This window comes from Lycium barbarum, chromosome 10 (assembly GCF_019175385.1).
Source record: "Lycium barbarum isolate Lr01 chromosome 10, ASM1917538v2, whole genome shotgun sequence".
Lineage (NCBI taxonomy): Eukaryota > Viridiplantae > Streptophyta > Magnoliopsida > Solanales > Solanaceae > Lycium > Lycium barbarum.
Genome location: NC_083346.1, coordinates 103,668,493 through 103,740,581, shown reverse-complemented (window position 1 = coordinate 103,740,581; position 72,089 = coordinate 103,668,493). Strand labels below are relative to the sequence as shown.

At 37.3% G+C, this 72,089-nt stretch overlaps 2 protein-coding genes across 2 annotated transcripts; both read left to right on the top strand.

The window, feature by feature from the left end:
- Positions 1-41,282: 41,282 nt before the first annotated feature.
- Positions 41,283-58,327, top strand: LOC132614294 (putative late blight resistance protein homolog R1A-3). Its single transcript, XM_060328707.1, has 4 exons — positions 41,283-41,637; positions 47,562-47,795; positions 55,287-57,509; positions 57,901-58,327. Exons 1-3 carry the CDS (start codon positions 41,428-41,430, stop codon positions 57,498-57,500), a joined length of 2,658 nt encoding a protein of 885 aa, XP_060184690.1. The 5' UTR covers positions 41,283-41,427; the 3' UTR covers positions 57,501-57,509; positions 57,901-58,327.
- Positions 58,328-62,066: 3,739 nt separating this feature from the next.
- Positions 62,067-64,475, top strand: LOC132613224 (uncharacterized). The gene is made up of 8 exons (XM_060327263.1): positions 62,067-62,229; positions 62,335-62,552; positions 62,598-62,743; positions 62,849-63,069; positions 63,128-63,252; positions 63,390-63,665; positions 63,885-64,355; positions 64,449-64,475. Exons 1-8 carry the CDS (start codon positions 62,067-62,069, stop codon positions 64,473-64,475), a joined length of 1,647 nt encoding a protein of 548 aa, XP_060183246.1.
- Positions 64,476-72,089: the final 7,614 nt, after the last annotated feature.

The following is a 72,089-nucleotide window of genomic DNA, read 5'->3' as shown; positions in this document are numbered from 1 at the left end:
TGATTCGAATATAATTATGTACAGGAATTATTTAAGTGTAATTAAGGCAAAGAAAAATATTTATATCTTTGATTTAGTAGATGGGGGAGAATTCATTTTAGTGATATAAGGAAGAGAATTGTTGTAAGTCATTTGTACCACATCGGATGAAAAAGTGAAATCTGGGCGACTATAACCTTCTGTGTAACACAACATAGTGACATTATTGAAGTGGGGTCTGGTAGCATTTAAAATCTCATAAATATTGTCGTGTATGTATGAACAAATGTAGTTGTAATATTGAAGACAAAGGGGTCGTTATGTGATGAGCCGCGGAATTACGGCACATTTGATGCTCGTTCCTTAAGCTTTTGTGTCTCTTCAAGCATTCTTGGTTTTACTTTTAGCATGTTTTTGTCACTTTGTAGGGAAAAATATTGGGAAAGCAGGAACAAAATAAGGCAGAACAGGATAAGGACACACTGCACAACATGCGAACCGCATGTCATGCCTGCGGACCCACAATTGCATCGCAAAGTGTGACAGGCCACTGAAGAAGAGAGATGAAAGGTTGCGCAATCTGCGAGGACAACATGCGACTCGCATGTTCAACTTGCGATACAACAATGATCACGCAAACTGTACCAGAAATCTGGGAAGCCTAAAAGCAAGAGCATAATGTGCGGCTGCTGAGCACGCTTTGCGTCTCGCATGTTTGTCTTGCGACACAATATGCGAGACGCATGTTGCATCTGCAGGGTTATTTTTGTCTAACTTTGTGCACGTTTTTTGGAGATATAAATACCCACCTAGGGTTCTGAAAAATAAATTCACTGCACTTATTATTGTCTTTATTGGAGGAAACATTTATGATTGGTTGTTGAGGCTTTAAAGAAGAATCTTGCACTTTATTTTGTGGCTTTTCTCCAAAAAAAAAGCTTTGTAAGCATTATGGCTACATTATTTATCTTTGTTTCTTACTTAATGCAAATGTCTAGCTAAACCCAATAGCTAAGGTTGTGGGACCAAATGTGTTAGTTATGTAATTGGGTTTCATATTCATACCTCATTTATATGTAAACGATGCATTCTATCTACTCTTCGTACCTTAACATCTCTTGATGGTTGCAAATATCATTTGTGCCTAATTACTTTCACCTTGCTTGAGAAAGAAGGTGGAAGTTAGGAAAAGGGTTAGATAGCAAGGATTTGGGTCAATAAACCCATAGCCCGAGCTAGAGATAGGATGGCTAACTTGTAGCATATTGGATGTTTACTTGGTTCACATTCTAAGGCTTGAAAAAGCTTAGTGATGATATTTATGAATTTGGTCGAAAGACTTTTAATAAACTTAAGCAATCCATCGTTAATCGTATCTCGACATTCGAAGAGGTTAAATTGATACCTACTCACATTACTTTCCATTGGAACTGCAACCTTAGTCCCTCTCTGTAATAGTTTACATCTCACAACAATACCATTTAATTGTTTGTAACCAAACATCAAATCCAATACTATTATATCCCCCTCACCCTTGAAATTTAGACTAACAGTCGAGCGTTACACTTGATAAGCATATTTCTTCACTGTATTCTCTGTGGGATTCGACCCCAACCTCGTTGGGTTCTATATTTGACAACGACCGCTTACTCCTATATTTTTAAGGTGTTATTTGGGCGTATCAAATTTTGGCGCCGTTGCCGGGGAATACGGTCTAGAAATTTACTAACTAGTGTAAAACTTTACTTTTAATATTTATTTCTTTTCTTATTTCCATTTTGTTGTTGTGTGTTGTGCAGACAATATGGACGAGACCGGTAATCCCATCCAAAATCCACCCGTGGTGGTCGTTGAAGAGGCGGCGGGGGCAGGCTATGCAGCTGCAATTCAGCCCTCACCTTTAATTGGAAACTCGAGTTTCCACGTGACCAACACAATGCTACACCTGCTCAACACTAAGAACCTGTTTGGTGGTCTACCCAAAGATGACCCGAATAGGCACCTTATGAACTTTCTTGGGATTTGTTCTACCAATGTGCATCCGGGCGTTTCAATTGAAGCAGTCAAGATACGGCTCTTCCCGTACTCCCTAACAGGGGAAGCCACGACTTGGTTAGATGATCTCCCATCCGGATCCATCACTACTTGGGAGGAATTGACCGAAGTATTCCTCAAGAAGTTCTTCCCTCCATCGCAGATGTTACAACTCTGTGACGAAATCAACAACTTTCGTCAACTTCCTGATGAGGCTCTCCATAAAACTTGGATTCGTTTTAAAAAGAAAGTGAAAAGTTGTCCCAAGCATGGGTTGCCCGATAGTGTGCTTCTACAAACGTTTTATAGGTCTTTAGACTCAGTCAACAAATCAGTGGCAAACAACATCGCAGATGGGTCTATTATGGATAACTCTTATGCCACCGTTTGTGAATTATTGGATAAATTGACTGAGACTAATAAAGCATGGCACACTAGGGATTCGGAAGTCGGTGGAGGAAGTTCCTCCAAAAATGTGCTCACTCGTGAGATGATTAAGAAGGAGAAAGAGAGAGATGAATCCATGGCCAAACCTGTCACCCAAATGGATCTTCTTACAAAATATGTCATGGATGGCGGAAGCAAAAAGGTGAATATGGTAGAATCATGTGAAGGGGGTTCTCCGGATGAGCGATGTTTCCAAATGTATGATGAGGAGGCAAGTTATGTCAACAATCTAAGGAAGGGTTCCCGACCGAACTACTAAGGTCCGAGTCAAAGATCTTGGCGACAGGATCAGGGAATCAAGGTTGGAACAAAGATCAAGGTCACTCTAATTGGAGAGATAATCGTGACTACAATCAAGGGGGTTACAATAACAACAACAACTACAGCAATCATCGGAGCTCAAATCCATATGTCCCTCCAAAGGGTAATCAGCCAAGCTCTAGTTAACCGCCCACTAGCGATCTCACTAGTTCCAAAATTGAAGATATGTTGTCAAGGGTGTTGAAGAAAGTGGAATCCACCGATACCTTTTACAAGGAGACTCGAGATGAGGTTAAATCAATGGGGCAAGTTGTGAGTTCACACTCCACTTCCATTAAACAATTGGAGTCTTAACTTGGCCAAATCTCACTTATTCTCAACCAAAGGAAAAAAGGTTCCCTCCCTAGTGATACAGTTGCAAATCCAAGGAATGACGGTGATCATAAATGCAATGCAATTACTACTATGAGTGTTAAAACAATTGGGGAAGAGGCGTTGGTGAAAGAGGATGTGTTGGGTGACGATGAGAAAATGGTTGAAGAACCCATGGTTGCTGAAGAAGAAGTGAACCCAAAGAACACGCGGGCTGGTATTGAAAAGCCCATTGTTGTTGAGGACCATCCGAAAATTAATGATGCTACAAAAAGAAAGGAAGCGGTGGAGGAGGTACCAAGGGCTTCACCGCCCGTTATGAAGCCTCCTCCTCCTTTTCCCCAAGGATTGGAAAAGAAAATGGACTATGGAAAATTCCTCAAGTTTATAGAACGACTAAAGGAGCGCTCAATAAACATTCCATTGGTTGAGGCACTTGAGCAAATGCCCGGTTATGCAAAGTTCATGAAAGATCTCGTAACCAAAAGAAGGAGTCCGGGCCTTGAAACATTGGGGGGCACTCATCATTGTAGTGCAATCGTTACCAAATCCTTGGTACAAAAAAAAGAAAACCCTGGAGTGTTCACAATCCCATGCACCATCGGTAAATACAAGTTTGCAAAAGCTTTATGTGATCTTGGAGCAAGCATTAATTTGATGCCGCTATCTATATTCAACAAGTTGGGATTAGGCACTCCCCGTCCTACCACGATGCGATTACTTATGGCGGATAGGACTGTAAAGAGGCCTATTGGTATTCTTTATGATGTGCTTGTCAGAGTGGATCGATTTATTTTCCCGGCCGATTTTGTGATCTTGGATTATGAAGTTGACTTTGAAGTTCCCATAATCTTGGGAAGACCATTCTTAGCTACGGGGCGTGCCCTCGTGGATGTGGAAAGAGGTGATCTAAAATTTAGGATGAATGATGAAAAGAACACTTTCCATATTTGCAAGTCCATGAAACAACCGGCGGATATGAGTGTTGTGTCGGATATGTTGGTGGCGGTGATAATGAACTATGAAGGGTACAATGAAGAAGCGTTTGAGGAGACAGCCAATGCATTGATTGGAATGGGGTCTTACCACCTCCATCCAAAGAAACTTGATCTTGATTTGGAAAATCGAGAAACTCCTCCTGCAAAGCCTTCCATTATTGAGTCTCCCACTTTGAAACTCAAACCTCTTCCTTCACATTTGAGGTATGAGTTTCTTGGACCCAATACCATATTGCCCGTGATTATATCCGCCCAGTTGACGGAGGAACAAAGAGAGAGGTTGATGGTGATCTTAAAAAGATACAAAAAAGCTATTGGGTGGAGTATTGCGGATATCCAAGGGATTTCACACGGTATTTGTACTTATAAAATTCAACTTGATGAAAAATGTGAGCCAAGCGTTGAACATCAAAGGAGGTTAAATCCTCCTATGCAAGAAGTTGTAAAGGTTGATATCATCAAGTGGTTAGACGCTGGGATTATGTACCCCATATCGGATAGTTCATGGGTGATCCTGGTTCAATGCATGCCCAAAAAGGGTGGGATCACCGTGGTTGCGAATGCTAAAAATGAGTTGATTCCCATTCGCAAGGTTACCGGATGGCGGGTTTGCATGGATTATCGGAAGCTGAATAAGTGGACCAAAAAGGACCACTTTCCAATGCCATTCATGGATCAAATGCTTGATAGACTTGCGAGAAGGGATTATTATTGTTTCCTTGTGGGTATTCCGGGTACAACCAAATCACCATCGCCCCCGAGAATCAAGAGAAATTTTATTTGTCCTTATAGGACCTTTGCTTTTAAGAGAATGCCCTTTGGGCTATGTAATGCACCCGCAACATCTCAACGTTGCATGATGTCTATTTTCTCAGACATGGTTGAGGAGTCCATTAAAATCTTCATGGAGGACTTTTCCGTGGTGGGGGACTCCTGATGAATGCTTGGAGAATCTTGCCCAAGTATTGAAACGCTGTGAAGAGACAAATCTGGTTCTAAATTGGGAGAAGTGTCTCTTCTTGGTTAGAGAAGGCATTGTCTTAGGACAAAAGATTTCAAAAAAAGGGGCTTGAAGTTGATCAAGCTAAAATTGAGGTTATTGTCAAGCTCCCTCCCTCAATCTCCTTTAAAGGCGTTCGTAGCTTCCGTGGACATGCCGGGTTTTATAGAAGATTCATCTAGGATTTCTCGAAAATAGCCAACCCTCTATGCAAATTGTTGGAGAAGAAGTCGAAGTTTGTATTTGATGATGCTTGTTTGAAGGCATTTGAGGGTTTGAAAGAGAGACTTACATCGGCTCCTATCATCATTGCCCTGAATTGATCTCAACCCTTTGAGTTGATGTATGATGCAAGTGGATTTTCCATGGGGGCTGTTCTTGGCCAAAAGCGTGATAAAATATTCCACCCAATTTACTATGCAAGCAAGACTCTAAACGGTGCCCTAATAAATTACACTCTCACAGAACACGAGTTGCTTTCGAGAAGTTCGGGCTTATTTGTTGGGAACCCATGTGATTGTTCACACCGATCATGCAGCTCTACGTTACCACATGACAAAGAAAGATGCAAAACCGAGGTTGATCCGTTGGGTGCTTCTCTTGCAAGAGTTTGACTTTGAAGTCAAAGATAGAAAGGGTTGTGATCAAGTGGCGGACCACTTGTCTCGTCTTGAAGAGGGTGGGCGTCCACTGGATGGCCTAGAAATCAATGAGTCATTTCTGGATGAGCAAGTAATGGCGGGGTCGCATGACATGATCCCTTGGTATGCCGATTTTGCTAACTTCCACGCAAGTGACATTATACCGGATGATTTGAACTTCCATCAAAAGAAGAAATTTTGAGTGATGTCCGGAAATATTATTCGGATGAGCCATATCTGTTTCGGGTTTGCGCCGACAACATCATAAGGTGGTGCATTCCCGAAGTGGAGATGATTCCTATCATTGAAGCTTGTCATTCATCACCCGTGGGGGGGCATCATAGTAGCTCAAGAACGGCAGCCAAGGTCTTTCAAAGTGGTTTTTATTGGCCAGCAATCTATCAAGATGCTCATGACTTTGTAAAAGCTTGTGATCAATGTCAAAGGCACGGGGGCATATCAAGAAGGCATGAGCTACCAATGACGCCGATTCTTGAAGTTGAATTGTTCGATGTCTGGGGCATTGATTTTATGGGTCCATTTGTAAGTTCCTACAACAACAAGTACATTCTTATGGCAGTAGACTACGTGTCCAAATGGGTGGAAGCCGTAGCGCTCCCCAGCAATGAAGGAAGAAGTGTCACTGCATTCTTGAAAAGGTATATTTTCTCAAGGTTCGGAACTCCAAGGGCTCTCATTTTTGTAATCGGTTATTCAAGACTCTTCTTGAGAAGTATGGAGTCAAGCATAAAGTTTTCACCCCGTATCATCCCCAAACAAGTGTCTAAGTTAAAGTTTCAAATATGGAGATCATGAACATACTTTCCAAAACACTGAATGCTAACCGGACCAATTGGTCAAAGAAATTGGATGATGCTCTATGGGCATACCGAACAGCTTACAAGACCCCAATTGGCATGTTTCCATATCAATTGGTGTTTGGAAAAGTTTGTCATCTTCCGGTGGAACTCGAACATAAGGCATTGTGGGCCTTGAAAAAGTTGAATCTAGAATGGGGTGATGCCTCAAACTTGAGGTTGGAGCAGCTTAATGAGCTCGATGAATTTCAATTTAGAGCATATGTTAGTTCTTCACTCTATAAGGCCCGCATGAAACACTTCCATGACAAAAAGATCTTGCCAAAAAAATTTAGCCCCGGGGATCGTGTGTTGCTGTTTAATTCAAGGCTCCGGTTGTTTCCCCAAAAATTGAAATCCAAATGGTCCGGGCCCTTTGAAGTGACACAAGTGTACCCGCACGGAGCGATCGAAATTGCTTGTCCAAACGGAGATCAGATCAAAGTGAATGGGCAGCGGGTTAAACAATACTTGGGCCTCCCAAATGAGTTAGAGACAAAGAGTATTGAGGAGATCTACCTCAATGAACCATGAAAGAAAAGTCACCACGTCGTGTCGCGACGCAAAATAAAGCGCTTCTTGGGAGGCAACCCAAGTTGTTATTTTTTTGTTTTGTTTTGTGGTGTACATGTATGTTGTTTTGTGTGTGTTTTGTTGTTTCAGTGTTTGAGAGCATATGGGATTTGTACAAGGACTGATCAAGATAATATGCCCAAGTGTTGGGAGGGTGAATAGAGCCAAGGATTTGAAAACGAATTGTACACACTACGCAGTGTCACTGCACCTTCGCATGTTCAACATGCTAAGCCGCATGTGAAGTCACAAGTGTTGCCACCAGAATTAAGGAACTGGCCACGCTCTGACAAGGTTTGTGTTTGGACTGCAGTCCCATAAACACGACTTGCGGGACGCATCATGTGCCCTAAAGCATGCCACAGGTAAGTGAGGCACGGGTCAACTGACCCGACCCGACCCAATCGCTTTCTTTTAAATGAAACAACTCCCACGTTCTCCCTATCAGTTTCAAATTTCCCCTTTAGTCGTTCCATCTCCTCCTCTCTCTCTTCCATCTACTAATATTGTCTGTCCACAACTGAAAACCATCTTTGTTGTGTGTTCCTAAAGATTGGCTGTGGAACAAGGCTTTCATTTATTCATTTTCTGTGGAATTTAGGTATAAACTTTTTTACCCTTATGGTAGACGGTAAGAAGATGAGTAAGGATCTAAAACTTCCTGTCAATTGGTTACTAATGCTAAATACACTCTGATGACCCTATGAAATCATTGATTGATTTTTTTTTTGTACAAAAAAAATAAGGGGGGAATTTGAATATCTTATCGTCTTTTAGATACGTATGTGGTGTGCTACCCAGGAATGAATGATTGTGCTCTCTTACTTGTTTGGTAGGTGTTATGGGGGAATCTGAATATCTAGTCTGTGTTAAAATGGTCACTTGTGTTGATGTTCCCTACTTCATGCTTGATGAAATGCCCCAAAGATCCTAATTGCTTAAGACATAGTCGGCATGTTCCGTATTGTTCTTCCCGCTTGAATTCGTCGCTTTTCCCAATGATAGACAGTGTGACGACCCTCTTAAGGGAATAAGTCCCGAGATTGGAAGTAGAACAACTCTGGTGAACGGGTGTGAATTAGATGGACTGATCGTAGGTGTCACACTTTGCGTCACAACATGCGACTCGCATGTCTACCATGCTGAGTCCCAGTTGTTACGCAAAGTGTGACAAGGGATGCATAAGGTTGAGACGTGTATGTCACACTTTGCGTCACAACATGCGACTCACATGTCAAACATGCGGAGTCCCAGTTGTACCGCAAAGTGTGACAGCACTGCATGGTGAGCCTTCATTCCTTTGTCACCTTTTGCGACACTACATGCTAGACGCAAGTCATGCTATGCGGCACGCATGTTGTGCTTGCAGATTGTGTCATAAACACAAATTCATTTGCTTGGTTTTACATCTGCTTGGTTTGTATTTTGCATTTCGGGAGATCATAAAGATAGTATTCCACGTGTGGTTGCAGGATGGCGAGGACTAACCGATCAAAGGACACCCCCTGTTGCGGATAAGCAGGTAGCCGGTCCGCGTAAGCGAAAGGCTCCAGCTACCGACGTCCCTTAGTCTGAAGAGGGGACGTCTGTAGCTCAGGGTGCACCATGGGCCTCTCAACCAGCTAGAGCCACAACAGGGGTATCGGAGAGTGATATTGATGTGGCAAGGCGGCAAAAAAAGGCTGAGCATAACATCCGGTTTGCTGTTGCGGGGTTCAAAGCACTATACTACTCATGGTGCAAGGTTAAGGATGATGGCAACCTCATCCGGGGTTTCCATGAGGAGAAACAAGTGAGCCGCAATGGGCTACGAGAGTTATACCCCAGATTAGTACAAAAGTTGGAAGCCCAACGGTGGGAATCGTTCCTGAACCCTCCCGGAGAGTACTGCCAAACATTAGTAAGGGAGTTCTATGCCAATTATGGGGCCTTTTGAACAGCAAACGAGTGCGTTGTCAACCCAAAAAATCAATTGACCACATTAATTGGGTGCCAGTGAGGGGTATTGAGGTGGACTGTTCAGCCGAGATAATAAATTCGTACATCTGTGGGCACCGGGAAAATGAATTGAGGGGGCAATGGCCACCTGCCTATTCTGAATACACTCGACGAAAGAAAGTTCCAGCTGAATATCGTGAGTGGGTAGCGTCAGTGATTTCGATTGGGACACCAAACGGGATAGATCCGGCAGTTGTCATCCACAAGAGTACTGTCAGCCTTCAAGCTAAGTTATGGCTATCCATCTTATCCTCCAGAATCCTGCCGTCCAAGAATGATACTATGCTTTCCATCGAGAAGGCAGTCCTAATCGCCTCGCTCATGTCGGGGTATCCGGTGAACTTACGGGAGATCATCCAGCAGGAGATTAAGGGATGGGCTCAACATAAAAATATATCTTTGCCCTTTCCTTGTATTATCGCTGCCCTTTGTCGGAAAGTTGGGGTTGCCCAGTTAGAAAGGATTGATATACCCTTGATAGCGGATCAAACGATTGACATCACCAGACTTGAACCCGGGGCCAAAAGGAGGAAAGAGGCTGACCACCCCCGGGAATCAATTGCAGAGCCAGACCTACACATTATGGGCACTCCGAGTCAGAGCCCAACTATTCCTGCCGCCCACTCGGGTCCTGAGCTTTCAGGCGCTCCAGCAGCCGCTACATACACAACCCCTTCCACTTCCAGGGCCACTCCCTCAGCTTCAGCACCGGGGTCTAATATTCCCAGGGAAGGCATGCGTTCGATCCGTCTTGCGGACGCTAAGGTGAACAAATTAGTGACTGAGTTGCCTGGGTTCATCAAGGATGCCATTGAGCTGGCATTGGCTCCACAGGTTGCAGTCCTTGAAGAGGTCAAAAGAGAACAGAATAAATTGAATGATCGGTTGAAGTCGATCGAACTTCGCTTGGAGCGAGTCGAAGGTGGTAGAGCGGAGGACTTACCCTCCATCCGAGTTGATTTGGCACAGGCCCATGCAGTGAGTCGGGAGTTTGATCCATCCCACATTGGTCCTATCTTACCCTCAGCGGCAGAGCTTTTCTCCAAAAATCCCGCTGACCTACAGGATGACCTTGCTTCCGAGGAGGCCGAAGAAGAGGCAGAAGAAGAAGATGAGGGTGAGTATGAGGATGATGATGAGAATCGGAGGGTGGATAGAGCACGCAAGGAAGCCTTGTCGACTGGAGTTGATAGAGATGATGTAGACACCATGGTGAGGGTACAGAGGTCGATAGAGGAGCAACTTGGGACCTTAGGCACAGATGATGATCCTGCACAGTCCAGTGGGATTGGTACCTCCGACCCCATTCGGGAGCCTTTGAGTGGATCGTCTAACCTTACACCACCATTGGAAGCGATCCCGGCTATCCCGATTCATGCTCCTGAGGCTGCTCATCCGGACGCTTAAGGCGTCTCAGAGAGCTCCTTACCTCCTGATTTTGTGTATTAGATGCATATGGGGACATAGCATATGTTTTTGTTGGGGTGGGGTGGCTCATGCTTCTGTCGTTATGGTTTCTTTTTAGCTTTTGGGTTAAAGTAGTACAAAGCAACTTGACTTGTATAGTGATGGTTTAATCAGTTATGGCATATATATGTTCTCTAAAACAACATTTTCTTTACATGATTCACTTGGTGACATAGTGCTTGCTGATAAGGATGTATTGGCCGCGAAGATCTGGTTGGGAAGCAATTAGAAAATAGTGTAGTAATTCATATGCTATCTGTGTGAGGTTTTTATCATTCTTGTCTTGTACATAATTGTGATCTAGAACTTGCCCGGAAAGTATATCAAGGCGAAATCCTAAGCTACACCTTAGTTGAAAGAGGATATTAGCCTTTCTTTGGATTGTCACTAAAATCTTAAATTTCCTACCCTTTGCATATTTTCCCTAGTCAACCCCTTTGAGCCTTTAACCTTTTCTTTGGCAACCAAGTTACAAACTTTAACCTTTTATTTTTTATTGATCTATCTTTTGGCATCCTACCTCCCTAATTGCTTTGAAAGTGTAAACATAGGCTAAAGGCCTAAGTTTGGCGGTGATGGTTGGAAAAGTTGTGATGTGGAAGTCAGTTAAAAGGTGAAAGGGTTAACCAAAAAAAAAAAAGGAACCTTCCTTGTTAGCTTGAAAATGAAAAAAAAAAAAGGGATAGGAAGAATAAAAGTTTTGAATAAAGGGAAGACTAGTGGGTGAAATGAAAAGATGAAGAAAAGGGTGGAAAAGTTTTAAAGGATGTGTGCTTTGATTGTTCAAATTTGTAGTGCTTAGAGAGGTTTTTGAGTCACTCTTACCCAAACTGTGCCCTACCTTAACCAAAAGCCTACAGTACTACCCGCAATTCCTACTTGATTTTGAGTGAGGTGTGTTTACATTAGTGGAGAAATACTTAAAGAGCAAGCCTATGGCATCGTATTTGTGTGCTTGTACACATTCTTGGAGTGTGAGTTGTTCTCTTCTCTTTCGTCTGTTGTCCCATTTATTATTGTGAATATTTGCATTCCTGGACTTTCTTTGGTCTTTTGTGAGGGCATGTGGATTATAAAGCTTGATGAGAGAATTGCTTCCTGACTTAGCATTCGAGGCCAGTCCCTCAAAGCGAAATACATTGCACCACCGAGTGAAACGTTTGGTTATCACCCAACTTCTAAAAACGGTGTACTGTTTTGCAAAAAGTAGATGAGGGGCAATTATGTCTCGAATACATGCTTGTAACTGATCACTATCACCATCGTAGCCAATGTTGTTTTTGAAATGCTTGAACACCTGTGCCAGAAATCTGGGAAGCCTGAAAGCAAGAGCACAATGTGCGACTGCTGAGCACGCTTTGCGTCTCGCATATTTTTCTTGCGACACAATATGCGAGACGCATGTTGCATCTGCAGGGTTATTTTTGTCTAACTTTGTGCACGTTTTGGGGAGATATTAATACCCACCTAGGGTTCTGAAAAAGACATTCACTGCACTTATTATTGTCTTTTTGTGGAGGAAACATTTATGATTGGTTGTTTAAGCTTTAAAGAAGAATCTTGCACTTTATTTTATGGCTTTTCTCCCAAAAAAAGCTTTGTAAGCATTATGGCTATATTATTTATCTTTGTTTCTTACTTAATGCAAATGTCTAGCTAAACCCAATAGCTAAGGTTGTGGGACCAAATGTGTTAGTTATGTGATTGGGTTTCATATTCATACCTCATTTATATGTTAACGATGCATTCTATCTACTCTTCGTACCTTAACATCTCTTGATGGTTGCAAACATCATTTGTGCCTAATTACTTTCACCTTTCTTGAGAAGGAAGGTGGAAGTTAGGAAAAGGATTAGATAGCAAGGATTTGGGTCAATAAACCCATCTAATAGCCTGAGCTAGAGATAGGATGGCTAATTTGTAGCATATTGAATGTTTACTTGGTTCACATTCTAAGGCTTGAGAAATCTTAGTAATGATATTTATTAATTTGGTCGAAAGACTTTTAATAAACTTAAGCAATCCATCGTTAATCGCATCTCGACATTCGAAGAGGTTAAATTGATACCCACTCGCATTACTTTCCATTGGAACTGCAACCTTAGTCCCTCTCTGTAATAGTTTACATTTCACAACAACACCATTTAATTGTTTGTAACCAAACATCAAATCCAATACTATTATATCCCCCTCACCCTTGAAATTTAGACTAACAGTCGAGCGTTACACTTGATAAGCATATTTCTTCACTGTATTCTCTGTGGGATTCGACCCCAACCTCGTTGGGTTCTATATTTGACAACGACCGCTTACTCCTATATTTTTAAGGTGTAATTTGAGCGTATCAGTATGCATATTTGATAATTGTAATACCTGGACAAAGGGGTCGGTCGTTGTGCATATTTTGATAATTGTAATATTGAAGACAAAGGGGTCGCTATGCATATTTTGATAATCTAAATATAATATAAAGTTATATAAAATATAAAGTTAGGCATAAATAAGGTGATGTGGCACCTCTCTATGACCTAGAAAAGCATTTATCTTTTTTCTTCTTTTTCTGGCATTTTTTCTATTTTTTCCTCATTTATGTTCTATGTTAAAAAGCTCAAAAGTCAATTCTTTAACTCTCTTAATTATGTTAAATATGCTATATTAAAAAATTAAACTAAAATAATTCTGAATATATTACTCAATTAAATGAGGAAGACATCTAAGAAATTAAGTTTTCTAAGACCATTCATTTTCCAAGAACTGTTCTTTCCATTTTCCTCCTAAATAAATGGAAGGGAAAAACGTGATGTTGCAACTTGCAAACTAAAATAGCCTGCATTCCTCTAAAATTAATTTCATTAATTCTCTCATTATTACTTTAACTATAACGTATAGATGGATTGCATATAATCCTAATTTCAACTCAAAAATCAAATCATTTGGCCTCTGTAAATGGTATTGTCAATGCTCCTTTTAGTTGATGGGTAATTGTGTTTTTCAGGGAATGTGACCAGCGAGACAGCGGATTAGATGTAATATAACTTTTTTTTTTCACTTGGTGCAGCTCTTGGGATATGAACATAGTAAGTGGTGGCATTTAGCTATAGGTGACTCTTAAGTCTTTTTATTGAGTGAAGGTGACTCAAGTTTTAATTATTGAGTGGAGGTGATGTTTTTTGATTAGTGATTAAGAGGTTTTGACCTTGCCCAAAAATTTTCATTTTGACACTTTGACCCTTAACTTTATTTTTAACACTTTGCCCTCAAGTTTTATTTTTAACACTTTGACCAAGCCAATATAAACCCTAAAATACCAAAATGGGTCCCAAAAAAAGGGCGCCAATAGCTGCACCCGTTTTTGCTCTTTTTCCTCCACTGTTCTTCTTCTCCTTCCTCGATTCGTTCTTCCTCTTCTTCTTCTTTTCCATCCGCTTGTTCTCATTCTTTTTCTCCCTCCATTTTTCTTCCTCATCTTCCATTGCTGCTTTCCTTGCTTCTTCTTCATCCATTGTTGTTCCAATTTGAAGAATCTGCTCAACAAAATAAAAAACTAAACCACCAGATTTGCAATTTTTTTAGTTGGATTTCATTAGTGTCTACATGGGCATTACTTCATAAGTATTGTTGCTTCCCCTGCTTCTTCTTCTTCCATTGGTGCGGCATTTTGAAGAATTTGCTCAACAAAGAAAAAAACGAAACCAGCAGATTTTGCAATTTTTTGGCTGGGCATTACTTCAGAAGTAATTTCCGCTCATTTGGTAAGTAAAATATTGTTGTTTTGTTTCAATTATTTATGTGGGTTTTGCTGCTGATTTTCCAACAATTTACAGTAGCAATTGTACTTGTTGCAACAAGTGCTAAAGCTGCAGTATAAGAGCTTCTAAATTTTTGCAACAACTGTTGTAGTTTCTGCAGAAGCTGCTGTAGTTTATGCAACAGCTATTGTAGTTGCTGCCACAATTACAACAGATTATGTAGTTGTTGCAACTTCTATACTAATTGTTGTTAAATACGTAGTATGAATAAGTTGCAACAGATTCGTGAGTTGTTGCAAGTAGTGTACTACCTGTTGCAACAAGTATCTTACTTGTTGCAACAACTCACTGATCTGTTGGATTTAGCTTCAGTCCAACAGAACCCAAAACAAACTGTAGCTGACTCCAACAGATTAGTTAGTTGCTGCAACAAGTGTATTACCTGTTGCAACAAGTAATATACTTGTTGCAACAACTCACTAATCTGTTGAACATCGTCAACTATCTTTGGATTAAACAGAACTTAAAAAACTGAAGCTGACTCCAACAGATTAGTTAGTTGGTGCAACAAGGATAGTACTTGTTGCAACATGTAATCCACTTGTTGCAACACCTGATTCATCTGTTCCATCAAGTCATTAAGTTATTGTATTTTGTTACTATACTGTCATGACCTTTTTTAAAAAAATATATATTCAGGTAGCATTAATGGGGGACTCAATAACAATAGGTGTTGATTGCCATGGCGAATGGATCGAGAAGAACAATCGATATATTTGGCGATAGAAGGGTAGTCACATGTTAGAGACGATAGCGATGAGTGTCCAAAGAGATGTTGTGTTTGATGATTTTGTGAACTTAATCATCACCTATTGTGAATTAACTTGTGGAACCGAAAGATCTTGCCATCACTTATATGCATAGCTCTTTTGAAAACCAGAGGGTCTTGCCTTTTAAGATAACCGATCAGGATCATTTGCGTACTTATTTGAATGATGTAGCTAGGACCATTTTAAGGGTATACGTGGTTGGAAGACCGGTAGAGAACCATAATTTAGGTCAAGACCAACAAGATGTGTTAAATGATAAATTGGATGGGGTAGATATGGATATGGATATTCCAGATAATGGAAGTGGGGGTGAGCCGATTCTTACACCCGAAGTTGCGAGCAATACACCGTGTTCTACACAATCTTCACAGTGCAGCCATGTTCAAGATGATAAAATAGGCTTTTATAAAGGAATGTCATTCAAGAACAAGGAACAACTAGCAACTATGTTGAAACTTGCTTGCATGAAGAAAGATTTTACACTCAAGAAGGTGATTAATTCGCGCACTGTGTATTGCTTTAGATTTGTACATCCGGAGTGCAAGTGGTGGCTAAGGGTTATGAAGCTTTTAAGTTCTGAAAGATTTTGTATTACAACCTACGTAAAGTATCACACATGTGGTTCTGAGCATATTACTAGCCATAATCCACACGCCACAGCGAAAGTCATTGGTGAATACTTCAAAGATAGGTTTCCCGACGGTAAAGGCCCACCTACAAAAGATATGAGCCAATCATTCCGCACAGAATTTGGTTGTAAGGTAAGTTATTGGAAGGTCTGGAAGGGCATGGAGATTGCAAAATCCTTGACAAGGGGGACACATGAGCACGGGTATGTAGTGCTTGATGCGTACCGTTATATGCTTCGTTCCGCAAATTCAGGAAGTAAGACGGCATTGAAGGTTGATGCAATAGGAAGTTAAAGTACTTTTTTGTAGCCTACAAGGCTTGGATGCTTGGTTTTGCGTAAATGAGAAAATTCATAGTTGTCGATGGGACATTCTTGAAGAACAAGTACGAAGGAGTGTTATTGTCAGCCGTGGCGCAAGATGCGGAGAATCATGTTTTTCCCGTGGCATTTTGTGTAGTGGACAAGGAGTGTGATGCCTCATACAAATATTTTTTTGAACAAATGAGAAGCTTTGTAGATGATACCAAAGAGTTGTGCATAATTTCTGATAGGCATCCAAGTATCAAAAAGGCAGTTTTAATTGTCTTCCCTTTATCTCATTATGGTTGTTGCATGAAGCACCTTGGGGAAAATCTCCGAACCACCTTTCACAATACGAAGGTCATATCTCAGTTTTATAAAGCAACAAAATCGTACAATATAGAAGAGTTCAATGCCCATTTCAATCAAATCAGAGATACTGTCCCTGGGGCTGTTGAACATCTTGAACGTGTTGGATTCCACAGATGGAGCAGGGTATTCTTCCCCGGAAATAGGTATTCATACATTACCTTTCCAACAAATAACACATCTGTTGGAACAACTAACTCACTTGTTGCAACAGGTAAGTTAGTTGATCCAACAACTCACTTAGTTGTTGCATTTTGTTATGACACAGAGACAATAACTGAAGCTCTCTCCAACAAGTAACACATTTGTTGGAACAACTAACTCACTTGTTGCAACAGGTAAGTTAGTTGTTCCAATAACTCACTTAGTTGTTGCATTTTGTTATGACACAGAGACAATAACTGAAGCTCTCTCCAACAAGTAACACATCTGTTGGAGCAACTAACTCACTTGTTGCAACAAGTGAGTTAGTTGTTCCAATAACTCACTTAGTTGTTGCATTTTATTATGAAATAGAGACAATAACTGAAGCTCTCTCCAACAAGTAACACATCTGTTGGAACAACTTGTTATATCCCGCACTTTTGCGTATTTGGAAAAACAATTTGGAATAATCTTGCTTTGTAGGAAATGAGGGCTATATTTTATTTTATTGCATATATGTGTGTTATTCATGAAAAATATTGTTGCGGAAATACGGAGGAAGGCCAAGGGAAAAATTGGAATTTTAGAAATTAGTTTCGTGAATTACAAAATAAGATTCACAATTAATTGGGCTCAAAAATATAAAAGAAAAATGAGGCCCAAGAGTGAAGGGGGTGGCCGGCCATGTGCCTTGGCCCAAGCCCAAGTAATTAGTCATGTGACTAATTAATTAAGAGGGCTTATTATATATGTTCATCCATAGAACATTCAAGACCAAAAAAAAAAAAAACAACTTGAGAGCTTCCAACAAGCCATTCGGCTGAGCAAGGTGAAAGAAAAAAAAAATTCCAAGTCCATCAATCTTGACTCAAAAATCTCTTTCTTCTTGAATTCTTAATAAGTTCAAGACACTTTTCGACGTGGTATAATTAGTTAAGCGAGAAAACTCCGTTTGCGGAAAGTAGAAGTTTGAAGAAAGAGGAAATAATTCTATTCTTTTATGTTATGGAAGAAGTGTATATGTTATAGTGATTAGAGTTGCATGAAAATTATGGGATTGAGGTGTGTGGGTGCATGGCGTGTGTGTGTGGAAAGTGTGTGTATGGCCGTGAGCCATGGGGGTGAAGGGGAGATGAATTAAATTTTATTTATCTTGCTAATTGTGTCGTTATGGCATTTATGACGTAAATAAAGGTTTAACGACTTAAGTCGGCATTAAAATTGGTTGTATGTTGTTATGGGATATTATATGTTTTTAAAATAGTTTTTATGTAACTATGGAAGTAGAGTTCTAAAATGTGGATTATGGTTGTTGTTAATGAATTTGGAAGAAGACAATGCGACTTTGTTGTTTCGTCGCATTTGTTGAAGTTTCGGATGGAATATGGAATTGACGGGATTGCTTGAATCCTTGAGTATTGCTTGAAATGCTATCGAATTATGTTTGAATAACTTTGAATTAGTAAATGAATATGAGAACGTTGATATTGGGTTGCAAGTGTGAAGTTGGAATGGGAATTGTTGCATCATGTAGAAAGGAAGAACATTTATGTTAGAATGTATTTTGTTGTGATTCTTGATGTTGTTGTTATTGTTGTGGGTGTTGTTGTTGATATTATGGCCAAGTTAATTCTCGGGGATGTTGAATTTATAGGGGAAATGCTGCCGAAATTTCTGTAGACAAATATGGATTTAAGATTGAATTCTTAAAAGCTTGAGATTCACATTTGGTAATTGTGACCAATTGTAGATTTTGGAGCAAACGGGAATTGAGTTTGGGCGAGCGTAAGAGGTGAAAAAGGTATGTAAAGCTATCCCTTTCCTTCTCTTGGCATGTCCTAGGTGTACTAGGTTTGGATTTGAGCCTCGGGGATTATTCTGTTCATAGAAATCCGAGTTTACTTTTGGTACTATTTCATTCAGCAAAATTGAATTAGAACCTTTGCTTGGTTGGAAAGAAATGTTCAAACATCTATAATTGTCATAAACGTAACCGAATCCCCTTGAAACTTTCATGGGTGACTCCATAGAGTCTAATGTTCGTAAATTACGTATGCCACCTCGACTTGACCCGAGATGGGCCCACTAGCCCCGAGACCTCCTTTGTTTGTCCTATTCGACTTACTTTTGTATAATGTCAAAAAGGGAACTTTTGCTTATGATTTTAACTATCAAAGAATGATGTTTTAGTGGCTCCATTATATTCTAATATATACTATAAATTACCAATCCGATTTCAGAAATACTTTTGTGAGACAGACCCCATATCGTTCAGTTATTCAAACTAGTTTACTTAATTTGTTGTCATATGATTATACTAAGTCTTCACAAATGTTTTTATATGTAAATTGCATTGGTTTCTCACTACTCCGCTCGTGCATATTATTATGATATCGTTCGCCGGATCCCGGGCCGATTTTGTGATCGTGCGTATTATGACATATTCGGCAGTATGATGTGTTACGGTTCCCGATACCTCGCCATAGGGCCGGGTACCGTTTGTGGAGTTATGCTGTGATATGGCTTATGATATGTTTTCATGATATGATATATTGTGATGATATGTTATGTTCGGGGTTGTACGGAGATTTGAAACCTTCTGGAGTATGCTGTGTTGTGGCACCAGCGTCGGAGTGGTGACCACGTTCCTGAGCCTTATGCATGATTTTTATTTGCATTATATATACATATATTTTCAGCACGAACTTTGATGTACTGGTTCGGTATTTACTTCCTGTACCCTTTTATGTCAGTTATGGTTTGGATTTCTGTATTCTATGCTTTACATACTCAGTACATCTTTCGTACTGACCCCCTTTCTTCGGGGGCTGCGTTTCATGCCCGCAGGTACAGAGACTAGTGACCCGCCAGAGTAGGCCACACCTTCTGCCAGTACAGAGTGCTCCTTTTGATTCGGAGCCCATATTTTGGTATATATCTTTGTCATGTATATGTTTCTGTATATTTGGCTATTTGGGGTACGGCGGGGCCCTGTCCCGTCATATGTTTCCGTTTTGGTTTGTTGAGGCCTGTAGTCATTTATGTGGGTAATGGGTCGTGTGTGTGTTCGTTCTGTTTATGATTTGTGTCTTAATGCGGTCCTGCCTGTTATGGAGGCCATGGTGGCCCACATGTTTGTATATGTGCATATATTCGACGATGTGTATTTCGCCGCCCCTTCTGACTTTGATATGATAATTTTTGCACGTGCGACCGCTTAAGATAATATTTGCTTCCAATCTGTTTAAGATGATTAATATGAAAGTATGAGTTAGATTAAAATATGACGAGTTAGTATGTAAGTCTGTTTGGGGTGTCCAAATAGGGCATCAGTCGCGGCCCACGGAGCTGGGTCGTGACACAACTACCTCACTTGTTGCAACAGATGAGTTACTTATTCCAACAACTCACGTAGTTGTTGCATTTTGGTATGACACAGAGACCATAACTGAAGCTCTTTATTTTCACAGGTATAAACTTATGACGTCAAACATTGCTGAGTCGGTGAATTCAATGTTCAATGTTGAAAGAGAGTTTCCCATTACTGCCTTACTTAATGCCATAAACAGGAGATTTGCAGAAAAATTTCATGAGAAACGTATGGAGTTCATCGACTCACCAAACATCTTTGTTCCTTCAGTTGAATTTGTTTTTTCAAAATTTGTCAACTTGGGGAACAAGTTGTTAGCCCATCAAATAGCCAACTACAAGTTCAGCGTCATCGGTCACGGTGCAGTTGCGACAGTCGATCTGCAAAGTAGATCTTGTACTTGTAGAGTTTTTGACCTGGATAAAATACCTTGTCCACATGCAATGGCAGCGCTTCGTGTCCAATATGGTGACGACTTTGGAAGGCGGATTTATGACTACTCATCTCCATATTATAAGGTGGAGAATTACATAATTGCATATTGTGAGGAAATTTGTCCTGTGCCTTCTGAAGAATCTTGGGAAGTTCCTTTGGAGATTTTAGAAAGAGAGATACCTCCTCCATATGTTGATCCAAACAAACCCGGAAGAAGGCGGACAAAGAGGAGGCGTTGAATCGGGGAATCATTTCCAACGAGGAAAAACAAATGCTCCTTATGCAAAACAGCTGGCCACAAAAAAACAACATGTCCAATCCTAAATGCTCCATAGTTATAAATTGCATTATCCTTTAATAATAGTTATCTGTTGGAATTTTATGACATTGTAATGTTATTGTTTCTTAGCATGGTAATTTATGTTTAACTTCCAGCAAGTAATAAATCTGTTGTAACAACCAAGTTATATGTTGGTGTTTTTTCAACTAAGTTATGTGTTACAACTTGTGTTTTATCCAACATTGAGTAAGGATTTGTTCAACAACTTAATCACTTGCTACACAGATATTACAATTGTTGCAACAGATTCTACATATGCTGCAACAGATATTGTACTTGCTGCAACAGATACTGTACTTGTTGCAACGGATACTATAGCTGCTGCAACAGATACTATAGTTGTTGCAGCAGATTCCTCACATGTTGCAGCAGATACTATACTTGCTGCAACAGATACTACTTGGTTCACCCATATTTAGTGATCAACTATTCTATTCACCCATATTTAGTGATAAACAAAGGAAATCAACCATATTTAGTGATAAACAATGGAATACTTAATCAATTTGATGTATTTTGAGTCAACGAAGAGGATCTCCTAAGCCAGCATGCACTAAATCGAGTGATCATTAGAGCGAATTGATGTGAACTACTCGATTCACCCATATTTAGTGATAAACAAAGGAAATCAACCATATTTAGTGATAAACAATGGAATACTTAATCAATTTGATGTATTTTGAGTCAGCGAAGAGGATTTCCTAAGCCAGCATGCACTAAAACGAGTGATCATTAGAGAGAATTGATGTGAACTACTCGATTCACCCATATTTAGTGATAAACAAAGGAAATCAACCATATTTAGTGATAAACAATGGAATACTTAATCAATTTGATGTATTTTGAGTCAGCGAAGAGGATCTCCTAAGCCAGCATGCACTAAATCGAGTGATCATTAGAGTGAATTGATGTGAACTACTCGATTCACCCATATTTAGTGATAAACAAAGGAAATCAACCATATATAGTGATAAACAATGGAATACTAAATCAATTTGATATATTTTGAGTCAGCGAAGAGGATCTCCTAAGCCAGTATGCACTAAATCGAGTGATCATTAGAGCGAATTGATGTGAACTACTCAATTCACCCATATTTAGTGATAAACAAAGGAAATCAATCATATTTAGTGATAAACAATGGAATACTTAATCAATTTGCAAGTGCATTGTTGCAACAACTAAGTAAATTGTTGCAACAGAAGATCCATATGTTCCAACAGATTTTTTACTTGTTGCAACATCTTCAGCAGCTGCTGGATTATTTGTAACAGAAGATCCATTGTTCCAATAGATACCTTACTTGTTGCAACAACTAAGTAAATTGTTGCAACAGAAGATCCATATGTTCCAACAGATGCCTTACTTATTGCAACAACTAAGTAAATTGTTGCAACAGAAGATCCATATGTTCCAACCGATTCTTACTTGTTGTAACATCTTCACAACTATTGCAATATTTGCACTAGTTGTTTTATTTTTACCAACAATTTAGGTATTTGTTCCAACATATCTGTCACTTGCGTAAAACTACTGAAACAAATTAAACAATATATAAGGGTACTGAGCATATAATATATATTTAGTGATAAACAATGAAATACTTGATCAATTTGATGTATTTTGAGTCAGCGAAGAGGATCTCCCAAGCCAACATGCACTAAATCGAGTGATCATCAGAGCGAATTAATGTGAACTACTCGATTCACCCATATTTAGTGATAAACAAAGGAAATCAACCATATTTAGTTATAAACAATGGAATAATCAATTTGCAAGTGCATTGTTGCAACAACTAAGTAAATTGTTGCAACAGAAGATCCATATGTTCCAATAGATTCCTTACTTGTTGCAACATCTTCAGCAACTGCTGGATTATTTGCAACAGAAGATCCATATGTTCCAACAGATGTCTTACTTGTTGCAACAACTAAGTAAATTGTTGCAACAGAAGATCCATATGTTCCAACAGATTCCTTACTTATTGCGACAACTAAGTAAATTGTTGCAACAGAAGATCCATATGTTCCAACAGATTCTTACTTGTTGCAACATCTTCACATCTGTTGCAATATTTGCACTAGTTGTTTTATTTTTACCAACAAGTTAGGTATTTGTTCCAACATATCTGCCACTTGCATAAAACTACTGAAACAACTTAAACAATATATAAGGGTACTGAGCATGTAATATATATTTAACAAATTTACATAATGTGTTCATCCACCATAATTCAAATGCAAGCAAAATATGAGAGAAATTGTTTAATGCAAACATAGTTTAAGAGAAATTATTTGTCCCCACATTAGGGCTCCAACACCTTATCAATAATTCCACAAGCCCACCTCCATTGTATCCTCTCCACAGTATTGTCACTCAATAAGGTATCGGGCTTGGTCATATTCGTGCGGGTAAGCAAAGCTTCAACAAAAGCAAGTGACCAGGAAGCACATGCCTTATTGGTCTCATTGCGGGGGATATCCTTCTTCCGAACAAACTTCCATGATTCATTCAGCAACTTTTCAGGTAAGTGTGAGAACATGCCACTCTGCTTTAGCAACTTGGGGAATAAATCCATTAATGGCTGCATGTGGCAGAAGAAAGCACTGTCTTCATTATATGGGATGTTGCAATCATAAGCATTTATGATACCCTCCTCAATGATGATCTCAACTGTGACAAAATGGTTGTCATTAATATTCATGACAGCTATGATCCTTTTAGCACCAATCCACTCGCAGCCACCTAGGTAGGGCACACTACCTCTGGGAAAAGTGAGACCATCATTGTCCCACATAAAGAGAGAAAGTTTTTTATCATAGGGCACGACACCCACATTTGTAAACTCATCGGACAACCCTAAGTACCTGTTGCGACAGTGATGGTAGAAGTTGAGGTGCATGATTCTATCAGAGGAATCATAGTACTCAGGGAAATTGAGCTGCCTCATACGCATCAGCAATAAGATTTCATCTACATACTACAGTAAAAGTATCAAAACAGTCAGCCACTTGCTGCAACAGGTAGATAGAGTTATTGGAACAACTAGTGTACTTGCTGCAACAGGTTGTTAACTTGTTGGAACAACTAGTTAACTTGTTGCAACAAGTTAGTAACTTATTGTAACAACTAGTTAACTTGTTGCAACAAGTTCATCGAATTACATGACTTGTTCAAATAGCATACTGAATTATATACTTATATATGAGTGTTGAAACTTACCCAATCCTCCCACCATTCGTGCATGTTTATCATAACCTTGAAGTCTTCGGCCCCAAATTCATACATTGAGTACAGTGCTCTCCCACTCTTTTTGGATTTGATCAAGGTTTCAAGCTTCTTCTTTTTTTGGGGGTTTACACGCTTGAAAATATCAACTTTTTTCAGCACTTGTGGCACAACTTCAGCAGGAAGAGTAGCAATAGACTTCTGTGGAGTACTTGTTTTCCTTGCTCTACAATCAGCAAGTGCCTTGGAAATTATTTTTGCCCTCTTGCGAATCCCAATAGGAGTATAGGGTGAGTTGAGCTTTTTGGATGGCTGGACACCCCTCTTGGACATCAAACTCTTTATAGCTGATATCGTATCTTTTTGTGCCTGAAGCAACTCTTCAACCTTGTTTATCAAACCTTCCATTTTCAGACTGCAAGTACGGCATTCACAAGCACAAGAATACACCTTGGAGGAACCGGCACCAACTGAAGAATATCTACCCAACCTATAAGGGATATTTGTGGTCTGCCCACCACCACCACTTTGGGGAGTATATCCACCAACTCCATCAGCACCACCATCATCATCTCTTCTTTTATCAGCAAAACCTTCCACTGCTTGTCTTGCAACCTCAACAATAATATTCATAGCAACAGCATCACCAACACCATCACCATCACCATCACCAACAGCATTAACATCAACATCGCTACCACCAACTCCATCACCACCACCATCAACAACACCAGCCCTTATGATGGTTGTGGCTCCAGCCAATTCTTCTTTTATCTAATCAATCAATTCATCATGCACAGATTCCCTATGCCCTAAACTAACAAGGCATGGCATATGCACCACTCATTTTGTCGGGATAAGCCTTGGATGTACGACCTACAACAAACAAACAGATATATTCAACCAATAAGTGTGTAATCTATTGGAACAACCCCCACATATGTTTCAACAACCTCCTAGGTTGTTGCAGCATATTCTTTAGCTGTTGGAAAAACCAAAACAGCTGCTGCAGCTTCCTCTGCAACTGTTCTGATATTTTTCAACAGATTGTGAACCTATTGCAACAACTGAGAAAGTTGTTCCAACATCTTAGGAGTTGTTACAGCATATTCTTTAGTTGTTGGAAAAACCAAAACAATTGCTGCAGCTTCCTCTGCAACTATTCTGATATTTTCCAACAGATTGTGAACCTGTTGCAACAACTGAGAAAGTTATTTCAACATCTTAGGAGTTGTTGCATCATATCCTTTAGCTGTTGGAAAAACCAAAACAGCTGTTGCAGCTTCCTCTGCAACTGTTCTGATGTTTTCCAACAGATTGTGAACCTATTGCAAAAACTGAGAAAGTTGTTCCAACATCTTAGGAGTTGTTGCAGCATATTCTTTAGTTGTTGGAAAAACCAAAACAGCTGCTGCAGCTTCCTCTGCAACTATTCTGATATTTTTCAACAGATTGTGAACTTGTTGCAACAACTGAGAAAGTTGTTCCAACATCTTAGGAGTTGTTGCAGCATATTCTTTAGCTGTTGGAAAAACCAAAACAGCTGCTGCAGCTTCCTCTGCAACTGTTCTGATATTTTCCAACAGATTGTGAGGTTGTTGCAGCAGATAAATGTACCTGTTGCAATAAGTAGTTACTTGTTATAAAACTATTCAGGGATATTTTCCAACAGATTCTGACTTACTGCTTCCTTGGGGGGTTAAAAGGATCAAGATTCATTTTTTTGTTGCTGTTTTTGGTAATCAACCATCTATGTATTCTATGTATTGCCAATTGTTGTAGATTATTATCCAATAGGGGCGAGTGGACATCCAAAGAGGCCGATAACTGAGCATTTATAAGTAACAGCGACCAAGGTGTGCTCGCTGCCATTGGGAATTTGGAAGTCTAGGATAAAAAGTAGTCATGTGTACAGACGAAAGATGGATATTGAGAACTAAAAAGGCCAAAATAGTAATGTTGTAGTCGGAAGAGTAAGAGATCCTTTCTAATTGGGAAATAGATGCGTTATGAGAACGTTTCGGAATCTGTCAAGACTCTTACTTATATTAGACTATGTGGTGAAAGCCATGCGGTGAGGTGGATGCGATTATATCAGCATTAATGCACTATATTTCATCAGAGTTTTAAGGTTAAGCGTGCTAGCGTGAGAGAAATGTTAGGATGGGTGACCCCCCTGGGAAGTGTACTAAAGGTTCTATAAATTCAGACATAAGAGACAAATGAGAAGCCAGAGTAGCCTAAAGGAAATTAGAGTATGCGGGGTGGTTAGAAACTTTAAAGGGATCGCGAAGGGCGGCGGATAATTATCGAAGCTACTCGAAGCCTATGGGTGTATAAGGGCCTCCTTAATAAGGAAAGAGGAAGGTAAGGATGATTACCCGGAATGGTAATTATGATAGAGAGAAATGCCAGAGAAAATTGGGGAGATTGGTAGTACTAAAATGTGATTTTAAAAGGGAAAGGTTAATTCTAATAAAGTGTGATACTGAAGCGTCGGTTGGGATGGATAACCACAAGTGAAATACGACGAATCCGTTAAAATATATATATATATACACATATATATAATATAAAGTAACAGCATGACAGGGACAGGGGCATAGAATGCGAAGGTTTGTAATGAATGTGAATAACTTGGTAAGACAACTCATGTGGTAAGTGTAATAGGGTCGATCAGAAGGAGTTACAGGTCAAGTAGGCTGACCCCACGAGGTTTATTCTATTTTATACGCAGTGTTATGAATGAGGTCAAGAAGTGGTGCTCTATAGAATTGCTTATGATTGGGATATAATGAAAACGTAGCAAGAACTGTAATACAAAGTAAGTAAAGTACAATGAGGAAACGACTAAAGAGATTTTGCAATGGCAGGACTGATAGCAAGCATGATGAAAGGGGAAGTCAACTCAAAAAAAAAAGAGTGAAATTGGACTAAATTCAGGTATATTATGAAACAGACATGGGAAAGGAGGCATGAAAAGATATTAAAGGTTGAAAAGAATCAAGGAAATAAGTTTTGTCAAGCAATATGTTTTGTCCTGGGCTATGATTCGAATCGCTCGTACCAGAGAAATTTTGTTATAAGTAAATATGCAACAGAAGTACCCCGAAAAAGTAATGAAGGACAAAGCGGCACTGAGTTAAGGATAGGGTCCCTTGTGCGAGGAATAACGGAATAATTATAAAACAGAGTGAGTAAGGGTAAAGAAAGAAAAGGAAACATGCGAAGTACACAAGTTTAAGAAGTAGCCGTATTATTAAAAAAAAAAAAAAAAAAAAAGGTGTGTCTCCTACGGATCCCCTATGCTAAGACAGAACAAGTAAAGTACATAAAGGAATAAGCTGGGGAGAAAAATGTGGCTATGAATTACGAGTTTACCACATGACGATAAAGCGATAAAGTAAGGCTATCACTAATAACAAGTAAAAGGTATGATTATGACTGTCTTTGAAATCAATGCCGAGTACAATACAAGAATAAAAGAGTATGACGTACAAGGGGTATTAGTTGAGCATGAGACTTAGATCCTTGATAAGACAGATGACGGTTTAAGGGAAATACATTTACGATTACTGTAAGTCGATTACGGGAAAGAGAGAAATAACTTAAGACAGAAAAGAAGAAAACAAGAAGATGACGCTACTAGTGAATGCTGACTATTGAAGAATGGGATAAGTGACACTACATGGATGGCACAGACGGTTAGACGTACTAGTGTGTTGAGTATTCCCATGGGACAAATTTGTTAATTAGAGCGGAGGTAAACATTGGCTCATAATTCACAGTTGAGCTAAGTAAAAATACATCCTTTGTTTGGATTGCTACATTGGCTGTACTACTGAATTATGCTACTGCAAGATAAGTATGTTAAGACTTCGCACATAAAGTACTGCAACTATAAATTATGGGAAATGGCATGAATATGGTGCAGTACAATAAGGGAATTGCGAAAAGGGATACATGAATGCAAGATTGGAGGTGAGGTAATGGATTTGTGAATGATATAAGTAAGACTCTAAACGGGGAGAAACAGGTAAGAAAGCATAAGTGTAGAGATTGAAACGACGAATCCTAAGATGTGACTAGTACAGACCCTGAACCAAAAGTGAGCATTACACGGAAATGATATAGTTGTTATTGTTATACATTTCAGTATGGACATTAAGTGAATCAATGAAAGGAACGTATTAGAATTAAAATTGAAAGTAAGGATTGAAGGTCGAAGAGCACAAGGATTCCTGAATAAAAAGAAGATGAGATAAAAAATTAGGGAAAAGTATGTGGTAAGTACGGCATGAAAGGGGCATACAAGAATGTAAACAACGAATGCTGAAGAGACAATGAAAGCGATAAAGCATGGAGAGTTAGTGGACAGACAAATAATAAGAAAAAGGGATGACCTTGAGTACAGGCATAAATTTTGGCTACAAAGGAGGAAGAATAGACTGCACGGTTCGGATAAGTTCAGTTTTAACGAGCAAGTAAGACTGCAAGTAAGTAAAGTAGATACGGACAAATACAGGTAAGAACATCGATATCTACCTCGGAGCGAACTCTACCTCAACATTCAAGGACGAATGTTTTTAAAGAGGGGGGAGGATGTTATACCCCGTATTTTCAGAGCATGAGCGTGACACGCGCTTCCTCAAAATTTACAATCATGTTGTTGCCACATAATTTAAACTCACGTTGATAATGTTGTATTCCGTACTTTTGTACGTCGGATTATCCATAAGTTGAGGTGGGGCCCACAGGTCGAGATTTTTTTAGGACACATGACAAGTTATATGAAGCACATATGTGAAGTTGAACACAACTCAAGAAGGACCCTTGAGCCGAATCAAAGTGGAAGTCCTCCAAACAAATATTTTTAAGTTCCGTTTTTGGGTGATCTGAACTTCGGGAGGCCATAACCCCATCAGTGTTTGGGAATTTGGGAAAACTCCCGGAATGAAAGTTGTAGATAATTAATTAGCTTTCCAACCATAGGTCGTGAGTCCATAGGTGACGTCAGGATAAGGAGATACGGACGTTTTAAGGCAGACAGGTCAGTGGGCTAGGCTCAATCCGGGCCCAACCGGGTTAGGCCCATGACCCATGTCTATTTAAGTGAAATATCAGCCCTTTTCCCCTCAATTTTCATACCAAAACACCAGAAAATTCTGGAGAGAGAGAGAGAGAGAGAGAGAGAGAGAGAGAGAGAGAGAGAGAGAGAGAAGAGCCTTGGAGAGAAGAAAAACCAATTTTGATCAAAATCTGAGTCCCGAGTCCCGAAGCCCATGAAGAGAAAAGTGTTGTACGCTGCGTCGTCTTCAATTTGAGATAAAAATCAACCAAGGGGAAGAGTGATAACGTGGTGGCTGCATGCTTAAGGTATGATTAAGGTTCCTTTTCATTGTTAACGAGTTTATTTAGAGTTTTAACGGATTAGTACGGAGAGAATAGCCCGATAAATTCATTTGTTGGCGTTGTGAATTATGGAACGAGATCTGAAGGGAATTTTGGATGATAATAAATGTATTTAACTTGTAAAATGTGGAGGATGTTGTTATTAATGTTATTGGTATTAATTTCAGCTTCTTTACGGAAATAAAATTATTAAATAGTTATACCACAAATTGGTTGGTGGAAGAATTTAGGAAACAGTGTGCGGGCTGTTTTATGACAAACGTTGGTATTGGAAATGATGTTAATACTATTGGTATTGTTGTTGATGTTGTTGGTTGCTGAATTGGAATTCGGGCTAGGCATATAAACAGGGGAGATGCCCGATTTTTGGCAGAATATAAAATAGTATAATTTGAAATATGGTACAAATGTGCGATGACAGAGTCTAACGTCAGTATGAATCCTTTTAAATGTAGACTTACAAGCTTGGACGAATAAGCGTAGCTTATAGGCGGTCGAACAGGTATGTTAAGGCTCGTCCCTTTCTTTCTTTTTGGCATGGTCTTTGTGAAATGAACAGACGATATGTATATGATTCCAAAGAAATTCCTATTCTTAGAGCCACTAGGATGGCTAACGTTCTTGATTTCCATAAGCTATTTCATATGGTTTTGATGCGTATCTATGATGTCCGAAGTTCTATTTGATATGTTTCCGAATGGCATTCGAGAGATAATTGATATGACTAATGTCTTGATTTTCAAATGATAGCACGTTTGATTATTCCATTGAGTCTTTGATATATTTTGATACGTACATATGATTCCAGAGTTCTATTTTGATATAATCCACAGTGACCTTCGAAAGGTATTTGATACGACTATTGTCTCGATTTTCAAATGATGGTTTGTTTTGATTATTCCATTGAGTCTCAGATATGATTTAAATTGCATATGGTTTCTCACTACTCTGCTCGTGCATGCCTCAATATATCCTTCACTGCGTCCCGGGCCAGGGCATGTTCTCGTGCATATTCTACTGTATTGTTCACCGCGTCCCTCACTAGAGGGCCGGGGCACGTTATATATATATATATATATATATATATATATATATATATATATATATATATATATATATATATATATATATGATGACATGATGATATAATGACGGGGTGGCGGCCAGGATGGCATATGATGACTCTATTCACCGCGTCCCTCACTAGAGGGTCGGGGCACGTTACATGCATATATGATACATGATATTGACATATATGATTTTATTCACCGCGTCCCTCACTAGAGGGTCGGGGCACGTTATATGTATATATCATATATGATGATGACATGCATGATTTTCATTTCTAAAGGCAAGTGCAATGATGTTTTTTTAAAAGTCATACTTGTTTTTGGTAAATCTCTGTTTCAGTTATGATCCTCTTTACTGTATTTCATGCCGTACATGCTCAGTACATATTCCGTACTGACCCTCTTTCTTCGGGGGCTGCGTTTCACGCCACGCAGGTACATACAGATGAGTAGAAGACATTGCTAGAAGATGTTCCAGCGGGATTGGCGAGCTCCGTTTCCCCCGAAGTGTTGCCGAGTCTGAGTACATATGTTATGATTTCTGATTGATGCTAGAGACTTTGCAGACAGTGTCATATATGTGGGTTGTCAGTCTTGTAAGCGGCTCTGCAAGCCGATGTGTCATTATGCATTATGTTACAAATTCCATATGGCTACAGATTTTATGTGATTTGAGAACGACGAAAAGAACGTTTCTGAAAGCCTTTACTATGTATTTCATTTTTATTTGATTTAAGAGTCCAAAATAGATTATGTGTGTAATAAGAGTCAGCGGGTTCGCTCGGTCCTAAGTAAGGGTTGGGTGCCCATCATGCCCTGATCAAGATTAGGGTGTGACAGAAGCCATAGATGTTGGAAGTCTTCACATTAGGGTTCAAAGCTTTGCACAAATATTCAACAGTCAACTTAAAACTTTTATGACCTCATGGATAGTTATTGAATGCCTCATGATCCTCCGAGAGTTTAATCAAACCAAGTTCTATATTATTCTTTACATCCTTTGCCTAAAGAATAGAATTCACAAACCAAACTAAGCACAACGACTCCTTATGCTTTCTTTACATAGTTTCTGACTTCAAGTCTGCTAGCAAATCCGCTGCCTTGTAGCTCTTTCCACAAACATCCACTAAATCCAAATCATCATCAACCTTGGCTTTGCCTTTCTTGCCTTTCTTGGCTGCCTTGGATGACTTGGGTGTCTTGGCTCCCTTGAATGACTTGGGTGTCATAGCTCCCTTTTTTAATGTAACTGTAGGAAGAGGCTGAGAAGGAGCATGACACCTCAGTTCGGTGATTATGGCAAACTCCCTGATGCAAAAACAAACTAGCATGTCGCAGTAGTTTATCCATATCTCATCAGTTTTGCTGTAAATAACTCTTCGTTTGAGAAGACCATACACAATGGTCATTTGAAACCTTGCATTGTTGTCCTCAGGCAAATCTAGATACATGCCAAAACATGTGGCCCTGAAGAAATCCTCTAAGTCCTCTTCCTGAAGTATCTTCCTAAAGTAATCAAAGGGCTTGCCCATGACTGATTTTACAACAAGATCACCATTCAAATCACCTAGTTTATCCATCGTCATCTGCACACGGAACTTCTCAATACTGAAAGTTTTGACAAATTCATTAGTGGAAGGTCTGTCAATATCAGTCCCAATAGAAGAATCAACAGCCCCGGTCGCCAACCTTTCAAAAGATGCAATTTTATCCTCTTCATTGTCATCATTATTTACATCATGTTCTTCTTCTTCTTCTTCTTCTTCTTCTTCTTCTTCTTCTTCTTCTTCTTCTTCTTCTTCTTCTTCTTCTTCTTCTTCTTCTTCTTTATGTTCTTCTTGTTCTTCTTCTTTATCTTGTTCATCTACTTGATCTTCTTTACTTTCTTGTCCAGAAACTCATACTTGAGAGGTTTTCTGTTCAGCAGTTTGTTCAGAAAGAATATTTGCCTGTTCAGCAAGATCATCTAATGATGCCCCCTTAGCTCTTTTACTAACTGTAGATGATTCCTCCCCTTTTCTTTTTCGTGAAGACATTTTATCTGCACACAAGAGATAAGCAAAAACACTTTCAACTGATTTGTGCACCATTTAAAGTAAATAAATAATGAATTTTTACAACAGCTGAAGCATATGTTGCAACAAGTGTGTAATATATTGGAACAACTCCATCATATGTTCCAACAACTTCATAAGTTGTTGCAACAGATTATACATCTGTTGGAAAATATCAATACAGTTGTTGCAACTTCCTCAACAACTGTATTGATTAATTCCAGCAGATGGATAATCTGTTGCAACAACTGGTAAAGTTGTTGGAACATATGATTGAGTTGTTCCAACAGACTAATTTGTTGGAAACCATCAGAACAGTTGTTGCAGCTTCCTCAGCAACTGTTTTAACAATTTTCAACAGATTTTAAAGCTGTTGCAACAACATATTCACTTGCTGCAACAACCTCAACAACTGGTTGGATTTTTACTAACAGATTAGAAATCTGTTGCAACAGATTACTCAGCTGTTGGGTAAAAACAAAAAAAAAATGCCAAGGCCCTTTTTCCTAAGCCTTACAAGGACAACAATAGGACAACAACATCTATTTCACTATCAGGGTGCAATATCAGTGTATTACAAACACACAACAGTAAAAAATTAAACAAAATACACAGCATTGCATAGACACCCTGCCATGTTCTTCCTCTTCTTCTTTAACCAAAATTAGTCATTTTCGTACTTTTATTTCAAAACCCTAACTTTTGAACCATAAAAAACATTTGTTTCAATACAAACGCACAACCATCACAAGTTAAACAAAATAAACCAACCTCAACTGTCAAACAAGTGCTGAAGTTGCTGCAACAACTTACTCAGCTGTTGGAAAAAATCCAAAAAAAATCAAACCCTTTTTTCGAAACCCCAAGGAGAACAAGAACACAAACAGTACGAAAAACTATAATTTCACAACCATATACACTATTTAACAACACAGAAATCCCAACAAGTGGAACAAATAGAGCAAATACGGGTTTTGTCAAGCCCAACAAGCCCTTTTTTCGAACTCCTAAGGAGAACGAGAACACAAACAACACCAAAAAATAGAATTAGACTCGCTCCACGGGGTATATCTAATCAGGTTCGAGAAGTTTGAGAGTTTTCCGAGAAGTTTGAGAGTTTTCCGTGAGGTGAGCAATCCACATCTTTTCGTGGTGCTCTTATTTATCTCTGCATTATTCTGTATTTCGGATTTAGTCCCTACATCTTCTGTACGTAGCTTTTTATTAGATGCATCATTTATTGTGTCTGTTGGGTTATGGTTGATTTGTATCAAATATTTAGACTTCCCCTAAATTAAGATAACTGTTATAAAATATATATATGAATGTCCATAGAGTCTAGATTTTCCACATGTCCTAAAAAGAATAGGTACATGTACATTTGGTGGCATGTATGAAATGAATAAATGAAGCAACACAAGTTTGATTTTAACTCTTGGTGTTGTCATTGATGACTTCATCAAGAGATTTACCATCTCTATAAATAGATGGTTAAGTTCTCAATTTGTAAGGGATATAAACAAGAAGTGAATACAATCTCTCTCTCCTTTCTACAAAGTTATTAGTTTGCTTCTCTTGTTTATTTCCAATTATATAGTTTTATAACACGTTATCAGCACGAGACTCTACCACTATTAATTGGATTCCAATAGATTGACGAGTTGCTCTTTTGATTGGGGTATGATACTGATCCGAACACTCTGTCTACGAAAACCTTTTGATGAGGAAGGTTTGCACTTTGAATTCGTAGCTTTATTACTCAACCTCAAAGGAAAGTAATTGAGATATAAGTATTTTTCTGTCACGTAAATTTATGGCTACATATACCTCAAATAAGTCTGGTAGATTTATTGATTATGTTATTATATATGTCAATGACTTCAATATTTTCTTATTACAATAAGTTGCACAAATGCTTTTTGAATATAGCTACTATTTGTATCTATTCTTGTTAATCATGGAATTTTAACTACTGGACAACACGGAAGTTTAGTTTGTAATGATCCAGATATGTAATATTTAAATTATCTTAATCATGTTTTTTATGATAATTTTTAATTTATGCCTATGTCACATGAAGTGATAATATTATCATAAGCATATTGTGATTACAATTGAAGATATGTTAGAGAAAAATACTCTACGTTATGTGGATACCTTGATTTGCTCCTGAAGTAGCAACATCTTAAAAGAGGTATTAAGCTATCATAATTTGATATGCTCAGAACACGCAGAGATGATTTTGTTCTATTCCTGAAGAATGAGAACTTTTGATAAATGTTACAAATACATATCCATTCCCTGAAGTGAATGTGATAATATGTAGCAAAGCCTATAAATATAAACGTGCATTTGATTGTGAAAATATCATGATCCATCTCCAGAAGAGATAATTATTTATTTACAAGTATCATGACACTAGCAATGTCCAAATAATATCTGATTATGATAAATAAATTGAAGTCTCTTGAAGATGTTATATATGATAATACCATTCATCGTAGATCGTAATTGGTACGATCGGAACACTGTAGTAGACCTGAAGTTTACTAACAATAAAAATGGTTATCATATTGAGACTACAAATGATTGGAATATTAAATATCTTCAAGTTATTATGGGTAAGAAATACACAAGTGCAATGTTACCCGAGCATGATGAGATCACATACCACGATAAACCAGAAGTTTATTGATATACAATTTCATGCAATACTAAACCAGAAGTTTATTAAAAGAAATAGCACTCGTCATAGTAAACTTGAAGTTTACGGGTACAGATAATTTTATCAGTTGACAAGACCATTTTGATCGTCCTGATTTAAATCTGATGTGCTAATTGAGTATTAAAACATATTGAAGAACTAGAAGATTCTTTAAGAATTTGTTTGTGTTGCTTGTTCTCATGATAAGTTGATTACACCAGCTAATGTTGGGACTGAATCCCCAAAATTTTGAAAAATATAAAAGGTGAATGTGGGCCCCTTCACCTATAATGTGATGTCTTAAATAGATGCATCTATGAGACGGTCACATGTATGTTTATTGTCAACTGGCAGTTTGACATTTACGAAGTTGCTTGCTCAAAATGATTGAGTTGGAAGCACAATTTTCAGAATATGTAATCAAGACAATCATCTTGATAATGCTGGTTTATATCTAAGTTGGTTTGGCATTAGATGCCTCCATAATACAGCTAAACCATTGCTTATGAGAACAGAGTTTCAGATGTTAGTCTGAGACATGATATATTGCATACAACAACACTTGTATGCTTCAGATTAATAAATTTTGTTAAATTCTCCCCTCATATTTGGTTCAGGGTCAGGAACTAGATATTTCCATCTTTTAGCATTTGATGTGTGGTACATGATTAATGGATATACCATGATGCACACAGATGGATTTTCCCAAAGAAAATGGGAACATATGTCACTAAAATAAGGGGGAGAGAATAAGCAGCTAAGAAATATGTTGTGAATTATCATCAGTATGATCCTCAGATAAAGCATTTGTTGACCCAACTATTTCATATTTCATCTGCAAAATGCTCCTAATGTCCCTGAAGGACAGAGTCTACAACATGCATGGAGCATGGTAGATCAATCGGTTCCAAATATAATAATCCTTGAAAAAAAGGAGGAGCAAATGATCATAATAAGGAGGCAAAGTGCTCTTGAAGAGCCGACGACATAACACTTCATGAAACCTTATGCGAGGTTCAGGTACCTGAAAATGATGAAGTGATGAGATCTCAGTAAGTTATGTCGAATTGCGAACCGATACAACATGATATCTTGTCGACAATATTTTGATACAATATAGCGCAATATTGTAAAAGATTGTGAGGATCTAAATTCTACGTCTATTAAAGCATGCTGACTTAGAAATTATTATCAAGTGAAATGACGCATCTTGGTAAGCATAAAACTTATTTGACCTGCTGTCCAGACACCAGAAGATGTCATATCATTTAAATAGAAATAGATGCTTTCACATCCTATATGAATTACTTGACAAAATTTATATGAAAATTTCTGAAGGATTCAAAATGCCTGAAGCATATACAAATTCTTGGGAAACTTGTTTATAAGTCCTTAAATGGATTAAATGAATCAAGGCTGATGTACTGAAATCGCCTTAATGAATATTTATTGACGAAGGGTACCAATAAGATCATGTTTACCCTTGTCTCTATATGATAATCAGAACCTTTCATATTATTATGCAAGTTGATGACTTGAATATTATTGAAGCTCTTGAAGAGTTTCCAAAAGCACTTGATTATATCTGCTGAAATGAGAAAATTGAAATGGTCCTGAAGTACCATATATTTGTGCAGTTGATGCATTTATATATCTTATTATAACTACAGGCATGATATAATTTACTCCAACATGGAGTTATTGAAATAGATCAACTGCATATTGCAAATGAAAGCCCTGACATGAATATATTTGTCCTAACCAATACTGTCAAGTGTTTTGGACATACAGGGCATTCATCTGATCGACATAAGAATTCAATCCAGATGTGTTATCTATTTCCATGAAGGATTATTGTCATGACAGTCAAATCATAGAAAAACAACAACAGATTATGAAGCAAGTCATGATGTACTTGTCCTGATTGCAACAATATTATACGGCGATGATGCAACTCTATCTGAGAAAGGAAGGTGCAGATCATCAACCAGTTCGTCAAATGGTCATTTGACAGATCTGATAAAAGCTCTGCCAATCTCAAGATATGATAAGTTGGTATATAAGATTTGTTACATCATCGTCAAGAATTATGTGATGCTTTAATCAGGGGGAGCAAATACGCATTGTACTCTTTTTCCCTTGACCAAGGTTTTGTCCCATTTGGGTTTTCCTGGCAAGGTTTTTAATGAGGCAGCTCTCAAAGCGTATTACTAGATATGTGTACTCTTTTTCCTTCATTAGGACTTTTTCCCACGGTGTTTTTTCCTAATAAGGTTTTAACGAGGCACGTCATCTATTAATGGTTTGAAGCAATCCGGGCGCATGTGGTATAACCGCCTTAGTTAGTATTTGTTAAAGGAAGGCTATACAAATGATGCAATTTGCCCATGTGTTTTTATAAAGAAAGTAAGATCGGAGTTTGTTGTACTTGCTGTATATGTTGACGACATAAACCTTATTGGAACTTCTGCAGGGTTCAAAAAGGCAATTGATTATTTAAAGAAGGAATTTGAGATGAAAGATCTTGGAAAGACAAAATTATACCTTGGTTTGCAAATTGAACATTTGACAAATGACATTTTTGTCCATCAATCTGCCTATACAGAGAAAGTGTTGAAACGATTTTATATGGATGAAACACATCCATTAAGTACTCTGATGGTTGTTCAATCACTTGATGCGAATAAAGATCCGTTCCGACCTCAAGAAAAGAATGAGGAAATTCTTGGTCCAGAAGTACCACATCTTAGTGCAATTGGTGCACTAATGTATCTTGCCAATACCACAAGGCCTGACATAGCATTTTCAGTTAATGTGTTAGCGAGACATAGTTGTGCTCCTACAAAGAGACACTGAAACGGAATTAAACACATATTGAGGTATCTAAAGAGAACTATCGATTTGGGCTTATTTTATTCTAGCAATTGCAGTCTCGATCTTGTTGGTTATGCCGATGCAGGGTATTTATCTGACCCACACAAAGCTAAATCTCAAACAGGCTATGTATTTATTTGTGGGGGCGTTGCCATATCTTGGCGATCTACAAAGCAGTCTATTGTGGATACCTCATCAAATTATACTGAGATAATAGCTATTCATGAAGCGAGCCGTGAAGTTGTGTGGCTGAGGTCAATGATACATCTCATTCGAGAAATGTGTGGTTTGAAATGTGATAAAATACCCATAATCTTATATGAAGATAATGCAGCATGCATTGCCCAATTGAAAGGAGGATTCATAAAATAAGATAGGACAAAGCACATTTCACCAAAGTTGTTCTTCACACACGAGCTCCAAAAGAATAGTGATATCAACGTGCAACAGATTCATTCAAGTGATAATATGGCTGATTTGTTCACCAAGTCTCTACCAACCGCAACTTTCGAGAAGATGGTGCACAAGATTGGAATGCGAAAACTCAAATATTTGGCCTGAAGTTCTCATCAGGGGGAGTTAATACATGTTGTACTCTTTTTTCCATACAAGGTTTTGTCCCACTGGGTTTTTCTTGTAAGGTTTTTAATGAGGCAACCAAAATGTATATTATTAGAAATATGTACTCTTTTTCCTTCACTAGAATTTTTCCCACTGGGTTTTTTTCTAGTAAAGTTTTAACGAGGCATATTATCTATCAATGGACATCCAAGGGGGAGTGTTATAAAATATATATATGAATGTCCATAGAGTCTAGATTTTCCACATGTCCTAAAAAGAATAGGTACATGTACATTTGGTGGCATGTATGAAATGAAGAAAATGAAGCAAGGTACATGTACATTTGGTGGCATGTATGAAATGAAGAAATGAAACAACACAAGTTTGATTTTAACTCTTGGTGTTGTCATTGATGACTTCATCAAGAGATTTACCATCTCTATAAATAGATGGTTAAGTTCTCAATTTGTAAGGGATATAAACAAGAAGTGAATACAATCTCTCTCTCCTTTCTACAAAGTTATTAGTTTGCTTCTCTTGTTTATTTCCAATTATATAGTTTTATAACAATAACATGATTATTACATATGATTTGGATCTTCTATGCGCTTTCTCTTGAATATTTTAATCAGGAATGATTCTTCAAAAGGAGGGTAGTAGTTTATTAGGTGTGGATCGCGACTAGTGAATGGGTCGTGACTCGTGACAATTCTAATATACAACTTTACTTCCAAATATCATTTTTTAAATTTTAGCTTCAATTTTTTCCCTCAAATTTCAACCAAATCTTTGTCCACGCTCCGACTGAAAGTTTAAAAGGCCACTGAATGGTTATGCACTTGCCTATAATTTAATGAGCTGCCCACGATAGTTAGAATTGTTAGATTGCTGGTGCTTGAAAGTTAAGATGTAGAATGGTCTTAGTAATTTAGAAATGGATAGTTCGATCACACACACCCGTATGATCCATGATCATCACAAAGTTGACCTAGTCCTCTCCAATTATGTTCACGTTCTCAAGTCTATATCATTATCCTCGCTATAAATTAAAATAGTGCCAACAACAATTTACTAGTACTATTAGTAGAACTCGTAATGTGAAAAACAGCTTGTCAGATCCATTACTAGCTGGAAAAGAATATTAGTATCTCCGTTAAAGATAATAAAGAATATCAGAAAGACTTATTAAACAATTCGGTCAATTTAAAAAAACAAAGTCCTTTCCGCATATTACGTTCTTTATATTCTGCCATTGTAAAGTGAACATCTCATCAAGCTTAAACAAAACTATCATCTTTTTTTTTTAAAAAAAAGTGAATAATTCTCGTGGCCAAATGGGTCATCTGTCTCTAAAGCTGATCCAAAATAATTGAGATTTTAATATATCAAAAAATATTTTAATTTTTTTAAATTTAGCCTTGGCATATTCTTAATTCAATGAACAAATTTAGAATGTTATAGTTTCAAAACCCACTCTTACTTAATAATATTTTAATCAATATACCTCATAATTTTTAGGAGTAAATGAATTTTTTAATCCATGTGTCCAAATCTAAACCTCAATTATTGTGGACCTAAGAGAGTGTGCTGCTTTCAGCTTGAACACATTGGTAAGTAAACTTCATAATTGCAAACTTCTCAATAGCACGGAGCTGGCTCTTCAGTTACAAGTTCGGTCAGACTCAATAGTTTTGGTTTAAATTCTATATTTGTATTAAAAAATTATTGAATATGTATAAATTATTAATTTAGAACTCAATAGTTTTAAAATATTAAAGTTCTGCATTGATAAACTTCAAATTCTGGTTCCGTTATCACAAATCTATCATATGGGTTAGGTAATACAAACAAAACATAGTCTCGAGGAAAAAATATCGAAATTGCAGAGAAATTACCTTAACATCGAAAAGTCAGTACCCACATGGTAATAGTATCCACTTGCAAATATGTTTAATGGATAAACAATTGTCAAATTGTCGCTTGGTGCATTAAAATAAGAATATCAGAAGACTTATTAAACAATTCGGTCAACTTAAGAAATGAAATCCATTCCGCCAATTACGTTCTTTAGATAAATAGAGCCTGTTTGGATTGACTTATAAGTTGCTTATAAGTTATTTTCAGTTTTTTTGAGTGTTTGATTGACCAGTTTAAAGTCATTTTGTGCTTAAAATAAGCTTAAAAAAATAATTGGGTCCATTTGACTTAGCTTTATCTAAAGCAGCTTATAAGCTGAAAACAACTTATAAGCCAAAAAAATAAGTTAGACTATCCAACTTATTTTTTTTTTAACTTATAAGCTGTTTGCAGCTTATAGGCATAAGCCCATCCAAACAGGCTCATAAATTTTTAGCCTACTTACAAAATATTTTTAGTTTTATGTCATTTTTACAAAATAATTACAAAGACAGTTTCTTTGCAATTTTAATATTTTTTTAAATTACAAGAGGACAAGAGATTTTATTTGTTGCGTGATCTTTATATACTGCCGCGGTAAAATGAACATCTCATCACTACTAGCTGGAAAAAAATATTAGTATCTCCTTTAAAGATAATAAGAATATCAGAAAGACTTATTAAACAATTCGGTCAATTTAAAAAAACAAAGTCCTTTCCGCATATTACGTTCTTTATATTCTGCCATTGTAAAGTGAACATCTCATCAAGCTTAAACAAAACTATCATCTTTAAAAAAAAGTCCTATCGCATTTGTTAACCAAAAAAGAGAGATGGCAGATGCAGTGGTGAACTTTCTGGTGGAGAACTTGTTGCAGTTATTAAGTGAAAATATTGAGCTGATTAAAGGCGTAGACGACGATTTCAAAAATTTGCTGGAAGAAGTTCAACGCCTAAAAGCCTTCTTAGACGATGCTGCGAAATTCCACAGAGACAGTGACAGCAAACAATGGGATCAGTTGGTGAAGGATATTCAAAAAACGGTACATAAAGATGAGAATGCCATTGATAAGTTTAATGTTGTTGTGGATGACATTTGGCCCTTGAAAAATTACTTGCTGTATAACTCTTTTTAAGAAAATTAACTTCTGCCGTACTTAAATTAACTTTTTTTAAAAAAATAAAAAATTACTTGCTGTATAACTGTTTCCCGTAATTTCTTGTCCTTCAATTTCTGTTATTATTTACTGTCTCCTGTTCTTCGCTTAACTGTTGGGTCCATCTCATAATTTGAGAAAGAAACATCTCCCTCATTTTAAGGAAGAAAATAAGAAAGAAAACATTTCCCTAACATTTCCCTTGTTTTGAGGAAGAAAACATATTCTTTGTTTTAAGGAAGAAAACATTTTCCTTAGTATTAAGGAAGAAAATTGTCAAGTGCTTGCTTGAGTTACAAATGACATCAATAGGTTCATTTCAATCCCTATAAATAGGGAAGCCTTCTATCATTTGTAGCATTACCAAGAGCAAGAGAGAAAAACAGTAAGGAAAACACTTGAGTGAGATATAGGTATTCAGTTTAGGATTGATTTTTTGTAATAGTTGAGTGTGAGAGTTGCTCATCCTATTGTAATTCTGTTCCGGTAATGAATAAAAGACTTTTTCAATCCTAACAAGTGCTATCAAGAGCTTGGTTAATCTTCCAAGCCAATCTTTTAAAGTTTCGTAAAATTTTCAATCAAAAATTTTTTGTCCCAAAATTGTGCTCTGAGTATACCATTAGAAAGATCTCGTTCCGAGGATTCCGAATATATATTTTTCGGAATTTTTCGACCACTGGAAGGCCTCCAAAAGTCCAGTCAAAGTTTCTCTATCCACCATCGCTGCCGCTCCGCCACCTTCCGGCCACCAGCTCGCCGGAGAAGACAACCGGAGAAACTCGATCCGACCAACCCGTTTTGTCCAGACCAACCTGTTTGACCAGAACCAGATCTGGTCAAAGTCCAATTGCCACATCATCCTTTTGTTGACTCTTTCAACCAGCCAGTGGTTAAATCGGCCCGGTTCGGTTTGAATTAGTGCAGCCCGGTTCACTCTGTTTTTGTCCGGTTTTTAAATTGGTCAGATCGGTTCCCTAAGTTTTCGACCATTTCGGATTCAACCGTGAGTCCCGTTTTGCCTGATTCTGCTTCCACAGTCCAGTACAAGCAGATTAGGTGCACTTTATCATGGAGAAATCATCATCGGATACCATGATTCCGCTAACATCCTCAAATTATAACATGTGGAAACCTCGTATGGAGGACTTGTTAAATTTGAAGGATTTAGCCGAGCTGCTCGAAAATAAAGGTGCCAAACCCGACAAGAAGACAGACGAAGAATGGGCAAGAATGAATAGGAAAACGGTCGCACAAATTCGACAGTGGATTGACCATAGTGTATTCCATCATGTTGCGCAGGAAACGAGTGCTTACAAACTTTGGGAAAAGCTTGGAAGCATGTACCAAGCAAAAACGGCTCGAAATAAAACATTGTTGATGAGGCGATTGGTAAATCACAAGCTACGTAGCGGTACCTCTGTCACAGAACACACAAGTCAGTTCCAAGATCTCGTGAACCAGCTAAGTGTAGCCGAATGGGTTCTCAAAGATGAGGAGCAAGCAATCTTGCTCCTAAGTTCTCTACCTGATAGCTGGGAGACTCTTGTCGTCACTCTCAGTAATTCCGCCCCCAATGGTAAGGTGACCATGCAGATGGTCACGGACGCCTTAATAAACGAGGAATCGTGAAGAAAAGAAGTCAGGGTAGATCAATCATATGCCTTTGTTTATGAAAATAGTGGACGCAACGGAGGTAGAAGCGGAGGTAGAGGAAGAGGCCGAGGCAAAGGTAGAGGTCGAGGTCAAAGTAGAGGAAGATCTCAAGTTCGAGGGAGATCACGAGAGCGGGGAAAGTCCGTCGATACCAACACTTGGTTCGAGGGCTATTGTAACTATTGTGGCAACTATGGCCACAAGAAGGTGGAGTGTCGAAAGCTTAAACGGGAGCAGCCTCAAACTAACCAGAGTTCGAGCAAGGAAGATGGTGAGACCCTGGTCACCGTGTCACCAGACATTGCACTTGTTACATGCGGAGAGGAAGCATGCCTACACGTGGGCACAAATGATATTGAGTGGGTGATTGATACTGCTGCATCATTCCATGTCACTCCACACCGGGATTTGTTCAGTACTTATACTTATAAATCTGGAGACCACGGCATTGTGAAGATGGTCAACACCAGTTTCTCGAGCATTGTTGGCATTGGTGATGTGCACATAAAAACCAGCAATGGAAGCTCACTTGTGTTGAAAGAGGTTCGTCATGTTCCGGATCTGAGATTGAATCTGATCTCAGGAGTAGCTCTGGATCGACAGGGGTATGGAAATCTGTTTAAGGACGGTACGTAGAAGCTGTCTAAAGGCTCTATGGTTATTGTTAGAGGACATATTTGTGGTACTCTTTACAAAACCAATGTAAAGTTGTATCGACCGAGTCTCAATGCAGTTGAAGAAGAGACATCGCCAAACTTGTGGCATAGACGATTGGGCCACATGAGTCTGAAGGGATTGACGAGTCTTGCAAAGAAAGAAGCCATCTCAATAGATAAAGACGTAACTTTGGATCCCTGTGATCACTGTTTATTCGGGAAACAACATAGAGTTTCTTTCAGTTCCACCAGAAAGAATCGTTCCGAGTTGCTGAGCCTTGTCCACTCTGACGTGTGTGGACCCATTGAAGAAGAATCTCTTGGTGGTAGCAAATACTTCGTGACATTCATCGACGACGCATCACAGAAGGTTTGGGCTTATTATCTCAAATCGAAGGATCAAGTATTTGATCGTTTCAAGACATTCCATGCTATGGTAGAAAGGGAGACTGGAAAGAAGCTGAAATGCCTCCGATCCGACAATGGAGGCGAGTACACTTCCCGGGAGTTTTTGGCATATTGTGCTGAACATGGGATCAGACATGAGAAAATGATTCCACGAACACCACAACATAACGGTGTAGCTGAAAGAATGAACCGCACTATTGTTGAGAAAGTCCGATGCATGCTTAGTATGGCTAAACTGCCAAAGCCATTCTGGGGCGAATCTGTTCTGACAGCTTGTTATCTTATAAACAGGTCACCTTCAGTCCCATTGAACTTTGAAGTTCCAGAAAAGATATGGTCTGGGAAAGATATTTCATATTCTCACTTGAAAGTGTTCGGGTGCAAGGCATTTGTGCATGTATCCAAGGAGTTGAGGCAGAAGCTTGATCTCAGATCAACTCCGTGTATCTTTATCGGCTATGGAGATCAAGAGTTCGGATACAGGCTGTGGGATCCCGAAATGAAGAAAGTGATTCGAAGTAGAGACGTCGTGTTCCATGAAAACCAGTTTCATGAGTGTGCTCCAACAGTCAACAAGCAACGAAGTTATCATGCTCCAGATGATGTCCCTGAATCACCACACATTCCTCTCAACAACGAGGAACTTCATGATAATGTCCATGATGAACAAGAAAACATTGATCCGGCAGATGTTGATGATGATCAAAACGAAGAAATTCTTGAGCAGGGGGAGCTTTCACCCCAAGACGCAGCTGGAAATAATCAAGTTCGACGTTCTGCACGAGGGTTAATCCCTCAAAGGTCATACTCGCCAACAGAATGGATCCTTCTTACCAGCGAGGGGGAGCCAGAGAGCTTTCAAGAAGCTCAATTTCATCATGAAAAATCCAATTGGCGACAGGCCATGGAGGAAGAAATGAATTCTTTACAAAAGAATCAAACATATGAGTTGGTGAAACTTTCTCCGGGAAAGAAGGCCTTGAAGAACAAATGGGTCTTCAAGCTCAAGAAAGATGCTAGCGGAAATATCGTGAAGTACAAGGCAAGGCTCGTAGTCAAAGGTTTCCAACAGAGGAAGGAATCGACTTTGATGAGATTTTTTCGCCGGTTGTGAAGATGATGTCTATCCGAGTGGTTCTCGGATTGGTGACAAGTATGGATCTTGAACTTGAGCAGATGGACGTGAAAACAGCTTTTCTGCATGGTGATTTGGAGAAAGAAATATACATGGAGCAGCCCGATGGTTTCCGAATCCCAAAGAAAGAGCATCTCGTTTGCAAGTTAAGGAAGAGTCTCTACGGTCTCAAACAAGCCCCAAGGCAATGGTACAAAAAGTTCGACTCATTCATGCTGAAACATCAATACAAAAGAACAACTGCAGATCATTGTGTGTACTTGAAGAAGTTCCCCGATGGAAAATTTATCATCCTTCTGCTCTATGTGGATGATATGCTGATAGTAGGCCAGGATGCAACTATGATCAACAACTTGAAGAAAGATTTGTTTAAGTTCTTTGAAATGAAAGACTTAGGCCCTGCACAACATATCTTGGGCATGAAAATCATTCATGATCGAAAGGCAAAGAAGTTGTTCTTGTCACAAGAGGAATACGTTGAACGCGTGATCAAAAGGGTCAACATGAAAAATACCAAGCCTGTTGGTACTCCACTAGCAAATCACTTCAAGTTGAGCAAGGAAAGTTGTCCTTCTTCCGAAGAAGAAGATGAAAGCAGTGCCCTTCTCTTCAGCAGTTGGAAGTTTGATGTATGCAATGGTGTGCACAAGGACAGACATTGCTTATGATGTCAGTGTTGTAAGCAGATACTTATCAAATCCAGGAAGAAAACATTGGGAAGCTGTCAAGTGGATACTACGGTACCTGAAGGGTACATCCAGACTATGTTTGTGCTATGGGGGAGCTAAGCCGATTTTGGAAGGTTACACTGATGCTGACATGGCAGGAGATTATGATAGCAGGAAATCAACTTCGAGTTATATATTCACATTTTCAGGGGGAGCTGTGTCATGGCAATCCAAGTTACAAAAGTGTGTAGCACTATCAACCACAGAAGCCGAATACATTGCTGCAGTTGAAGCTGGGAAGGAGCTTATGTGGCTGAAACGTTTCCTTCAAGAACTGGGTTTCCGACAAGAAGAATACATAGTTCATTGTGATAGTCAAAGTGCTATGGATCTCAGCAAAAACTCGAGGTACCACTCACGCACAAAACACATTGACGTTCGATATCACTGGCTCAGAGAAACAGTCGAGCAACATGAACTGAAGCTCTCCAAGATCAACACAAACGACAATCCTGCAGACGTGCTGACCAAGGTGGTACCGAGAGACAAGTTCGAATTGTGCAAAGAACTTGTCGGCATACACTCAAACTAAAAGCCAGTGTACCCTCCTTCAGGTGTATGGGACTGGAGGGGGAGATTTGTTGGGTCCATCCCATAATTTGAGGAAGGAAACATCTCCCTCATTTTAAGGAAGAAGACAAGGAAGAAAACATTTCCCTTGTTTTGAGGAAGAAAACATATTCCTTGTTTTAAGGAAGAAAACATCTTTCTTGTATTAAGGAAGAAAATTGTCAAGTGCTTGCTTGAGTCACAAATGACATCAATAGGTTCATTTCATCCCTATAAATAGGGAAGCCTTCTATCATTTGTAGCATCACCAAGAGCAAGAGAGAAAAACAGTAAGGAAAACACTTGAGTGAGATATAGGTATTCAGTTTAGGATTGATTTTTTGTAATAGTTGAGTGTGAGAGTTGCTCCTCCTATTGTAATTCTGTTCCGGTTATGAATAGAAGACTTTTTCAATCCTAACATTAACATATGGTTTTGTGGTAGTTAATGTTCTTTTTTCTTATTTAACCTACTTAGTTATTGCTTAATTCTGAGTTGAGGGTCTATGGGAACCCACTTGTTCAATTACAATCAGTATGTTATTGTTGTTTTTGCTTTATAATTGGTCACCTACCTGTCCTGACCTGCTCATGCTATTAGTTTTTTTTTTGGTAATGGGAGAGTAGTAGAGAATTGTATATTATAGAATTCTTGAGTAAATTATTTACCTTGATCAGGTACATAAAACTGAGGATGTCATTGATAAATTCCTGGTTCAATCGAAGCTGCACAGACAAAAGAATAGAGTGGGAAGAATCTTCGATGTGGGGCATATAAATACAGTCAGGGAGCTTGCAAAGGAGATCAAAGGCATCCATGAGAAGGTGAAGCAACTTCGCGAAAACAATAAAGATGCTTTCCAGCCTAAACCTGTTCACGAGCTCCCTAAAAAAGGTGCCGGACCCGAGCAGGTTTGCCTCAAATACACAAACTTTACTGTTTCGAGAATTGAAACAAATTTTTCTTTGATAACTTTTTCGTTTATTTTATGGAGTTAATACCTAAAAAAAACCCTAACTATCCACATATTTCTAATTTAATACTTGAACTATGAAGTGTCGTTGCGTTGTTGCTGCGACTATAACATTTTCTATTCACATATCACTGCTCTGCCAAATTGGATGGAGAGTGACTGCACATGTTTTTGAAGTGTATGAATTAGAAAATAGGCCAAATAGAAGATCATCATGTGACCTTAACTTAGACCCATTTGACTGATCACAATATTTAACAAAGAGTGAAAACTTTTAAAATTTGTGATTCAAAATAAATCTTGAATATTTGTGTGGCTGTAAATTATTTCATAAAGTGACTTTATTTCTAAATTAGGCTAGAGGTCATTCATTTTGACACAAATTAAAAAGAAAATGAAACAGTATTTGTTTTTTAAAATTGTCTTATTCTTACTTTTTTGTTTGCTAGTTTATCTCATTGTGATTCTTTCTTCGTTCTTTCCAAGCCCGAAAACTTTTTTCTTTCTTTCCAAAAAGACTAGGCAAATCATTGTCCCCGCAAATCTCATCTATTTGCACCGGTAACCACATGTATCAGTTATCACAAACAAGCAAGAGTTAGACTATTGCACTTGGAACATATAATAATACTAGTTATAACAGTGCCTAAACACAGATGAAATGTTGAAATTTCTCGATTTTTTTTTAATCAATTTTGGATTGTTAATATAAAATAAACTTTATTATTATCATAAAATAGAAATATAATAGGGAGAACACTCAGTTCCCATCGATAATGAAAATCAATCCTTTAATAACGTCCCCTAAGGTCCCTGACTATGCATTAGTCACTCTTGAACACTGCCTCATAAGTTTGCTTTTCCAAATGTACCGAAAAAATAGCTTAAGACACAACATTCTAAAGCAAACCCATTATTTATAGTATACTCCAGTAGTAGTAAGATGTCATGTCAAAATTAATTAACTGGGCCCCTCAGCAGGGCAATGAAGATGGGACCTTAGAGGGCTAAAATGTCTTTATAGTAAAAGAAAAACAAAACACCAATAATAGCTAGGGGTGGGCATAAATACCGAAAATTGAAAAATCGAACCGAACCGAACCAAATGGATTCGGTTTTTCGATTTTCGGTGTTTCGGTTCGGTTCCGGTTTTTTAAATAGCAAATTCGATGTTCGGTTTCGGATTTTCGGTTTTTCGATTTTTCGGTTTAACCGAATATTTAATATAATTTTTTTTATATCAATATATAATGATATTAGATGCATATAATGATGTGAGTGCGTAAGTTCAAGGAAATTAGATATTCAATCTTATGGTCAGTGTTGATCATGAATCATTTGGTAGCCAAGGTTGTAGACATTAGCCTATAATTGAAACTAGCAATAAGTTGTTGTTAAGCACCAACGCTTTATGTTTACTGTGGAATACTGTTTTAACATCTACTAGAATTGGCAAGAGACCTCAAGTTCCATTGTGCTAGGATAGTGTTATGATATATTGCTTTAACGGGTGAGTAAGCATCAAATTATTCTTCTGATTTTTTGATTTATTCGTATACTATAATATTTAAGTGTTGTATTTTCCAATTGCTATCATGTTTCATGATTTTAACAGAGAAATAGAGAATAAAATTAAACTAATGAAGTCTAGAGAGGTGTTAATTGTATTAGGTTAGTGGTGATTTCTGCAAAATATGAGTTGGTAATGTATGATGCTACTACGTGGAGTTCAAATTCAAATAAGGTAGAATTCCCTTGATATCTACTTCTAAGGTTGTATTGTTGCCGTTGCTTTTGAGTTCCATGTGGTTTATTTTCGATTTCGATACCTCTAAATGTCTAGTGTAACTTTTGTTGATATGGAAAAGTTTGAATATCATTAACGGGTGACTATTGCTTAACCAATGCCAAAAAATCGAATTAGAAAACCGAAACCGAACCGAATCGAACTTCAAAACACCGTACCGAACCGAATTAATTCGGTGCGGTGTTCGATTTTCACTTTAAAAAAATCGAAATCGAAATACCGAACCGAACAACCGAACGCCCACCCCTAATAATAGCATGTAATATGGACCAATGAGAAAAGTAAATTCAGTAGAAATGACAAAAATAAGTCATGATGAAACACACGTCAACGAAGAGCTGTGTGCTCTAGCCTCTTATATTATCAATAGATGATGAAAGTTTGTGCAAGCACGGGCCCACACAAAAAATAGTAACATATTTTTTTTAATCTGTCTAAAAAAGAATTATGTATTTTTATGTTTAGAAATCATTTAACTTGAAACTTCCCCTTTTACCTTTAATGAAATGATTTAAATCCATACAAATATCTATGACTTGTTTTAGACCACAAGTTTCAAAGATCTTTCCTTTCATTTTCAAACTTCATGTCATCATCTCTTTCTACTCTACAATACTGAAAAACGCTTTCATGTGTTAGCATCTGTTGTAGTTTTAAATTTTTAAGTATAGACTAACTTCATCATTTTAATAAAATATGTGTGTACGTTTCTTGATCGTTTATATTTTGTCTTATTGATGTTATTCCTTATTATTTGTGTGAGACGTATGTGTCTAAAATTAGTGCATTTTTATCCTTACCCAAAGGTATAAATTTTAATTTAAATCGTTATTTCTTATTTTCTGAATTTCTCTTTTTTAAATTTTCCCTAAGCGTACCTTTATCATTTTCTGAACTTACTATCATTATTTAAATATCCTTTTTTTTTTTTTTTGCAATTGTCTCCTACTTCTTCACGTGGACCCTCCTCCCCCTAAACCCCCCCCCCCTCCCGCCTCCCCTTTTTTTCCCAATTGTCTCTTAATTCTTCACGTGGACTCCATCATAATTTTTTAAAAATTATATTAGAAGAGTGGATTTGATTTTTTTATTATTTTATTTTAACTATATTAGAAGAGTGGGTGGTTGACGACCAAACCCACTCTTCTAAAATATGTGTGTACGTTTCTTGATAGTTTATATTTCGTCTTCTTGATGTTATTCCTCATTATTTATGTGAGACATATGTGTCTAAAATTAGTGCATTTTTATCCTTATCCAAAGGTATAAGTTTTAATTTAAATCGTTATTTCTTTTTTCCTAAATTTCTCTTCTTTAAATTTTCTCTAAGTGTACCTTTACCATTTTCTGAACTTATTATCATTATTTAAATGTTTTTGTTTTTGTTTTTTGGCAATTGTCTCCTACTTCTTCACGTCACGTGGACCCCTCTTTTTTTTTCTAATTGTCTCCTAATTCTTCACGTGGACTCCACCTTAATTTATTTTTTTAATTATTTTTAATTATATTATTTTTTTATTATTTTATTTTAACTATATTAGAAGAGTGGGTGGTTGACGACCAAACCCACTCTTCTAATATAGTAGAAACTAGATGATGGAAGCAACACAAAAAATAGTACCACACTTTTCATTTTAGTATGTCTAAAAAAGAATGATATATTTTTATGTTTAGAAATCATTTAACTTGAAACTTTCCCTTTTACCTTTAATGAAATGATTTAAATCTACACAAATATCTATGACTTATTTTAGACTACAAGTTTCAAAGATCTTTCCTTTCTTTTTTAAACTTCGTGCCAAGTTAATCTATATGACATAAATTAGGATAGAGAGAGCATCTTTTAGTAATATAATTATGAAATTTTTATTATAGAAAGTATTACAATTCAATATAATAAAGTTTTAGATACGGAGCACAAACTACAATGTTATATTAAATGTGTTTTGAACATAGTATATATATATATATATATATATATATATATATATATATATATATATATATATGTGTGTGTATAAAAATAGTGCAAACTAATAATGTCTAAAAAAAGAAAGTGCACCCCATAAAGGGTGGGCCTCATACTAAACAACACCAAGTAATATAAAAAATAAAAAAAGAAAAAGAAGAAAAAAAGTGGAACCCACCATCTCCAAACTTACGGGAAAAAAAGTGGACCTCATATTAATAAAATCAAGCAATATAAAAAAAACAAAAGTGAACCCCATATTAAAAAAAAATAATGTAAAAAAAAAAAAAGTGCAGACTTTGTATTTGTAGCAAACACTAATATAATAAAATTTTAGATACGGAGCACAAACTATAATGTTATATTAATCGTGTTTTGAACATAGTATGTGTGTATATATATATAGTGTAAACTAATAATGTCAAAAAAAAAAAAAGTGCACCCCATATTAAAAAAGCAAACAATATTCATGTAATTTTCAAAGTATCTCATTAAGTCAATAATGATGAATTCATTGCCACATACGTATTAATCCATTAGTGGGAGCAAATAAAATTGCTTTTCTTCAAAAGGTTAAGTAGTCAAACCATACAATTTTTTTTTTTTTTATATTAGTCTGAGATCTAATCTAGATATTAAACTGTTGTATTTGTTATTCCGCCATGTCATTTATTTGTTATGTTTACTAAAATAAATATACTTAAAATATTTATATTTTAAAATAAGATAGAATTTAATTAATTTTTTATTTTTATTCTTACTCTAATAAATGTAAAAAGAGATTAATGTCGTAAACAAAATATATCAAATGGAGATCAAATAATGAATAAAGTAAATCAGTCAAATTATAATTCTAATCGATGTTTTTCTTAAAAAAAACATGCAAAATACAACATGACAAGTAAAATGAGCTAAATCGAGAATATTTACCAAAAATTAAAAAAAAAAAAGTATTTCTTCATTTAAATAGAAAATCAATTTCTACTTTGTTTCGTTTTATACATGTAAAATTAATTTAATAATTTGAATTAGAATTATCCAAATCAAAATTTGATAAAAAAAAATAATAAGTATTTTACACCTTTAAATTAATCGAATTAAAATTGAAAGTATCAACTGATGCTTAAATATTGCTATTGTTTTATCTCAAAGAGAGAAAAATAGTTTCCTTTTAAACGAGTCTTCTCTTTTAAAAAATATTAATAAATTTGCCGATTTTGTAATCGTAGCAAACACTAATATAGTAAAGTTTTAGATACGGAGCACAAACTACAATGCTATATTAATCGTGTTTTGAACATAGTATATATATATATATATATATATATATATATATATATATATATATATATATATATATATATATATTATCATTATCCAAACACAACTACATACACATAGATGCACTATAATCTAAAGTGTTGGGCCCGTGCGCAACACGGACATAGGCCGTCTAGTTATATAGAAAGAGACAAGTTTACTTTTTTGTTTAATATTTTAACCCCCTTCTTTTTAGGTCTTACTGTTGCATACATTTGATTCATGCGACTTAAATTCTGTAACAATCTTGGACCTAACTCACACTCCAAAAGCTAGCTATATAGGTGGGAGAGTTTAAGGCTATTTAAACCCATATAAGCGACAAGTGAGGGATGGCTCAGTGGTTAAGCACCTCCACCCACGACCGGTAGGTCCTGGGTTCGAGTCACACTGGAGGGGAAGTGTGGAAACACTATAAATCCTCCTAAAATGGGAGGGAAAAAAAAAAAAACCCACATAAGCACATTATGCCCATCGATGTGGGACATAACAACTTATGTTAACGCTGGTCTTTCTTTTTCATTTTTAACAACTTATTTTTACATTTTATGTCTTATAAAATAATTTGTGCTCATTTTCCTTTTAGTTTAGAACGATGCGTATTTGATATAAAACGCGAGCACTAACACAATTATAAAAACACGACTTAGAGAAATGTTGATTAAAAAATTATACCCTGTAAAATTAAAAATGAATTATCCCGGATTGAGTTGTTATTTAAGAATCTTTCTATAATATTCAGAACTTTGAAATTAACATTTTTTTAAAAAAATGAAATCCTTCTCATTTGAACTATATGTGAAGTCCTAGTATTTAGTACTTTAAAATTAATTAAGACGTATGTATATAAATTATTTCCTTATTTAAATAAAATGCCGCATAACAACAATTCCTCCTATATTACTATGTACAGAGGCAGATTTACAATTTGAAGTTTATGGATTCTTACAATAAATAAGCTCAAATTAATATAACATAATAGTTGGGTTTGCAGTCAAATATTTATATATTTAGTGAATTTTTTACTATATATTTATAATACATGAAAAAATTATTCCGTTCTCATGAACCCGTAAGTCATACTGTACATCCGCTACTAATTATGTATATAATACATTTCAATATTATTTTGAATACCTTTACTACTTAAATAAGATTTAAATTCTCTTCGTCAATAGTTTGTATAATATATGAAAACTACACTCAACAATTTCATAAGATATTTCCAAAAGATATGTTCTTCTTAAGGGGGCTAAATTTGTTATTTTGAAATGATTGAATACCTAAAGATCCCCTAAATTTGACGCGTTTTATTCATGTCCCTTTAAACTATATTTGGTCCTAATTACCCCTATGTATCTGACTTTTTTATAACATATACCCCTTCAAATAATAACTTGTCCTAATTACCCCCACCCCACGCATGTTTGGTTTTTTTACCCCCTCAAAAGAAACATGGTTAAAGAAGAAAAAATTAATAGTTGTATTTTAATGGAGGAATAGAGAAAATATATTTAAGGAGATAAGAAATAGCCGTTGGAATGGCCAAACATAAAAGAAAATGGTATTTTAGATTCTTCTTTTGCACATTAGATTAATATGATGTGGCTGTTATTTTTCACTCTCACGTGACAAACGTCATCTGGAATCACTTTTATTATATAAAAGCTAAGTACAAGGGACTAATTAGGACCAGCTATTGTTTAGGGGTAATTATAGATAAAACAAGTACCAGAGGTAATTAGTACCATACATAGCTTAAAAGGATAATTCAGTAGCTCCGGGCTCCCTCACTGCATTTCAAGGCAAGCTCCTACTAGATCCTATGGAATATTCCTGCTGATATGAGCAACTTGAGTGTGAACACTGTATCGCTAGGCCCCTCGCTTAACCCCGCTCTTTGGTTTAGAATGGATCCGGACTCGACTAAGCTTGAAAATCTAATTATGGACCGGAGCGAAAATACCATAAAAATAATCTAAATAAAAACATACCAAGTCTAGGGGTTCTTTATGTATTTTGCCTTTTGAAATATATGTTGTGCATCAATAACAGAGCAACATTATGGAGATACATACTGTAATCTACTCTAGCAGTATTATTAGTAGTAATATAATTGAAAACACATACATTTTGTTAGAGTTAGTAAAATAAATAAAAAATTTAGAGCTCAAATGAAAAAAAGTGTTGCAGCATATAGACGAACGTAATTAAGTTGGTAGACTGCGAATGAGATATATATGACAAAAGAACTTAGATATTTGATTATTTTTTCTCTGTCACTCATGTAGCTACTCTGTTTTCTGATGCTATCCATTTGATTATCTTTAAAGGGTCCTTCTTTGGAAGATGCTGAAGTGGTCGGGTTTGATGAGGAAGCGAACAAGGTGATCAAGCTACTTGTTGAAGGACCAGCGGGAAGTCTAGACATTGTCCCAGTGGTGGGTATGCCCGGGCTCGGGAAAACTACACTGGCAAGAAAAATCTACAATGATTCTCGACTTTCATATGAATTTTTCAGCGTCATTTGGGTTTTCGTGGGGCAAACTGATAATATAAAGGACATTTTCCTTAATATTCTCAAATTCTTCACGAAACGCATCGAAGAACATCAAGATGAGGATGTGGACAAATTAGCCAATAAGATAAGTGGTTTTATGAATAAAGGAGGTAGATGCCTCATTGTTTTAGACGATGTGTGGGCAGAGGATGTCATTGATGCTGTAAAGAGAGTTTTCCCAGAAAACAAGAAAGGCCACCGTATCATGATGACAACTCGTGAAGGAAATGTGGCTAAATATGCCAATAAAGATCCTCACGACCTGAAATTTTTGACTGAAGATGAAAGTTTTGAGTTGCTGGTAAAGAGGGTTTTCGGCAAGGAAAGTTGTCCTGTTGATTTAGTAGGACCTGGAAAAAGTATTGCCAGAAAATGTAGTGGAGTACCACTTGCTGTAGTGGTGATTGCCGGAGCATTAAGAGGTCGCCCCAACAGAAATGATTGGCAAAGAGTTGATAGAAATGTGGTGGAGCATCTGATAAATAAGGATGATCCTAAGAGCTGCTTGAAATTTGTGGGGATGAGTTACGATCGTTTGCCCCAAGAAATGCAGACGTGTTTCTTGTATTCTAGTGTCTTCCCTCGAGGCTTCGACATCCCTTCTTGGAAGTTGATTCGCTTGTGGATAGCGGAGGGGCTAATAAAGCCCCAACAGGCGTACACTCTTGAGGAGATAGCTGAGTTTTATTTGAACGATCTTGTCAATAGAAACTTAGTGATATTGATGAAAAAGAGGTCTGATGGTCAAATAAAAACATGTCGTCTTCATGACATGTTGCACGAGTTTTGCAGAAAGGAGGCTGCTAACAAATGGCTTTTTCAAGAAATATGTACAACAGCTGATAATGCTGTTCCTTCTATACAAGACTCAGATGCTTGTCGTCGATTGTGCATTCAACCCTCTATTCTGGATAAGTTTCTCTTAGAAAAACCTTTTGCAGAACATGTTAGATCTTTCTACTGTTTTTCCTCAGAACAAAAACAAATTGAATTGTCTCCTAACGACATCAAACTCATCCACGGAGCTTTTCCACTTCTCAGGGTCTTGGACGTTGAGTCCCTCACATTTCTTTTCTCCAAGGAATTTAACCAATTATATCATTTGAGGTATGTTGCCATCTCAGGTGACTTCAAGGCCCTTCCTCCGACCTTTGGGAATTTCTGGAATTTACAGACTCTTGTACTAAATACAAGTACCTCAGAGTCCACCATTGAGGTAAAAGCTGACATATGGAGCTTGTTACAGTTAAGGCATCTCCATACCAACATACCTGCAAAATTACCAGCCCCTGCTACGACGACAGGTAGAACAACTTCCTGTCTACAAACTCTTTCTATGGTTGCACCAGAAAGTTGCAAGAAAGATGTGCTTGCAAAGGCTTGTCAGCTTAAAAAATTGAGCATTCGAGGGCAAATGGCAGCTTTTCTTGATACCCACAAGGGTGGAATTAGCAATCTTGAAGAGCTGAAGTGCCTAGAGCATTTGAAACTGTTGAATGATGTTCTTTACATGAATAAACCAGTTCACCTTCCTGCAGCATTCTTCAGACTTGTACGTACAGTGAAGAAGTTAACTTTGGCAAACACAAGGTTTTCTTGGAGTGATGCGAATAGATTGGCACAGTTGGAATCACTGGAGGTACTAAAGTTGAAAGAAAATGCATTCCTAGGTGAGTCTTGGGAGCCGGAGATAGGAGGTTTTAGTGCGCTTCAGGTCCTGCGGCTTGAAAGGTCAGAATTAGAATCTTGGGTGGCATCGAATCGTCACTTCCCAATACTTAGGCACCTTATTCTTATCTCCTGTGATAAGCTCAAGGCTGTTCCACTTGAGCTGGCTGATATACCTAACTTTCAAGAGATGAGACTGGACAACACAAGCAAATCCGCAGTAAAATCAGCAAAAGAAATAGAAAGCAAGAAATCGAAAAGCATCAAATTCAAGCTCACCATATTCCCTCCTGAAAATGAATCCAAGGCCGCACAGTAAAATTGAAAGGTCAGTTGAATTCATTTTTATTGAAATGATTAAAATCCATTTATAGCCTTCACTAATTGTCCTGCTGGCATACATTATTCATGACGGTATCTGTGTCATATAGTAGAATGCCCTTTAAGACTCTATCTTCTGCAATTATTTGATTCTCCTGATATATATAGCAATCCATGGAATTCCAGAACTAACTAATTCTTCTCTTACATCATGAATTGCAGTATGCTCTTACGTAGACAAATGGTTCGACCATGATTTGGGATAGAAATTACCATTTGTTTATTTCTAACGTAATTGACTCTTTTGGTGCTATACTGTACGGATTCTTGTGAATGATTTATTAGTTTTCTTCTACTTGTTTCCGTTTCTCATTTACTAATTTTCCTTCTTTCTGCAGGAGAGAATTTGGACATTGAGCTTGATGGAAGCTGGGGGTCATGGACAAATAGCTGGAGTATTCGAAATGGTGTCACCGCATTTCATGTTTTCGCAGTCCAGTCATCTGATAAGATTGTTCCAATAAAGAAAACCTGTTTGTTCAAGCATTGTGATTTTGAAATAAGTCTAGATCTGTTGCATTTTGAGTTCCTCTTCATGTGGAATGTTGATTTTCTCGGTTGTGAGGCTGTTTGCATCTTTCCCAATGTGTTATTGTTGTATTTGCTTTGTTTCATTCTTGCAGAAGTGTTGCTTTTATCCATCATTGTTTTTGTGGAAAGACACCCAACAAACGTGCTGTTGCAAGTCTGATTAACTTGGTATCTTAGCTTTCAGATGAGTTCTAATTAATTATTTTTGAATTGGAAAGTTTCAAGTTCAAATTATGAATCCATATTGTTCAGACACTACTGCATTATTAATTTTCATGTTCTGGTAAATATCCGTATGACCAACAATCTAAAATGCTCCTTCTGGAAGTTGGAAACAAAAATAAGGAGGATACATATACATACCCTCAAACTTGGCCTCGCAAGTATGCCCTTCAACTACTTTGAGTGTGTATAAGTAGGCATCTCAGCTTGTATAAAGTTGAACCTAAACACAAATGCTGACATGTTACATAAATTTTGGAGGTGTCTAGATTCATTTTGTAAGTTAGGATGTTCAACTGACAAAGTGGAGACAAGTTAAGGTGCTTACTTATGCACACCCAAAGTTGAAGGGTATACTTGCCAGCTGAGGCCAAATTTAAGCACCTGTCCATGTACTAGGGGCCCATTTAGCTTAGTTTAAAAAAAAGCAGCTTATAAGCCAAAAAAAAAAAAAAAAATTGGGCTACTCCAATTTATTTTTTTGAACTTATTTTATGCACAGAATGACTTATAAGCTTGCCAGTCAAATACTCAAAAAAGCTGAAAATTCAGCAACTTATAAGCTAAGCCAAACGGGCTCTAGTTCAATATAACTTAAAACAATTGATTTGAACAAGAGATGAATCTTGACCTGCACCTTCGCGCACTCATCAGTACTAGTGATAGGAAAATCAATAAACTTTCTCAGGGTGCGATTACCATATTTTACTTATTATAGTTGTTATGCTTTCTTTTTGTATTTCAAGGAATTCATCCACAGCCTTTGGGAAAAAACTCAGAGCAATCTTGATCAGAAAAACCCCCACAATCAGTTAGCCTTGAAGTGATCGATAAAATTATACTTTCATTAGCTTAAAAATATTAACAAAAATACTGTACTAAATTGTGATGAATCTCCTTTACTTGAGCAAGTAAATTTTAGATTTTTATTTTCCCAGAGCAAGCAAATATCATTCAGTTAAAAATTTTATAACAATAACAAGAAAATTCAGAATAATAACCAAAAAATGAAAGTTAAAATTGTGGACATCGAAATTTTACCGTATTTGAAATAGAACTCTATAAGACGAGTTCAATCCATCTTCAAACTCTAATGTCCATTAGGGGTTCTTGGAGGCTACTCTACCCTAAACCCTAGATTAAGCCTATATAAAGGGACACACATTCCCTTGAAAAGACATCTCCCTAGATTAAGCCTATATAAAGGGACACACATTCCCTTGAAAAGACATCTCAGATATCCCATAAACTCATGGATATTCAAGAAGAGGTCAATATGTGGCCGGATATTTCTTGACAACCAAATACTTCAAGAAGATTCACAATATCCTTTCATGGAGATCAAATACATCCCAAGAAAGTCCACATATCCAAATCCAAATCATATTACGTTCGAGAAATAAGCTACTAACGACTCTCGAATTACGGAGAAATATTAAGAGAGAAGAATCAAGGGAGTAAACAGATTTTGTACCCGCAATATTTATCAATAAAATATATGTTTCTTCATATTTTGTTTGTGGTTATAATTTATTTCCGCATATTAAAATTTGTTGCAAACAAGAATAACTACCAAATACTAGAAAAGAAGAACAAAGAGCAGAAGAAAAATGTTTTGCTATAAGTATAGCTAGTTCGAATGAATCAGATAATTATCAGGATTTTCGAGAAAAGTAAATTAGTTTCTAGTTTAATTCAATGATTAGTTTCATGGGTAAAAGGGGTTAAAGAAAAATGGGAACGTGCATCTCTTTTGGAGACTGGAAAAAGGCCAATGGGAATGAATCGGACTTTAGATTAGAAATTTGAACGGTAAGAAAAAGTTTCTGTTGCATCTCTCTAAAAGTCCAAAGATTAGAAGGCCACAGTAGATCCTTATCCTGTACATTAGTGAAAAGGCCGGCGCTTCGCGCGGTTATAAAATATATTTCTCCTGTAATTATGAAAAATATATTTAAAAGGAATACCGTAGATAATTAGTAAATAAAGATATACACATTAATGTCCACATTTAATTTAATACATTTATTTCTACCGAGAAAAGAAAACTTTACAATATAAATGTGAACTAACATCCTAATAAGCATAACAATGATATACTGAAAAGAAAAGGACATAACACATGGCTGTTTGCCCCAGACCCTTTCCCTTAACCAACCTTAATTTTCTATAAATCAAAATATTATAATAATGAATCCATATCTCATGTTGGAAGTTCATATCATCATATAGAGTGATATAAAAACTTAATTTCAAACTTTTAAATAGTAATTCAATAGAACATTAATTTTTTTTCATTAACCTAGGGTTTGAATATATTGTTATTAGATAATTTTCACAAGCATTTTCAAAGTGAATAGTGTCTATTTGAAGGAAAAATTATAATTAATCACTTAATAAAAAATTGAAGACTTTCTTGACCTGCAAGAATTTTGGACAATTCCTTGGCTGGTTCAACATTATCCGGTGATAATATCTCTTTATCTTTAATTGTCTCTAGGTCGTCCCCGAATTTCTTGAAATGATTAAGCCATTTTGGTAGTAATATTTCTTCACGTTTCATTTATCTTCTTCTGTTACTCGCATTAAATATCGTACTAATAAACTATTGTATGCACATAAAATGCATAAAATCTAAGTCCAAAGGCAACAATTAGGGAAAAAAATGATAACAATGAAATTCAACAAATTTTGCAGGTAAAAACAGAACATTACTAAATAAAGAATTCACCTTGTAGTAGGAAGCTTCAAATATTACCAACCTCTATTTTCCATCGCTAATAATCTTAGCGCATAATCTGATATTGATAAACGATAAGAAATGGTCAGAAACTGCACGGTGTGAAGAATTAGTTCAAAACGAAAGTTAGTTTTTGGATAATTATGTTGTACAAAGAGGAAAAAACTCGAAGGAGAATCTGGTGTTGAAAAGAATTAGTCACACAACATAATGTTCACCTCATAACCTCATATATTAAAGTTTCAAGTCTTTCAGCTTTCAAGATATCTCTCTTTTCCATTCACCGCATTAAGCAAATGAATGGAATGACCATTCATTACATTCGTCATTCCCAGAAATGTTTCTGGTTTATATATGTTTAAGTAATGGCAACTTCTCAAATTTAATTTGTACGTTACAAGAATAAAAAATTGTTGTTTAACGTATCAGATTGGCTATTAAAGTTGTTATTGACAATTGGAATGGAGCTATTGAGAGTAATCCAATGTAATATGTATCAGAAGGGTAGTTTAGTCATTTACTAATGTTAGTTAGTTAGTTATAAGTCAAGGTAGTTAGTAGTAGTATATATATTGTATACTACAGCTGTATATTTCAAGTTAATGAATACATTTTCATTCTTCTTCTTCTCTAAGATTCATCTTCTTATCAATCTCTTCTTCCTCAATCTGAAAGTTAACATGGTGTCAGAGCATTAGCTCGTAAATCGAGATTAAATCGATCCAAAGTTTAGTCAGTTCATTTCTTCTATTTTCTACAAAATCAATTCGTGTTCAAAAAAAAAAAAGGCTATCTTGAAAGCTTGAAAATGGCCATTAATAGTGAATTTGGTACTGGCACTAGAAACAACAATGAAACAAATGCAACAATGCAGTAGTTGATGAAACCATGGGACAAGGAGTAGTAGTTGAAGCTACGCATCCTCTTTATCTTGCTACAGGTGATACTAGTGGTATTTCTTTGATTTCATTTCGGTTAACTGGTGATAATTACTTTTCATGAAAAAGAAATATGAGAATTGCTTTACTTGGTAGAAACAAATTGGGCATGGTTGATGGTTCTTGGACTAAAAATAAGTTTAATGAAAAGTATAGTCATCAGTGGGAAAGGTGTAATGCAAGTGTGCTTTCATGGCTAATGAATTTTGTAGCACCTCATCTAATGAATGGTGCAGGTTATACATCAGATGCTAGTGAAGTATGGCCGGATTTAAAATAAAGATTTGATAAAGTGGATGGATCTCGTTCATTCAATTTTCATAGGAAAATTGCCACTTTAGTTCAAGGTACTGCTACAATTCCAGTTTACTACTCTAGATTGAAAGAACTTTGGGCTGAATTTGAAAATCTTGTACCAAGTTCTGGTTGTAACTGTCCTAAGTCAAAAGATTTCTTTGATTTCTTGAAGAGACAAAAACTATATCAATTTCTAATGGGTTTAAATGAGAATTATACTCAGTCTAGAAGTCAGATTATATTAATGAACCCTTTGCTTTCTGTAAATCAAGCCTATTCTATGTTGGGGAGTGATTAAAGTCAAAAGGTTGTGTCTGCAAATAATGATATTCTTGGTGGCATTCTTGGAGCACCACCTGCTTCTAGTGTAGGAGTCTATGAATCAACTGCACTATACAGTGCTAAACCAACAAATGGTACAAATGGACAAAGGTTCAAAAAGAATCTTAATCTGTATTGTGAAGCGTGCAAAATGAGAAACCACATGAAGGAGAATTGCTATAACGTCATATGCTATCCTTCATATAGGTTCAAGAAGAAATGAGGGAATCATTCTAGTTCTCATCCTAGTTCTAATGCATACAATGTGGTGGCTAAAACTCAAGCAACAAGTTCACAGAAATCTGCTCAGAATATGGTAAATCAAAATGGTTCAACTGGTTCACAAGTCTCAAGCCAACAAGGAATTCAGATGCCCTGCTTCTTCACAAAGGATCAGTATGACCAAATAGTTAACATGTTGAATGGTGCACAGACTACTGCTGTAGCTAACACTGCTGGTATGGATATTGCTTTTATTATCTGTCAAAAGCCAAAAAGAGTGTATTGTTGATACAGGAGCTACCAATCACATGGTAGAAGATCCTGATCTATTAACAAGCTCCACAAGGCTTGAGTATGATAAAACTAGAAAAGTTTTTTTGCCTACTGGTGATGTAGCATATGTTACTCATATTGGGAAAGTCTACTAACTAGTGGTTGCAGGATTGACAATGTGTTACATATTCCAAAATTTAAGTTTAACTTTCTACCAGTTTCTCAAGTTAATAAAGCTTTGCAGTGTTTAGTTGCTTTTTTTCCTAACTTTTGCGTATTTCAGGATCTCTTCACTGGGAGGGTGAAAGCGATTGGCAGAGAAAAGGATGGAATATACTTGTTACCATCAGTACAAACAAGCTCAGTAATTGCTGCAGAAAAGTGCTCACTAGTTTCTAAAGAATTCTCTGCTTCTATAAACTCTCCTAACAGTAGTTCTATTAGTGAATCTGATATATGTTTGTGGCATAAAAGACTTGGGCACCCCTCTTCCAAGGTCTTACATAGAATGGTTGTTGCTACTTTAGAAAATTGCAAGTCAAGTATAAAAAACTATAAGGTTTGCCCTAGTGCAAAGCAAGTTAGGTTGCCATTTCCTAGTAGTAGTATAAAGAGTAGTAGTTGTTTTGATCTTTTACATTTTAATGTATGGGAACCTTACAAAATTTCCACATATGATGGAAATAAATACTTTCTAACAGTTGTTGATGACTACTCTAGAATGACATATTTATTTCTATTAAAATTCAAGACTGATATGTATCTTATGTTTAAACAGTTTCCTGCATATGTTCTTACTCATTTTGATAAAAAGGTTAAGTTCATAAGGTCTGATAATGGAACTAAGTTTATTAATTCATTATGCTATACACTGTTTAAATCAATTGGGATTGTACATCAAACTTCCGGTGCATATTCCCCTCAGCAAAATGGAGGAGCTAAGAGGAAACACAAGCACATACTAGAAGTATGTAGAGCCATTAGATTCCAGGGACATATCCCTATCAAGTATTGGGGTCATTGTGTGTTAGCAGCTGTCTATCTTATAAATAGAATGCCTTCACAAGTTATTAACAACAAGTCACCTGATCAGATACCGCATGGAACAATTCCTTCACTTAGTCATCTTAAAGTACTAGGTTGTTTGTGCTTTGCCAAAGCAGTACATGAAAGTGACAAGCTTAATCCTAGGGAAATAATGGCAGTACATATGGGATACTCTCTGTTGACACCTGATTTTCGATCTCCCGTAATTTACTTTACTTACTCAGGGTCCTTGGATAATAAATAAGATAATTTTGCACTCCCAAAGATTTCTGAATAATTTTAGACGATTATTCAGGTCAACATTTTTACTTCCATAAATTAATAGGGACACTTTCAAAGCTTTATTAATTTCAGAAATTTATTAGCATTTTACGCACTTTCTATAATCCCCCCGGCGTGCCAATACAATTTTAAATAATTGTTCATTTAATTCAATAAAAAATCAGAAAAGTTAGATAAAAAGCATCTTCATTTATTTATCATCCGAAGGACTTGAGTAATTAAAAAGAATTTGCTACTTTTACCCCTCGAGCTTTGAGTTATTACTATATAAGCATATGTGTGCCATTAGTGACCGCAAATCAATCCTAATTAGTTAAATTAAATACCAGAATAAGGCTACTCTTGCGAATAATTAGTTGCGGAGATATTTGCGCTATTAATTACAATGATTTGACCATAGTTGCAATTTTTATTTACTGAAAGGCCAATATAAGGTTATCTTCTGCAAAATGGGTTTCAGAAATAGTTTTTAAATTCGTTACGTCTTCAGTCGCCCTCGTTTTAATTATATCTTTTTATGATTGCGTGCTTTAAGTAACTACCTATTTTATTGGATTTTCCCTATGAGTGTATATACACTTAATATGTGCGTGTATACGTGTGTGATATACGAAAAGGTCTAGATTAGTAAAAAAAAATAGGGCCAGGTCCAGCCCAAAAAGGGGCTGACCCGGCCCAAGCAGCGATATAATACTCCTTCTAGTATAACAACCAACATAACGGGGGGCCTCTATGTTATTTCTAAGAAGGGGCTAGGGTGAAACCCTAGCCGCCTCCCTACTCCCCCACCCCTCTACCCCTCTCGTCGGGTCAAATCGCTGATATTGTGCACCGCCAGTGCTGTTAACTTTGTGGGGTGGTTGGAAAGAGGATGAAGCATTGAAAGCTTCGTCCTTTTTCTCTTTATTTTGCTCGTTTTTCATCCAAACAGTCCCTATAAGGTACCGTTCGCGATTTTTGTTTGTTTTTATTTCATTTACAGTTGTGAGGGACGATTATGACCTTTGAGTTTCTATGAATCTTGAATCTGAGCCCTTCCTTTGCAATTTGGGCTTGAATATGTGAATTCCCACATCGTTGTTGTGAGTCTTAAGTGCAGAAACCCCCTTCCACGAGTAAAAGAGGTCGTATCTTGAAAAGAATTAAGAAATTTGAGATTTAAAAGCTCTCAAAAGTTGAACTTTTTAGTTTTCTTAAGGTTATTTCGATTTGCTCGAAAACCTAGTCTAAATTCTAATTCTTTATTTTATTTTGTTATTGGGCTTGTGTTTGGAGAGGGAGTCCCTTTCAAATCCCCATTTGGTCTTGGTCGTGCCCAAAAAAGGTAACATTCTTTTTATTTATTGCTTCCCTTTTCAATTCCTGTCAAATTTGCCTTCACTTGTTTACCTTTGAATGACTTGTTGCTAGTGATAAGTAGTTATTCTCCAGCACTTTGATTATTATGGCATTTGTTTTTAGCTTAGGTTTGGTGATAGACATAGACAACATATGAATGTTGTTAGTTCGACTAGGACATGCTTTCCTTTGGTCTGTTCTTGAATGGTCTGCTGTTAACACTTGAATGGTTTCTTTTAGTTGTTATGATAATTTCCTTGGACTAAATCCCTAGTCCTGATGAATGTAGATAGGCATTGTTGTTGTTGTTTTGATTGAGTCAAGTTATGATATTTGTTCTGTTTTAATAAAGTCCAAATATTGTGGACAAAAGGGGTCTGTTTTTGTACCATGGGTGGAGGGTCTGCTTTGTTGAACTTAGGATCAAATAATGAATTGGTTTGGTTTGAGATAGTGGCTGAGGTTTTGTTTGATAATGGTGTGTATAAGTAACACAATAGTTAAGAGGGGGAAGAGAGTGTTTAGTTGCTTTTGGTTAAATGAAAGGAAAAAATGAAGCTTATCAAGATTCAAAGGGTTAGAAAAGGGTGTATGTTTTAGTCTAATGTTGGTGTGTCTATATGGTATATGTCCTACTTGCTATTGGCAGGCGAAGGGTTATTGGAATGAGGGTGATTGTGAAAAGAGAGGAGTGGCATACCTTATCTGGTTTTCTCTTTTTTCCCTTTTTGTGGATCATGTGAGTCTTACCCCTTTAAAATTTTGATCATTTGCATCTATAGGTTAGCCCATATCTGTAAATTCCTGTTTGTTTGCTTGAGTTATCTTCATCCTGTATACCATGCTTGCATGTTTTGGTCTTTTATGAGAATGCAGACCATACCTCTCATTCCTTTCTGAGCATATGTGTTTGGCCTAGGGTAGCTTGTCTCTCTTGTGATGAATGAAACCTGCATGCTCTCCCTCCTTCTCTTCAGTGCTCTTGCTTATTTTCTCTCAACCTGCTCTCTCTCTTACTTTGGCACTCCCCCTGTTGGACTTAAACCACACACATGTATAGCCTGCTTCAAACTTTGAATTTTCCCTTAATCCATACCCTGTTTGACTGCTACTTTGAATGCCATTTCTTAAGATGATAAGACTGCAATAATTCCTTCTACTCATTACAGTTTGAAACATGAATGACCTAGGACCCATAAGACCTTTCCTATCCTTCTAGCAACCCACCTATTCCAAATAGATCAATATAGCTAAGCTAGTATGCCAACTTGCCTCTCTAATGGTACCTGTGCAACATAGTTCATATTTCTTGCTTGGTTGACTGTGTTCTTGCCCTGTGGGGTCTGTACTGACCTGCTAGTCCTATGATCAGCCCATGGTTGAACTTTGTGATCCATACCATGCACTACAGCCTTCTCTATGCATTTGTAGGTCATACTATCATAGCATTTCCTCCACATACTTGGTTCCTATCTGCACTTCCTTATTAGTTCATCACTCTTGCTTTTTTTTTTTTTTTTTTTTGCATTATCATTGACTAGTTCATCCTCTTTAAAACACCATGTTAGCTTTATTAGGACTTGCTTATGACCTCTATGCATGTCACCATTTGCATTACTCCTACACTGTTCTGATTAATCCCTCTATGTTGTTGTTGGCATGTATTCCTTGCCTGTTATCCTGCATCTCATCATAAGTATCCCCTTCATCTCTTTGTATGCTTCCTTATAGTTCACAACCCATTTGTATCTATCTGCACTAGTCACCCTTGCTTTGTTGTGTCCTCCCATGTGTGATTCTGTGTCTCCCCTACCCTCTTTACTTGTATTTCATCTTGCCTGCCTATGTGCACTTGCTTATTTGTGCAACACCTCATCTGAAATAACCCTCAACATGTATCTAGCCACCTGTACAGTACTTGGCCAAGCCTTTCTCCTGTTTCAACCTAGGTACAAGCCAGTTAGTAAGCATGCCATCTTGCTTTAGATAAGATGTCTATATGGGTTGACCACTATGTTAGCTATACCTACACCCCCATGAATGCCTCTTGCTTGAAACCAGTTATACCTTTTCCTTGAATTGCCACCTCACTTGAAGGACCTTTGGATACTTGGCTTACTTGTTGTTGCATTGAGTGTGTGACTAGCTTTGTCCTGTGTGTCCGTCCATGCTTCTGCCATCTGAAACATACATGCCTTAAGATCATTGAATGGTTGTCTAGGATGCTTAAGTACATAATTTCCCTCTAGCCATTTCATCGTAGAGTCTTGCCTATCATATCTCTGCCTACCTTACCGTGTTCAGTGTGTGTTCATGTCTGGCCAGGTCTGCTTGCTTGCCTTCCCTTTTTTTTTCTTTTCTGTTCCTTGCTTGGTGTTGACATTTGTAGCCCTTCTTCTTTTCTCTTAACATATTTGTTCCCTACTCCTGCTTCCTTTTCTTGGCTGCATACTTTGTTTGTTTTGCCTTACCTAGTTAGGAAGTCCTAAGCACCAGCTTTGCCCACTCTTTGTACACTGCTGCAATCTGCTCCTAACTGTGTACTAAATACAGAAGTCAGTCCTTGTAGCATTTATATGCCTTATGCTGAACTTATGATCATGTTGCATCCTTTTGTTGGTGCTGAACCTTTCTGCTAACCTTTCTTGTCTTGCCTTGTCTTGTTTTATGGCCTCCCCTATCTCTGTTCATGTATGTCTTGTCCAAATTTCCTTGATAATATGATCATGAACTTCTTCGTTTGAGCATGCCTGATGTTGCTTGCTTGTGTGTACTAATCTACCAAAGAATAGTCCTGCATACTCCATAATTCTATAAGGACTTGACTTAAAAAATGGGCCTGATTAACTCTTTTTCTTGGACTGATCTTACGTCAATTGTGTTTGCCATATTAATTAATAACCTTTGCTCTCCTTCAAACTTGATATAAAATGGTAATAATACTCTCATGCTGTATCTCGGCCAATATGCTGAATCTCATCAAATTATTTCATAATCTTACCTGCTTTCCTTATTCCTGGACAGTGTTGTTGTTTCGGCATGTGTAAGCTCAGTTCATTTAATTAAATCTTAGAGCTTTATGCTCTCTACTGTCTCTTTTGGGATTTATTAGTTTGAAATGAGTCGTGGTAGTTGGGGTTGTCCAAGCCTTCCCGGTGTTAGCCATGCCTGGGGTCCTTAGGTACCCCTTGGAACTTCTGCGACATCGGGTATATGGGGCAAGGACCCAGTCCCCATGCCACGTCAAGTCTCATACAAATAAAGCCCCCAATTTAGGACTAGTACGGTGTAAGCATAAAACTTTATATGTCATGTTTGATATGTATATAGGCACATAAATATAATTAATTATTGGTATAGTGATAAGTTCAGCGATTATAAACTAACCGGGTTTTTCCTTCTTCCCCCCCCCCCCCCTCCCCCTATCACGTGGCTGCTCGGGTCAAAATGCATAAACCACCCTCTTGTGCCTAAGGCCTAAGTAGGAATACTACTTCAAAAAATAGAGTCTGGAAGACGAAGAAGATAGCGAGGCGCGCAGAAGGCCCAGCCATGGTTGAACCGGCCGACTAGGGGCTTGGTACGCCCCTAGTCTAACCTAGTCTCTTTATATTTTGTTCAAAGACTTGTTTTCCATTTTGATGTGCTTGTACAAATGTATTCACTCATGTTATAGTGGAAATCCTTATGATTGAAATTAAACGTCTTAGGGCAACGGTTCTTATGTTATTTAGCCGACTTTAGGTCCCCGTACGCGATTTCTCTAAAAAAACCACGGCCTTAACATAATTCTTCCTTTTATATATAAAAATAAGGTTTTTAAACCACCCCTAAAGAAGATCGCTATTGATTTTCCAAACTTAACAAGCAAACTGCGTTTTTACATGTAATTAAATTATGAGTTTTTCCACTCCAAACTGAATCATATTTACTTGGACAGTTTTTTTACCAAAAAATATAAATGGACGGCCCATTTGGGGATAATACTGGGCTGTTTCTTCAGAAAACATGAAATCAGTTTTTTTTTTGCTAAAGCCATAAAATTTGTCTTTGGAAAAAACAAGAAACAAGTGGAAGTTCTTAGCATGAATGCTGTTTTGGACCAAAGTTGGCCCAAATTAACCTCTCTTTTCAGACGGAATACACTCGTTAAAACATAGAATATCATTATAAACGATCATAAAATCCTACACGTAATATAAAGTTTCCGGGTAAGACTGAAACGTATCAATACGAGTCAACCTGAGCCTCGGTGTGTGGGTATAAAACAAACGAGATTTCTTGATAGATCAATTTTTTTTACACAAAGGGAGACTTTTTACAACCGGATAATATAAATCCAAAACTACGATACCCCTATAAATAAAGGGGAATATATTCTTTCAAAACATATGATATGCATGACAGTTCAACCTCTTGCGAAAAAAAAACACAAAATAGGTAGTTTAAACAAATACTCATACACTATGATTCGAAGGTCAATCGTATAGTACGGATCCTTAATATTGGGGTGCCTAACACCTTTCCCAGGAAATCACCAGAACCCTTACCTAGAACTCTGGATTATGAAGGATTTTTCACGGCGTTTGAATAAACCCTTCACCACTGGTTTTCCTAATTTCCTAAAACTTAGGTGGCGACTCTTTTTTCAAAACAAGTCTGAAAGAGCGTCAGCGAGTTCGTAGTAGCCTTCTTACGCCCTAAACCTGCACGAAAAAGCAAACCGTTACAGATGGCGATTCTGCTAGGGATTTAAAGGTTCTAACCATAAGGATTCCAGTATAATATGAGTATATTTGTTATGAACTGCTTATGTGTTTACTTTTTCACAACTATTAACTGTCATTGCATGTATATCATAACTCCGTCACTCCTGCATTTATTTTACACTTTGTTCCAAAGGCGACTTCACAGAGCACGCGATCGTTCCTTCACTATAAAACCAAAATCTTTCTCTTGGAACCGTTCTGAGACGGGGTTGGTACGCGGTCATCCAACAGCTCTAACGGTTTAGCCTCAGTTGTCCGTTTGGGTTCCCGATCATTTGTGAAAACCACTCTAGAGAAACTAGGATAGAGCTTAGACAAATCCCTACTGAACTAGAGCATTTTATACCTAGTCGGGCCTTGGGTATCTCAGACCTACCTAAGGCCTATTAAGAAAGACCACCCTGTATTCGGATGGTCTGTGACCTAAGGGACACCGCACCTCATTTATGTATTATGTGGAAACGTGTTTGTGCCTATGTGGTGAACCATTGACCCTACGGGAACGAGGGGAATCTTAACCGTGTTTTGTTTTGTAGATGGAACGAAAAATTCGTTTTAACATCGTCACTGAAGGTCCAGAGGTTCTGAGGGCCTGGTATGAATAGTTAGGGGACTCTCACAAAAGAACGATCAACTGTACCTTAGGACACTTGCCCTCTATCATGACAATAAAAGGTCGCCCGGAGCTGATGGAAGTATTGGCGGGGTTTTGGGATGACAAAGAAATGTTATTCCATTTCGGGGATATCGAAATGACTCGTACCCTAGAAGAGATCAGGGACGCTATAGATAGTAATAGAACCTGTCTGAGGAGGTGACACAAGCCGGACCACAATTTGTTGTTTCCACACAAACCCTCCATCAGCCAGATCATGGGATTTCTTTCTCTGACCGAGGCATTCTGGGCACAAGGGCCCACTGTAGCCTTCAGGGATCTGTACCGTAGGGTCAGAGATGTCACCGGATACACCCTATATTAGAGAGAATTCAAGAGTCGAGAAGAGTGGGAAGCTGCTAGACCTTTAGCCTTTGCCATAGCCCTACTAGGCACTATGGTCTTCCCCCAAGACGAATCGTTGGCCATAGACACCAATTTGATATACCTGGTCTATACACTCTTCCACGGGAAAATCAAGGATCAAGAGACGAGCAATTTTGACCTGGCACCCATCATATTAGTCGACATCTTCCGGGCTCTTGACAAATACCGCAATAGCTTTCGATACTTCCAGGGGTGCAATATGCTGCTACAGTGGTGGATTATCAAACACCTTAACATGGCCAAAGAAGTTCAGGGTTGGAGCCGACAGAACTAAATAGATCGTCTCACAGATTACTGCCCGAACCTCGATTATACATCTAAAAGTTACTGGGTTGAGTTCTTCACCGACTTGACCGAAGATCGGATCCGTTGGATATTCCCCGACTTCATATCCTAGACCGTGGTAGTCCGAGGAAGGAATTGCCTGTTCGTACCACTAGTCGGGATTCAGGGAATCCGCCCTTACTTTCCGTCCAGGGTTTTGAGACAGTCTGGCAGAAGGCAA

Coding starts and splice junctions, on each gene's coding strand:
- LOC132613224 (XM_060327263.1), top strand. CDS start 62,067: ATGAGAATTGCTTTACTTGGTAGAAACAAATTGGGCATGGTTGATGGT. Junction 62,230..62,334: donor TCATCTAATGAATGGTGCAG/GTTATACATCAG, acceptor TTGCCACTTTAG/TTCAAGGTACTGCTACAATT. Junction 62,553..62,597: donor TAATGAACCCTTTGCTTTCT/GTAAATCAAGCC, acceptor TAAAGTCAAAAG/GTTGTGTCTGCAAATAATGA.
- LOC132614294 (XM_060328707.1), top strand. CDS start 41,428: ATGGCAGATGCAGTGGTGAACTTTCTGGTGGAGAACTTGTTGCAGTTA. Junction 41,638..47,561: donor TGAAGGATATTCAAAAAACG/GTACATAAAGAT, acceptor TACCTTGATCAG/GTACATAAAACTGAGGATGT. Junction 47,796..55,286: donor AAGGTGCCGGACCCGAGCAG/GTTTGCCTCAAA, acceptor TTATCTTTAAAG/GGTCCTTCTTTGGAAGATGC.